The sequence below is a fragment of the Bombina bombina genome, chromosome 1 (genome assembly GCF_027579735.1).
Source record: "Bombina bombina isolate aBomBom1 chromosome 1, aBomBom1.pri, whole genome shotgun sequence".
Taxonomy (NCBI): domain Eukaryota; kingdom Metazoa; phylum Chordata; class Amphibia; order Anura; family Bombinatoridae; genus Bombina; species Bombina bombina.
Genome location: NC_069499.1, coordinates 1,201,260,916 through 1,201,333,004, shown reverse-complemented (window position 1 = coordinate 1,201,333,004; position 72,089 = coordinate 1,201,260,916). Strand labels below are relative to the sequence as shown.

At 40.2% G+C, this 72,089-nt stretch overlaps 1 protein-coding gene across 2 annotated transcripts in view; it reads right to left on the bottom strand.

Annotated features, from left to right (window-relative positions):
- Positions 1-70,645: 70,645 nt before the first annotated feature.
- The window catches only part of PHB1 (prohibitin 1), a 16,041-nt gene continuing 14,597 nt past the window's right edge, over positions 70,646-72,089 (bottom strand). For both annotated transcript variants that reach the window (XM_053700168.1, XM_053700171.1), the window contains exons 6-7: positions 71,383-71,478; positions 70,646-71,052 (exon numbers count right to left, since the gene is read on the bottom strand). In XM_053700168.1, the coding sequence (XP_053556143.1) occupies positions 70,840-71,052; positions 71,383-71,478 (309 nt within the window). In that variant the 3' untranslated portion in view covers positions 70,646-70,839. The remainder of the gene's footprint in view (positions 71,053-71,382; positions 71,479-72,089) is intronic.

Here is a 72,089-nt window from a genome sequence, read left to right as displayed (position 1 = left end):
ACGGCTAACATTGAATGAAGGTTCCTTTAAATGACGTCATCCAAGATGGCGTCCCTTGAATTCCGATTGCCTGATAGGATTCTATCAGCCAATTGGAATTAAGGTAGGAAAAATCCGATTGGTTGATGCTATCAGCCAATCGGATTAAAGTTCAATCCGATTGGCTGATTGGATCAGCCAATAGAATGCAAGGTCAATTCTATTGGCTGATCCAATCAGCCAATCGGATTGAACTTCAATCCGATTGGCTGATTAAATCAATCAATCGGATTTTTCCTACCTTAATTCCGATTGGCTGATAGAATCCTATCAGCCAATCGGAATTCGAGGGACGCCATCTTGGATGACGTCATTTAAAGGCACCTTCATTCAGTCGTCGGCCGTGGAAAGAAGAGGATGCTCCGCGTCGGATGTCTTGAAGATGGACCCGCTCCGCGCCAGATGGATGAAGATAGAAGATGCCCCTGGATGAAGACTTCTGCTGGATGGAGGACCTCTTCTGCCCCGATCGGATGAAGACTTGTGCCGGTCTAGATGTCCTCTTCTGTCCCATTGGTGCCCGGCTGGCTGAAGACGGCTCAAGGTAGGGTGATCTTCAATGGGGTAGTGTTCGTTTTTTTTAAGGGGGGATCGGGTGGGTTTTAGAGTAAGGGTGTGTGGGTGGTGGGTTGTAATGTTGGGGGGGGGTCTTGTATTTTTTTTTTACAGGTAAAAGAGCTGATTACTTTGGGACAATGCCCCGCAAAAAGCCCTTTTAAGGGCTGGTAAAAGAGATGATTACTTCTGTAATTTAGCATAGGGTAGGGAATTTTATTATTTTGGGGGGCTTTGTTATTTTATTAGGGGGCTTAGATTAGGTGTAATTAGATTAAAATTCTTGTAATATTTTTTTATTTTTTTGTAATTTAGTGTTTTTTTTTGTAATATAGTTTAGTTTATTTAATTGTATTTTAGTTTAGATAATTGTAGGTAATTTATTTAATTAATTAATTTATTGATAGTGTAGTGTTAGGTGTATTTGTAACTTAGGTTAGGATTTATTTTACAGGTAATTTTGTAATTATTTTAACTAGGTAGCTATTAAATAGTTAATAACTATTTAATAGCTATTGTACCTAATTAAAATAAATGCAAAGTTGCCTGTAAAATAAATATAAATCCTAAATTAAATTATATTTAAGTTAGGGGGGTGTTAGGGTTAGGGTTAGACTTAGGTTTAGGGGTTAATAACTTTATTATTGTAGCGGCGACGTTGGGGGCGGCAGATTAGGGGTTAATAATTGTAGGTAGGTGGCGGCGATTTTAGGGAGGGCAGATTAGGGGTTAATAAAATTTATTATAGTGTTTGCAAGGCGGGAGTGCGGTGGTTTAGGGGTTAATACATTTATTATAGTGGCGGCGATGTCCGGTCGGCAGATTAGGGGTTAATAAGTGTAGGCAGGTGGCGGCGACGTTGGGGGGGACAGATTAGGGGTTAATAAATATAATATAGGTGTCTGCGATGTTAGGGGCAGCAGATTAGGGGTTCATAGCTATAATGTAGGTGGCGGCGGTGTCCGGAGCGGCAGATTAGGAGTTATTAATATAATGTAGGTGTCAGTGGGGGCGGCAGATTAGGGGTTAATAGTATAATGCAGGTGGCGACGACGTTGGGGTCGGCAGATTAGGGGTTAATAAGTGTAAGGTTAGGGGTGTTTAGACTCGGGGTTCATGTTAGGGTGTTAGGTGTAGACTTAGAAAGTGTTTCCCCATAGGAAACAATGGGGCTGCGTTAGGAGCTGAATGCTGCTTTTTTGCAGGTGTTAGGTTTTTTTCAGCCAGCTCAGCCCCATTGTATCCTATGGGGAAATCGTGCACGAGCACGTTTTTCCAGCTTACCGCTACCGTAAGCAACGCTGGTATTGAGGGTTGAAGCGGAGCTAAATTTGGCTCAACGCTCACTTTTCTGAGGCTAACGCAGCCATTCAGAAAACTCATAATACCAGCGTTGGCTTAAGGGTGCGCTGGAAAAAAAAGGCTCGTTAGCAACGCAAGTCTTTACCAACAAAACTCCAAATCTAGGCGATTGTACTTTAGGCATGGCATCTCAGTTCCTGTTATGTGTTACTGACAAAAACCACCCCAATATGTGTTCAGCAACATCTTCACAATTAACATATCTTCTTTGTCTATCTTCTTTTTGGGGGGCTTTTTACATACCCCAATTTATTTGTTTGCCATGAATGTGCATATATTTGAAAAGTTGACACCCCAGTGTATTTTTTTTTTCAAAATTAGCGATAGTTACATTTTAACACTGATATCTGTCAGGAATCCCTGAATAACCCTTCACATGTATATATTTTTTTTAAAAGAAGACAACCTAAGGTATTAAACTTGGGGTATTTTGACTCTATTCATACAACCATTTTACCACCAATCTTTGCCAAAGTGGTGTTTTTTGACAAAATAGCAATTTAAGAATACATTTACTGAGAACGTTAAGGGTTACTGCCAAATAACACCCCAATATGCGTTCAGCAACATCTCCTGAGTTAAGCTATACCACCCATGTATAGGTGTGTCGGGTTCTCTGGGGGCTAAAAGGCCTTATTTTTAGGGTGCGCATTCCAGTTTTCCAACTTGGAATTTTCACATCTGTCATAATGTACCCATGTGAGTGATATTAATTTGTGGACCTAGAGCAAGTATGTACACCTGTTGCTCCCTTCAATGGGTTCCTAGTAAACCTTGTAGTAGTCAAATGTGTAAGTGAATAGAGTGAGCGCCAAAAAGGCTTAGGTGAATTTAAAAAGGTGAATTTAAAAGGTAACAGTTTAATGTACACAATATAAAACACAAATCAGGCTAAAAGTCATGGATCCATGATTGACAAAAATAAAAACAATTATAGGTAAACAGGTATAAAAGCATCAACAGTCTATGAAAAAGACAGTTTTTGACATAGACAACAGTATTCTTCACATGGAGATCAAAAATCAATAGCAAATGCTTATAATGTAGAAAAATAAAAAAAAGTCCAAGTTATAGTATTTGGACAAAGTCCCCAAAAAAGGGATATATTGACGTGAAAAACAATCACTCCAAAATGTGATGTAAAGTATAAAATGCAAATGGTGAAGAAAATACAAATGATGGAAAAAATAATTAAAAAATCAAAGAATTGAAAAAATTGAAAAAAATATAACATTTGAAAAATGTAAAAAAAATATAAAATTTGGAAAAAATATTTTTAAAAATATGTGATGAAAGTGGTGTGAAGTTTGCAAAATTGTAAAATAGCAACAATCGAAATGTTAAGAAAGTTTGTGCAAAGATAATGTGGAGATAGTGAGCTTCTTATATCTTCTTAATTAGTGATATCCATCAGTAAAAAATAATAAATCTCCTAAATAATCCTGTGAAAAAAAGAAAAAAACAATACTGTAGAAAGCATAAAGCACTTTGTTAAGGTGTAAGAAATGTGCTTACTTTCAGTTAGATGTCGACGCGTTTCGGCCTGATAACAGGCCTTTTTCAAGACTATGTAGCTGAGTAAGCAAATGTGACATATAGGGCAAGTGATCCATTAGTTGCTGAGTGTTTGGGCGCCAGATATTTGAGTTGCCCACGTCCTGTGAAGTGCATTGTGGGTATGGGCAAGTGATAGAAACAGTCTGTAAAATATTCTTCATAAGTTATATTGTTAAATGTATATATAGTGACAATGGTTGATTTGTCATATCTATAAGTATAAACAGATTTGTGAATATAAGTTCATTTTGCAAGGTATATCGTAGGTATTAATATATTCACCATTATACTATGTACAATGATAATTTTGTGACATCATATCCGGTTTTTATATATATATATTACGTCACTTCCGGGATGTCATTTCCAGTTTCATATGTACGACGTCATTTCCGGAATATCATTTCCGGTTTCGATTTATCCGGATGTTATGAAGCACAAAAAAGGGGGGGTTTAAAAAAGTGTCAAATCTAATTACAGGAACATATGTGTGATGACAGAGAAATCTTAAAAGCTAGTAGGATGAAATTTGGGAATAGCCATAAATCGTATGCATTTAATAACTTTAAACAGGTTATTGGTCAGACATGTCATACAAAAAATTGATAAAAAATTAAAAATAAAATAGGAACGTTTAAAAACATGTGCATGGGCAAACAGATAATTATGAACAATATCCATTGTACAAACATGTATATATTGGAAATTAATACACTAATAATGTGATCTATATCATATGATCTATATGAACATTAGAACCGTGTGTGTCACGGACACCAGACAGCTAAGGCTACCCCCCACCCCCTACAACCTCACTGTCACATATACTGGGCTGCAGGGGTTGAACTCTTACCCCCCTTTTTGGTTGGAGTATAAGGTGACAGCCCAATTCAGTATTGCCTGTCCCAACCCCCCCCCCTAGACTCAGAATGTTTGAGATTATTGCAACCTCCTGCTGTTATGTGCCTTTCTGTTATTGTATGAGTCATCCATTGTCCTTTTGTGATTAGATAATCGAATTCTGAGACCTCCTGCTGTTATGTGTCTTTCTGCTATTGTGTGAGTCATCCATTGTCCTTTTGTGATTAGATAATCGAATGTTGAGACCTCCTGCTGTTATGTGTCTTTGTGCTATTGTGTGAGTCATCCATTTTCTTTTTGTGATTAGAATCTTGTTTAATTAACCATAGTCTGATGTTTGTCTCATTGTATAATATTTGTTATAACTACCCCCGTGTTCTGTTGGAAATGTATAAAAACAGTGTTTTCTGTGAAATAAAGCAGTTCTATTTTCACCTGAATGCTCGTCTGTCTAGTTATTTGGGTGGGCTCCTGCTAGAATCACTTTCCTGAGCTATATAGCAGCCTGTTCCAGGCAGAGGAAGGACACTCTGGCAGAGCTACCTAGTCTGGGTAGCTGGAGTCTGCTACAGGGTGGGGCCCTGAATACTGGTGCTGTCGGGCATCAGGGGTGGCTACAGGCTGTGTTCACTTGCCAGCTACATAGCTGCAGTCAGCAGGGAGGAAGCAGGACCCATTTGGCGGAGCTACCCAGTTGGGGTAGCCAGGGTAGCCGTCACATTGGTGGCAGCGGTGGGATCTGCTTCTTTTACAAGGTTCCTCCTGACAGAGGAGAAGCGCCACAGTAGCCAGTAAATATGGAGGCAGAGTTCCTAGGGAGAGTACAAAAGATGCTGACTGGAACAAATGATCCATGTCCGGAACAGGACGTTCTGGGATGGAGGAACCTTGCCCTCCGAGACCTCTGGGGGGAGGCTCTTCAACAGGAACAGAAGGATAGAAAGGTCATCCCCACAAACCAGAGGTTCCGGGTTCAGTGTACCTTGAATTGCTGTTCTATATAGACTGGTCCAGCAAGAGATGTGGGTGGAGGATGGCTATCGGGCCCTCCAATGGCTCGCTATGCAAGCGCAGCCATGGCTGGAGGATGGCTCCCCCACAGAGGGCTTTGGCTTCGGCGGCCCTGGATTGCTATTTACATAAAGGAAAGAGGACCCCCAGTTTGGGAGTGAGATGGACCAGGGTCTGGAGGATATCTCTGGGCTCCAAGAGGAACTGCTGGATCTCTTGGAGGAATCCTGGCTACTAGATGATCTGGATTTTATAATTGACCAGGAAGAGGCACTGGTCAAAGAATACAAGAGGCTGCTAGATCTCGTTAAGCAGCGTGCCAAGGGTATACAGATCTGGGGTGCAGCCCTCTGGGATTCATGGAGCTCGACCGTGGAGGAGTGGCAACAAAGAAAAAGGATCCCGATCAGCAGTCTGGCTCCGAGCTTATGGTCTTGGACCAGGGGGCTACCCTAGCAGAAGCGCTGGCAACAGGACAGAGAGCCGCCGGCCTTGGCCCAGCCCCTGCAGCAGCTCTGGTAAACCAGGGAGAGGCAGTAGTCATCCTCCCTCCCCTTACACAGAACCCCTTGCAGGGAGAGACGGATATCGATAACTCTCCCCAGCTGCAGAACCCCTTCCCGGGAGAAGAGACAGTCGGTCTCTCTCCCCAGCGGCAGAGCCAGGAGCAGGGAGAGGAGACAGTCGGTCTCTCTCCCCAGCGGCAGAGCCATCCCCTGGGAGCGGAGGTAGTCGTCCTCCCTCCCCTTACGCAGAACCCCTTCCCGGGAAAGGAGAAAGTCGGTCTCTCTCCCCAGCGGCAGAGCCAGGAGCAGGGAGAGGAGACAGTCGGTCTCTCTCCCCAGCGGCAGAGCCATCCCCTGGGAGTGGAGGTAGTCGGTCTCCCTCCCCTTTATAGAGAACCCCTTGAAGGGAGAGATGGATGTCGATAACTCTCCCCAGCAGCAGAGCCAGGAGCAGGGAGAGGAGACAGTCGTTCTCCCTTCCCAGCGGCAGAGCCATCCCCTGGGAGCGGAGGTTATCATCCTCCCTCCCCGTAAGCAGAACCCCTTTCTGGGAGAGGGGACAGTCGGTCTCTCTCCCCAGCAGCAGATCCATCCTTCAGGAGCAGAGGTAGTCGTCCTCCCTCCCCTTACAGAGAAGCCCTTGCCAGGAGAGATGGGTATCGATATCTCTCCCCAGCGGCCGAATCCCTTTCTGGGAGAGGAGACAGTTGGTTTCTCTCCCCAGCGGCAGCACAGTTTCCAATGGAGCGTAGGTAGCAGACCTCCCTCCCCAGCGGTAGATCTCCTTATCGGTCTCTCCCCTCAGTAGCTTGGCAGGGTCTCTACCCTTTTCTTGTCCCGAAGTATTTCTCACCGGGGGCAGACGTTGCATTAGGCAAGGAGAAGAAAAGCTTATACAGTTGGTTCCACATGTTTGGGCACCCAAGCTTTGCCTGCCCCACCAAGAAGCAACCTCCCCCTCTGGTCAAGGGTGGGTCCGCAGGTAATAAACCGAGTGTCATGGAGAGAGGCAGTGTGACCCTGGAACTTGAGGACCCTGGAACTTGTGGGACAGCAATTGTTTGGGAGCCGGCCTTGGCATACTTGTTTGGGACTTTGAGAGATGTCCTGGATAAAAGACAGCTAAGGCTACCCCCACCCCCCTACAACCTCACTGTCACGGATACTGGGCTGCAGGGGTTGAACTCTTACCCCCCCCTTTTTGGTTGGAGTATAAGGTGACAGTCCAATTCAGTCAATGAGATTATTGCAACCTCCTGCTGTTATGTGCCTTTCTGTTATTGTATGAGTCATCCATTGTCCTTTTGTGATTAGATAATCGAATGCTGAGACCTCCTGCTGTTATGTGTCTTTCTGCTATTGTGTGAGTCATCCATTGACCTTTTGTGATTAGATAATCGAATGTTGAGACCTCCTGCTGTTATGTGTCTTTCTGCTATTGTGTGAGCCATCCATTGTCCTTTTGTGATTAGAATCTTGTTTAACTAACCATGGTCTGATGTTTGTCTCATTGTATAATATTTGTTATAACTACCCCCCTTTTCTGTTGGAAATGTATAAAAGCTGTGTTTTTTGTGAAATAAAGCAGTTCTATTTTCACCTGAATGCTAGTCTGTCTAGTTATTTGGGTGGGCTCCTGCTAGAATCACTTTCCTGAGCTATATAGCAGCCTGTTCCAGGTAGAGGAAGGACATTCTGGCAGAGCTACCTAGTCTGGGTAGCTGGAGTCTGCCACAGGGTGGGACCCTGAATACTGGTGCTGTCGGGCATCAGGGGTGGCTACAGGCTGTGGTCACTTGCCAGCTACATAACTGCAGTCAGCAGGGAGGAAGCAGGACCCGTTGGGTAGAGCTACACAGTCGGGGTAGCCGGGGTATCCGTCACAGTGTGCATTAGCAGAAATATAATTTTGAAAATTTAAAAATTATAAATATAAAAACAGAGAGAGAGGAGTTTTCATAAATGGACAACAATGCAAAAACTTGGATGTGCAATAAATGCAGAAAAGGTGTTATCCTATAACCTAAAATAGATGTTTAAAAGGCATGTATATAGCCATAAGATGTTGGTGCTTATGGTTGGTGTACAAGCTTTTCAGCTTGAGACATATCATTTCATATCTTTTAAGTGGGATACACAGGACTATTTTAATAGTATCGGTAAGGAGATATGACTAGAAGACTAAACAGGTATCTATGTAAATATAAAGGTAGGTATAGAGAGAGATGTATATCTATATTTGTGGCATAATGGTCCACCTTAAACTACCCCTAAAGTATAGGATCACAGATGATGTATATCTACTGATAAATATCTAATATAATCGGCTTTAATATCATATTTTCCAATAGATCATCGATACTAGTACATCTAAAGGTGGCCAAACTTAGTAGTAAATGGTATATAATTCCACTTTATTAGCAGAGGGAGTAGCCTACCCTATGGTAATGTCACACAGTTATCCTACCTATGATCACTAGTGAGAGGATATCTATGCTCATCTGATTCTGCATTTGGGTATTGATAGTGTTAATGCCTCTTTAGTTTAAAAAGGTGTGATAAATCTTCTTTATTATTTAATCCTTTCGGATACAGGCAATCTAATGTAAATATCCATTTTGATACATTCAGGAGTCATTTGTGTTCATAATTGCCTCCTCTCCAATTTCTGTTAACTTTTTGTATCCCCAGAAATTTGAAATCTTTGATATTTCCACCATGTTTAATTGTAAAATGTTTATATAGTGGAATATCTATGTTCTTTTTTTCTATGCACAATATATGCTCTCTGATTCTGTCTCTTAGAATTCTAGAGGTCTGTCCCACATAATGTAAACCGCATGAGCATTAGATTAAGTAAATGACACCTCTGTCGTGGCATCTTATCAGATTGTGGATATTATGTTTTTCTTTATGTGAAAAAAAATGGTTAGTTTTCCAGCCATTTTTACACGCCTTACAGCTTGGACAGGGGTAGAATCCTTTAATTTCTTTGTCATAACAGTTTATCATATTTTGTCTTGTTTGTTTAGGAATACTTGGGGCTAACATATTTTTTTAGATTATTGGATTTCCTGTATATGAATTGAGTGGGGAGTCAATTTTTCTCCAATTGTGTCCAATTGCCAGTATAATGGTGAATATATTAATACCTACAATATACCTTGCAAATTTAACTTATATTCACAAATCTGTTTATACTTATAGATATGACAAATCAACCATTATCACTATATATACATTTAACAATATAACTTACGAAGAATATTTTACAGACTATTTCTATCACTTGCCCATACCCACAATGCACTTCACAGGAAGTGGGCGACTCAAATATTTGGCGCCCAAACACTCAGAAACTAATGGATTACTTGCCCTATATAAGTCACATTTGCTTACTCAGCTACATGGTCTTGAAAAAGGCCTGTTATCAGGCCAAAACGTGTCAGCATCTAACTGAAAGTAAACAAATTTCTTACACCTTAACAAAGTGTTTTATGCTTTCTACAGTATTGTTTTTTTCTTTTTTTCACAGGATTATTTAGAAGATTTATTATTTTTTACTGATGGATATCACTAATTAAGAAGATATAAGAAGCTCACTCTCTCCACTTCATCTTTGCACAAACTTTCTTAACATTTCGATTGTTGCAATTTTACAATTTTGGAAACTTCACACCACTTTCATCACATATTTTTAAAAATATTTTTTCCAAATTTGACATATTTTTTATATTTTTCAAATGTTATATTTTTTCAATTTTTTCAATTCTTTTGATTTTTTAATTATTTTTTTCCACTATTTGTATTTTCTTCACCATTTGCATTTTATACTTTACATCACATTTTGGAGTGATTGTTTTTTAACACTTGAACACTTTGGATATCTCTGACACTATACATTCTATTGGGACAAACTAATTGGAACTCACGTCAATATAATGTAACTATTTTAGTCAAAAAATTGGAGAAAGTGTATGGTGGTAATTTTTATTTTTATAAAAAGAGAGAGAGATGCACTCAGCTGAGACAGAACAAAAGCTGGAAAAACTTTAGTGCCTGTTCATTTTAGGGTGCCACTCAGGGTGCATACTCTTTTAGCACACTATGCCCCTTCACAGAGAAAAAATATCCTGTAGCACATCAGTCTGACCCTGCCCAATGACAGTCCAGCACCGAAATACCAGGCAATTCTTCTCTGAACAAGAGAAACAACAACCCCAGACGAACGTTTCGTAATTCTTTTATTAGAAAAATAATCATATATGCATATATACAAAATAAAATCATAATAACAAATGCAAACAAAATATCTCTTGTTACAAAACTGAAATATTGACCCAAATTTTTGTCATCAGAAAAAAATCAAAATGCAAACATTAAACTTAAATAATCACACAAAATAAAATTAAACATATTTCAAATACAGACAAAAACAAACTGGAGACAAAAAAAAAACCAAAAAAACCCTAAAAACTAAATAATCCAATCCTTCCACTTCTTTGTCTTCCAGATGCCTTCAGAATCTAATTCCCCATATCGCCACCTATCAAAAGAAAAATACAAAAACAACTTCCCACGGATCATACCCACACAATTACCTACATTAACTACCTCTTTCTTAAAAATCTAAATATTACGCACATCCCACAACACCTCCTTCACACAACATGCCAACAACCATATCAATCTTGCTTTCTCATTTTCCACACCACTTCCACACAAACCATACATCATCATATTAAAAGTAAAAAACTGCACTCCAGTCAGACCCTTAATCATCCTTTTCAAACTTCTCCAAACATCCCTAGCATACTCACAATTCCAAAACAAATGAATAACACTCTCGCTTTGACAACAACCATCTCTAGGACACACTTCTGAAGCCACTAAACGACGCATTCTCTGAAAATCCCTTGTTGGCAAACACTTATGCACACTCATCGAACTAATATCTTTCTGCCTATTCATCAAATACTTGTTACACACATTTTTCCATACCAACACACATTCATTTTCATTCAAACCCCCAATCAACTCAAGACCTTCCTTCTTCTCCAACATTTTCAACACCATTCTGTTTGCACACCACATCTCCCTACTAACATTCTCCAAACCATATTTTTTAATCCAACATTCCACCCTTACATAAAACCACGGAACAGCAAAACATACCGGTTTCTTTTTATCAATCTCAAACAAACCATATCGTCTTAAAACATTTCCACAAGCATACTTTACCATACAACCAGCCATGTTATCCTTACCACTCAGAACCACACACCTACTAACATATTTCACAGCCAAAAATCTCTCCACATTTGGAAAACCCTTACCACCAACATTCTTACTCTTCACAACAACATCTCTTTTCAAACGCTCCATACCAGAACTCAAAATTCTCTGAAAAATCCTCTCAGGAGGCAAAAAAACTAACGCCAAATATAACATAATAGGGATCAAAACCGATTTAATAACTAACATTTTTCCTTCCAAAGATAAAGTCCTTAAAGACCAAAACTGAAGTTTTCTACTCACTTTATCAAAAACATTCTCCCAAATTTCCAAGCCTTTCAAATCCACATCAAATTTCACACCCAACACCTCAATTGCACCGTCAGTCACAGGCCATCCACAGAATCAATCTCCCTATCATTACCAAAAACTTTAACTTTACACTTATTCCAATTAACTCTGGAATAACACAGGAGACAAAGGACATCCTTGACGCACTCCAGATTTAACACAAAATTCCTCAGTCAAAAAACCATTAACCTGAACTTGACTCACAATATCACAATACAAACATTTAAACCATCCAATAATCTTACCAGAAAAACCTAAACATTCTAAAACATGAAACATAAAATCATGCACTACCCTATCATACGCTTTTTCAAAATCCACAACAGCAACAGACCTCATCCTCTCCCTCACATACCACAGTACATCACGTAGTAACAACAAACTTTCAGAAATCTGACGCCCAGGAACAGCACACACTTGCTCTTCACCCACAACCTTACCAATCACTCCACGCATTCTATTTGCCAACACCTTTGCAATAACCTTATAGTCAACATTCAACAACGTAATCGGCCTCCAATTCCTCAAATCTCTCTTATCACCCTTTTTAAATAACAAAACAATCAAACCTTTCCTCATTGAAACAGGCAAAACATTCATTCTAAAAACAAACTTACAAACATTCAACATATCCACCCCAATCAAATTCCAAAAACAAGTATAAAATTCAACAGGCAAACCATCACAACCAGGTACCTTCCCATTCTTAAAACGCCTAACAACCTCTGCAATCTCATCCAAACTTAGATCCCTTTCTAACAAATCATTATCATATTTTTCCAAGTTAACCTCAATGTCTTCCAACAACTCCTTTTCCAATAAAACATCTCTTGTTTTTTCTTTATACAGCTCACTGTAAAACTCATGAACTTCACACAAAACACCATCCGTACCATTAATTTCACACTCAACCTTATCAAAAACACTAACAAAACCAGTCTTTCCTTCAAAAGCTTTCTTAAAAAAATATTTACTACAAGACTTATCCTTTTCCATTTTCTCCAATCTTGCCATAAAAACATTTTTCTTTCCTTTTTCATGCATACACTTTTTAATTATCTTTCTTGCTTCAGCAATTTCCTCATGCACATCAATACCACAATTTCTCAATTCATACAAATACAACAACCTCAGATACCATTTATCATATAACTCCCTTTCTATTCTAGCTTTCTCACAGCCTTTCTTAATAAAAAACCTCTTTATTTCCACCTTCAACCATTCCCATCACATAAGCACATTACTAAAATCACACTTTCTTTCACGCCACCTTTCATACAGCCAAACAAACTGACCCTTAATCTTCTCATCTTCTAACAAATCGACATTCAGCTTCCAAACACCCTTACCATACTTGATCTTCAAATCACAATTTAACTTACACATCAAAAGGGCATGATCCGTAAATGGCATCTGCTTTAAAGAAAAATCATCAACACATAGAAATTTAGATAAAAAACAAAAATCAATTTGAGATTTTATCCCACCATTATCACTAAAGAAAGTAAAACCCTCCCCTGAAAATGAAATGGACCCGAAGGCATCCTTCAAACCGAAAGATTTAAGCAGATCAACTAAAAACTTCCCTGAGCTATCCACCCTACAATCACTCCCACCCTCTCTGTCCCCATTCTTAATAATACAATTAAAATCTCCAACCAAAAAAGTTGGCTCTCGAACCGGCAGAAAAAACTTTAATGTTTCCAAATTAAACAAACGTTCTACCCTATTTGGAGAAGCATATACATTAAACAAACGAAAAACAGTCCCACAAAAACTAAAACTAACATTAAGGATAGAAAAACAAAACCCCTTAAACAAAACTCCCACCCCCCCCCCATTCCTATCAGAAGAACAAGACCATACTTCAGCACATTTAGGATGTTCAGAGAGACCACATTCCTGCAAACAAAAAATATTAGCAGAACATACAGATAATAACTTAAAAATTGCAGCTCTCCTTGTTATAGTTTTCATACACCTGACATTAAGGGAAGAAATGGTCAGAAACATCATACATTTTTTTTAAAGAAAAACAAACAGGAAAAAACAAAAATTAACATCAGGACTTCTTCTTTTCTTTCTTTTTCTTAGGACTCAAAGGAGATCCTTTAAATCTGCCTCTGTGATGTGCCGACCTCCTAGGCTCCCCCTTGCCGGTCTCATAACCAGTAACTTCAGCAAGTTGGTTCACATCTCTTTTATCTAGATAACCAACAGAAGAGGTATCAGAAAAGTCACCTATACACTGGCTTGTGTCAGAGGGAATGTCTTTAGTAGAGACAGAAGGAAACTCTGAAATTAAAGAGTCAGCATCACTTGCAGTATCTGGATCTACACTCTTAACTACTGGTAGATCCAAATCAGGACTCTCCCATCCATCAGAATCCGCACCTTTTTTCCGCTTGGAGGCATATTTTTCCCCTGCAGTGTCCATATCCTCCTCAGAACCAGAGGACACAACAGCAGACCAATCAATGTTCTCCCCTTCACCAAGAACAGCATCAGGAGCAGGATCACAAGATGACTCAGTGAAGGAAAAATTCTCTGTCCCAGGAACAGCAACAGTATCATCCACAGAATTGGGCAACAGGGCTTCTAGAACATCGGAAGCAGCTATCACATTAGATGTAGCAAGATCCACCTCCTGAAGATTAGATTGGGCTTCCTCCACCTTCTCAGCCACAGGAGCATCAGACACCTCTCTGACAGGGACCCCAACTGCAGTTTTCTTACACAAAAGAGGTAATATAGAGATCAATGCCTCATCAGAGACCTCCTCCTCATTCACAGATGGCTCAACCGCAACTGAAGATGTTTTTTTTGCAACATCAGCGTAGGAAGGCTTCACTCTATCAAGCCCCTGCAACATCATCAAAGGACACATCCTGCACAGATGACTTGAAGAACCACACAGGTCACAGGTCCGGCGTTTACTACAGTGGGCAACAAGATGATCCTCCTCACCGCAATTTCGACATCTGGCACCTGGGCAATTTTCAACAATGTGACCAAACAGGTTGCAACTACGGCAAAACAGAGGCATGTCATCATAGTATAGGAAACCTCTATTTCCACCAATGGCGAAAGCCTGTGGAGGGTGTTTCTTTCCACCAATACCTAATTCATCTGGCACAAACCGTACCCAGAACCTGCGCTTTCCATTGAAAGTCCCAAATTGATTCTTCAGCTTGCTACCTCCTTGAACATCATCAAAGTATCGACAAAGAAACAGACAAATTTCCACATCAGTGACCCAAGGGTTGTACATATGTACTGTCACCGGGATTCTTCTCTCCCTCTGCACACAGGCAACAAATCTCATGCCCACCAACTCTGGAGCAGCAGCCATATCAATAGTCCGTTGATAGCAGGTCTGTAAATGATGCTCATCGGTGAAAGCCACATAAAAAATACCTCTTGAAGGGAAAGACTGAACACAATGCAAACTTGCTATTGGCATCTTCAAAACACCCTCCAAAACAACCTGCTGGACATGAGCCAAACCAATCTTCTCTCGGAAGTCCTCAGAAATCAACACCCGAAGTGTATGAGGAACGTTTGGCACATTGGTAGCCATAATTGTTCTATTGCCTCTTTAGGCTGGATTTCAGAGCGCCCGCCCAAAAGCAGCATGTGGCTGAAGTCCGGGGAAGGCCCTACTACCCAGTTGCTCTACGCCTAAGGAGTAGCCACCCCCCCAATAGCAGCAGGAGCCCAAACCCCGAAGGGAAAGGACCCCAGGCCGAAGGATCAGGTCTCCAGGCAGCAAATCTTTCAACCAAGACCAAACACAGAAAACTGCACTTGATCCAAGCCAAAGGCCCGAGAAGCAACCTCAGCTGATCATTTCGGCCTTCTGTGGGCCTCGTCAGTGAGGTGCAGTTGCATCTCTCTAAGGGCATGTTTGCAAGGAGCCCACGTCTGGTTTCCCCTTTTACTCTTAGGGAGACCCAAGAGCAATTTGCATAAATATAAAAAGAGAGAGAGATGCACTCAGCTGAGACAGAACAAAAGCTGGAAAAACTTCTGTGCCTGTTCATTTTAGGGTGCCACTCAGGGTGCATACTCTTTTAGCACACTATGCCCCTTCACAGAGAAAAAATATCCTGTAGCACATCAGTCTGACCCTGCCCAATGACAGTCCAGCGCCGAAATACCAGGCAATTCTTCTCTGAACAAGAGAAACAACAACCCCAGATGATCGTTTCGGTCTTCTGTGCTAAAAGAGTGGCACCCTAAAATGAACAGGCACGGAAGTTTTTCTAGCTTTTGTTCTGTCTCAGCTGAGTGCATCTCTCTCTCTTTTTATATTTATGCAAATTGCTCTTGGGTCTCCCTAAGACTAAAAAGGGGAAACCAGACGTGGACTCCTTGCACACATGCCCTTAGAGAGATGCGACTGCACCTTACTGATGAGGTCCACAGAAGGCCGAAACGGTCGTCTGGGGTTATTGTTTCTCTTGTTCAGAGAAGAATTGCCTGGTATTTCGGTGCTGGACTGTCATTGGGCAGGGTCAGACTGATATGCTACAGGATATTTTTTCTCTGTGAAGGGGCATAGTGTGCTAAAAGAGTATGCACCCTGAGTGGCACCCTAAAATGAACAGGCACGGAAGTTTTTCTAGCTTTTGTTCTGTCTCAGCTGAGTGCATCTCTCTCTCTTTTTATATTTATGCAAATTGCTCTTGGGTCTCCCTAAGACTAAAAAGGGGAAACCAGACGTGGACTCCTTGCACACATGCCCTTAGAGAGATGCGACTGCACCTCACTGACGAGGCCCACAGAAGGCCGAAACGGTCGCCTGGGGTTGTTGTTTCTCTTGTTCAGAGAAGATTTGCCTGGTATTTCGGTGCTGGACTGTCATTGGGCAGGGTCAGACTGATATGCTACAGGATATTTTTTCTCTGTGAAGGGGCATAGTGTGCTAAAAGAGTATCCACCCTGAGTGGCACCCTAAAATGAACAGGCACGGAAGTTTTTCTAGCTTTTGTTCTGTCTCAGCTGAGTGCATCTCTCTCTCTTTTTATATTTATGCAAATTGCTCTTGGGTCTCCCTAAGACTAAAAAGGGGAAAACAGACGTGGACTCCTTGCACACATGCCCTTAGAGAGATGCGACTGCACCTTACTGACGAGGCCCACAGGAGGCCGAAATGATCAGCTGAGGTTGCTTCTCGGGCCTTTGGCTTGGATCAAGTGCAGTTTTCTGTGCTTGGTCTTGGTTGAAAGATTTGCTGCCTGGAGACCTGCTCCTTCGGCCTGGGGTCCTTTCCCTTTGGGGTTTGGGCTCCTGCTGCTATTGGGGGTGGCTACTCCTTAGGCGTACAGCAACTGGGTAGTAGGGTCGTCCCCTTGGCCTTGTGGCATCGTCCCTGGACTTCAGCCACATGCTGCTTTTGGGGGGTGCTCTGAAATACAGTCTAAAGAGGCAATAGGGCAAATATGGCTACCAATGTGCCAAATGTTCCCCATACACTTCGGGTGTTGATTTCTGAGGACTTTCGAGAGAAGATTGGTTTGGCTCATGTCCAGCAGGTGGTTTTGGAGGGTGTTTTGAAGATGCCAAGAGCAAGTTTGCATTGTGTTCAGTCATACCCTTCAAGAGGGATTTTTGATGTGGCTTTCACCGATGAGCATTATTTACAGACCTGCTATCAACGGACTATTGATATGGCTGCTGCTCCAGAGTTGGTTGGCATGAAATTTATTGCCTGTGTGCAGAGGGAGAGAAGAATCCCGGTGACAGTACATATGTACAACCCTTGGGTCACTGATGTGGAAATTCGTCTGTTTCTTTGTCGCTACTTTGATGATGTTCAAGGAGGTAGCAAGCTGAAGAATCAGTTTGGGACTTTCAATGGAAAGCGCAGGTTCTGGGTGCGGTTTGTGCCAGATGAATTAGGTATTGGTGGAAAGAAACACCCTCCACAGGCCTCATTTTTAAAGGCCCAGGTGGAAGCCACAGCTCTAGTAGAATGAGCTGTAATCCTTTCAGGGGGCTGCTGTCCAGCAGTCTCATAGGCTAAGCGTATTATGCTCCGAAGCCAAAAGGAGAGAGAGGTTGTCGAAGCTTTTTGACCTCTCCTCTGTCCAGAGTAAACGACAAACAGGGCAGATGTTTGACGAAAATCTTTAGTAGCCTGTAAGTAAAACTTCAAGGCACGGACTACGTCCAGATTATGCAAAAGACGTTCCTTCTTTGAAGAAGGATTAGGACACAATGATGGAACAACAATCTCTTGATTGATATTCCTGTTAGAAACCACCTTAGGTAAAAACCCAGGTTTGGTACGCAGAACTACCTTGTCTGAATGAAAAATCAGATAAGGAGAATCACAATGTAAGGCAGATAACTCAGAGACTCTTCGAGCCGAGGAAATAGCCATCAAAACAGAACAGAACTTTCCAAGATAAAATTTTAATATCAATGGAAAGAAGGGGTTCAAACGGAACTCCCTGAAGAACTTTAAGAACCAAGTTTAAGCTCCACGGGGGAGCAACAGTTTTAAACACAGGCTTAATCCTAACCAAAGCCTGACAAAATGCCTGGACGTCTGGAACTTCTGCCAGACGCTTGTGCAAAAGAATAGACAGAGCAGAGATCTGTCCTTTTAAAGAACTAGCTGATAAGCCTTTGTCCAAACCCTCTTGGAGAAAGGACAATATCCTAGGAATCCTAACCTTACTCCATGAGTAACTCTTGGATTCACACCAATAAAGATATTTACGCCATATCTTATGGTAGATTTTCCTGGTGACAGGCTTCCGAGCCTGTATTAAGGTATCAATGACTGACTCGGAGAAGCCACGCCTTGATAGAATCAAGCATTTAATCTCCAGGCAGTCAGTCTCAGAGAAATTAGATTTGGATGATTGCAAGGACCTTGAATTAGAAGGTCCTGCCTCAGAGGCAGAGTCCATGGTGGAAGAGATGACATGTCCACTAGGTCTGCATACCAGGTCCTGCGTGGCCACGCAGGCGCTATCAGAATCACCGATGCTCTCTCCTGTTTGATTTTGGCAATCAGTCGAGGGAGCAGAGGAAACAGATAGGCCAGGTTGAAGAACCAAGGAGCTGCTAGAGCATCTATCAGCGTTGCTCCCGGGTCCCTGGACATGGATCCGTAACAAGGAAGCTTGGCGTTCTGGCGAGATGCCATGAGATCCAGTTCTGGTTTGCCCCAATGATGGACCAGTTGAGCAAACACCTCCGGATGGAGTTCCCACTCCCCCGGATGAAAAGTCTGACGACTTAGAAAATCCGCCTCCCAGTTCTCTACGCCTGGGATGTGGATCGCTGACAGGTGGCAAGAGTGAGACTCTGCCCAGCGAATTATCTTTGAGACTTCTAACATCGCTAGGGAACTCCTGGTTCCCCCTTGATGGTTGATGTAAGCCACAGTCGTGATGTTGTCCGACTGAAATCTGATGAACCTCAGTGTTGCTAACTGAGGCCAAGCTAGAAGAGCATTGAATATTGCTCTTAACTCCAGAATATTTATTGGGAGGAGTTTCTCCTCCTGAGTCCATGATCCCTGAGCCTTCAGGGAGTTCCAGACTGCGCCCCAACCTAGAAGGCTGACATCTGTTGTTACAATCGTCCAATCTGGCCTGCGAAAGTTCATACCCTTGGACAGATGGACCCGAGAGAGCCACCAGAGAAGAGAATCTCTGGTCTCTTGATCCAGATTTAGTAGAGGGGACAAATCTGAGTAATCCCCATTCCACTGACTTAGCATGCATAATTGCAGCGGTCTGAGATGCAGGCACGCAAATGGCACTATGTCCATTGCCGCTACCATTAAGCCGATTACTTCCATGCACTGAGCCAATGAAGTACACGGCAAGCATTTAGAAGTTTTGATAACCTGGACTCCGTCAGGTAAATTTTCATCTCTACAGAATCTATAAGAGTCCCTAGGAAGGAGACTCTTGTGAGTGGTGATAGAGAACTCTTTTCCACGTTCACTTTCCACCCATGCGACCTCAGAAATGCCAGAACTATCTCTGTATGAGACTTGGCAATTTGAAAGCTTGACGCCTGTATCAGGATGTCGTCTAGATACGGAGCCACCGCTATGCCTCGCGGTCTTAGAACCGCCAGAAGTGAGCCCAGAACCTTTGTAAAAATTCTCGGGGCAGTGGCCAACCTGAAGGGAAGAGCTACAAATTGGTAATGCCTGTCTAGAAAGGCAAACCTTAGGAACCGATGATGATCTTTGTGAATCGGTATGTGAAGGTAGGCATCCTTTAAGTCCACTGTGGTCATGTACTGACCCTCTTGGATCATGGGTAGGATGGTCCGAATAGTTTCCATTTTGAATGATGGAACTCTGAGGAATTTGTTTAAGATCTTTAGAACCAAGATTGGTCTGAAGGTTCCCTCTTTCTTGGGAACCACAAACAGATTTGAATAAAATCCCTGTCCTTGTTCCGTCCGCGGAACTGGATGGATCACTCCCATTACTAGGAGGTCTTGCACACAGCTTAGGAATGCCTCTTTCTTTATCTGGTTTGTGATAACCTTGAAAGATGAAATCTCCCTTGTGGAGGAGAAGCTTTGAAGTCCAGAAGATATCCCTGAGATATGATCTCCAACGCCCAGGGATCCTGAACATCTCTTGCCCACGCCTGGGCGAAGAGAGAAAGTCTGCCCCCCACTAGATCCGTTTCCGGATAGGGGGCCGTTCCTTCATGCTGTCTTGGGGGCAGAAGCAGGCTTTCTGGCCTGCTTGCCCTTATTCCAGGACTGGTTAGGTTTCCAGGCCTGTCTGGAATGAGCAACAGTTCCCTCTTGTTTTGAAGAGGAGGAAGTTGATGCTGCTCCTGCCTTTAAATTTCGAAAGGCACAAAAATTAGACTGTTTGGCCTTTGATTTGGCCCTGTCCTGAGGAAGGGTATGACCCTTGCCTCCAGTAATGTCAGCAATAATTTCCTTCAAGCCAGGCCCGAATAAGGTCTGCCCCTTGAAAGGAATGTTGAGTAATTTAGACTTTGAAGTCACGTCAGCTGACCAGGATTTAAGCCATAGCGCCCAACGCACCTAGATGGCGAATCCGGAATTCATAGCCGTTAGTTTACTCAAATGAACAATGGCATCAGAAACAAATGAGTTAGCTAGCTTAAGCATTCTAAGCTTGTCAATAATTTCATTCAATAGAGCTGTCTGGATGGCCTCTTCCAGGGCCTCAAACCAGAATGCCGCCGCAGCAGTGACAGGCGCAATGCATGCAAGGGGTTGTAAAATAAAACCTTGTTGAATACACATTTTCTTAAGGTAACCCTCCAATTTTTTATCCATTGGATCTGAAAAAGCACAACTGTCCTCAACCGGGATAGTGGTACGCTTTGCTAAAGTAGAAACTGCTCCCTCCACCTTAGGGACCGTCTGCCATAAGTCCTGTGTAGTGGCGTCTATTGGAAACATTTTTCTAAATATAGGATGTGGGGAAAAGGGCACACCGGGTCTATCCCACTCCTTGCTAATAATTTCTGTAAGCCTTTTAGGTATAGGAAAAACGTCAGTACACACCGGCACCGCATAGTATCTATCCAGCCTACACAATTTCTCTGGAATTGCAACTGTGTTACAGTCATTCAGAGCAGCTAATACCTCCCCAAGCAATACACAGAGGTTCTCAAGCTTAAATTTAAAATCTCTGAATCAGGTTTCCCCGAGTCAGAGATGTCACCCACAGACTGAAGCTCTCCGTCCTCATGTTCTGCATACTGTGACGCAGTATCAGACATGGCTCTAACAGCATTTGCACGCTCTGAATCTCTCCTAACCCCAGAGCTATCGCGCTTGCCTCTTAATTCAGGCAATCTAGATAATACCTCTGACAGGGTATTATTCATGATTGCAGCCATGTCCTGCAAGGTAATCGCTATGGGCGTCCCTGATGTAATTGGCGCCATATTAGCGTGCGTCCCCTGAGTGGGAGGCGAAGGGTCTGACACGTGGGGAGAGTAAGTTGGCATAACTTCCCCCTCGACAGAACCCTCTGGTGATAATTCTTTTATAGATAAAGACTGATCTTTACTGTTTAAGTTGAAATCAATACATTTAGTACACATTCTCCTATGGGGCTCCACCATGGCTTTCAAACATAATGAACAAGTAGGTTCCTCTGTGTCAGACATGTTTAAACAGACTAGCAATGAGACTAGCAAGCTTGGAAAACACTTTAAAACAAGTTTACAAGCAATATAAAAAACGTTACTGCGCCTTTAAGAAACACAAATTTTCCCAAATTTTGAAATAACAGTGAAAAAATGCAGTTACACTAACGAAATTTTTACAGTGTATGTAATAAGTTAGCAGAGCATTGCACCCACTTGCAAATGGATGATTAACCCCTTAATACCAAAAACGGAATAACAAATGACAAAAACGTTTTTTAAACAGTCACAACAACTGCCACAGCTCTACTGTGGCTTTTTACCTCCCTCAATACGACTTTTGAAGCCTTTTGAGCCCTTCAGAGAAGTCCTGGATCATGCAGGAAGAAGCTGGATGTCTGTGTCTGTAATTTTTGCTGTGCAAATTTTCCCAAATTTTGAAATAACAGTGAAAAAATGCAGTTACACTAACGAAATTTTTACAGTGTATGTAATAAGTTAGCAGAGCATTGCACCCACTTGCAAATGGATGATTAACCCCTTAATACCAAAAACGGAATAACAAATGACAAAAACGTTTTTTAAACAGTCACAACAACTGCCACAGCTCTACTGTGGCTTTTTACCTCCCTCAATACGACTTTTGAAGCCTTTTGAGCCCTTCAGAGAAGTCCTGGATCATGCAGGAAGAAGCTGGATGTCTGTGTCTGTAATTTTTGCTGTGCAAAAAAACGCCAAAATAGGCCCCTCCCACTCATATTACAACAGTGGGAAGCCTCAAGGAACTGTTTCTAGGCAAAATTCAAGCCAGCCATGTGGAAAAAACTAGGCCCCAATAAGTTTTATCACCAAACATATGTAAAAAACGATTAAACATGCCAGCAAACGTTTTAAAATACACTTTTTTATGAGTATGTATCTCTATTAATAAGCCTGATACCAGTCGCTATCACAGCATTTAAGGCTTTACTTACATTACTTTGGTATCAGCAGCATTTTCTAGCAAATTCCATCCCTAGAAAAATATTTTAACTGCACATACCTTATTACAGGAAAACCTGCACGCTATTCCCCCTCTGAAGTTACCTCACTCCTCAGAATATGTGAGAACAGCAAAGGATCTTAGTTACTTCTGCTAAGATCATAGAAAACGCAGGCAGATTCTTCTTCTAAATACTGCCTGAGATAAACAGTACACTCTGGTACCATTTAAAAATAACAAACTTTTGATTGAAGAAATAAACTAAGTATAAAACACCACAGTCCTCTTACGACCTCCATCTTAGTTGAGAGTTGCAAGAGAATGACTGGATATGGCAGTGAGGGGAGGAGCTATATAGCAGCTCTGCTGTGGGTGATCTTCTTGCAACTTCCTGTTGGGAAGGAGAATATCCCACAAGTAATGGATGATCCGTGGACTGGATACACTTAACAAGAGAAATAGAGGTTTCCTATACTATGATGACATGCCTCTTTTTTTGCCGTAGTTGCAACCTGTTTGGTCACATTGCTGAAAATTGCCCAGGTGCCAGATGTCGAAATTGCGGTGAGGAGGATCATCTTGTTGCCCATTGTAGTAAATGCCGGACCTGTGTGGTTCTTCAAGTCATTTGTGCAGGATGTGTCCTTTGATGATGTTGCAGGGGCTTGATAGAGTGATGCCTTCCTATGCTGATGTTGCAAAAAAAAAACATCTTCAGTTGCAGTTGAGCCATCTGTGAATGAGGAGGAGGTCTCTGATGAGGCATTGAACTCTATATAACCTCTTTTGTGTAAGAAATCTGCAGTTGGGGTCCCTGTCGGAGAGGTGTCTGATGCTCCTGTGGTGGTTCCTGTGGCTGAGAAGGTGGAGGAAGCCCAATCTCATCTTCAGGAGGTGGATCTTGCTACATCTAATGTGATAGCTGCTTCAGATGTTCTTGAAGCCCTGTTGCCCAATTCTGTGGATGATACTGGTGCTGTTCCTGGGACAGATAATTTTTCCTTCACTGAGTCATCTTGTGATCCTGCTCCTGATGCTGTTCTTGGTGAAGGGGAGAACATTGATTGGTCTGCTGTTGTGTCCTCTAGTTCTGAGGAGGATATGGACACTGAAGGGAAAAAATCTGCCTCCAAGCGAAAAAAAGATGCGGATTCTGATGGATGAGAGAGTCCTGATTTGGATCTTCCAGTAGTTAAGGGTGCAGATCCAGATACTACAAGTGATGCTGACTCTTTAATTTCAGACTTTCCTTCTGTCTCTACTAAAGACAGTCCTTCTGACTCAAGTCAGTGTATAGGTGACTTTTCTGATGCCTCTTCTGTTGGTTATCTAGATAAAAGAGATGTGAAGTAGACATGTGCATGGCGAAAAAATTCGGTTCGGTTCGGATTTTTTCGAATTTCGGTTTGGAGCGATTCGAATTCGGAAAAATTTGAATCGATTCGGTTCGGATTTGTTTCGGATTCAAATAAATTCGGTTCGGATTTGTTTCGGATTCGAATAAATTCGGCTGGATTCGGTTCGGAAATTCGGATTTTCGGTAAGTGTTAGGTGGGATTAGACTAGTATTATGTACTGTACATTAGGTGTAACCCATAGCAGAGTGATATAACCTAATATACTGTACAATACTAGTGTAATCCATGGCCATCCGAATCTACCGAATAAATCCGAAGTTATTCGGATTTATTCGGTAGATTCCGCACTATTTTAATTCGGCGATTCGGTTCGATCCGAATCTCCGAATTTGCCGAATTTCCAAATCAAACCGAACCAAATCGCACATGTCTAATGTGAACCAACTTGCTGAAGTTACTGGTTATGAGGCTGGCAAGGGGGAGCCTAGGAGGTCGGAACATCAGAGGCAGATTTAAAGGATCTCCTTTGAGTCCTAAGAAAAAGAAAGGAAAGAAGAAGTCCTGATGTTATTTCTTTTTTTGTTTTTCTTTAATTTATTTTTGTGATGTTTATGACCATTTCTTCCCTTAATGTCAGGTGTATGACAACTATAGCAAGGAGAGCTGCAATTTTTAAATTATTATCTGTATGTTCTGCTAATATTTTTTGTTTGCAGGAATGTGGTCTCTCTGAACATCCTAAATGTGCTAAATGGGAATATGGTCCTAAAGTATGGTCTTGTTCTTCTGATAGGAATGGGGGGGTGGGAGTTTTGTTTAAGGGGTTTAGTTTTTCTATCCTTATTGTAGTTCATATTGTCCCAGGTCGGGTACTTTTGGTTAGTTTTAGTTTTTGTGGGACTGTTTTTCGTTTGTTTAATGTATATGCTTCTCCAAATTGGGTAGAACGTTTGCTTAATTTTGAAACTGTAAAGTTTTTTCTGCCAGGTCGAGAGCCAACTTTTTTGGTTGGGGATTTTAATTGTATTATTAAGAATGGGGACAGAGAGGGTGGGAGTGATTGTAGGGTGGATAGCTTAGGGAAGTTTTTACTTGATTTGCTTAAATCTTTCGGTTTGAAGGATGCCTTCGGGTCTGTTTCTTTTTCAGGGGAGGGTTTTACTTTCTTTAGTGATAGTGGTGGGATAAAATCTCGAATTGATTTTTGTTTTTTATCTAAATTTTTATGTGTTGATGATTTTTCTTTAAAGCGGATGTCCTTTACGGATCATGCCCTTTTGATGTGTAAGGTGAATTGTGTTTTGAAGATCAAGTATGGTAAGGGTGTTTGGAAACTGAATGTGGATTTGCTAGAAGATGAGAAGTTTAAGCGTCAGTTTGTTTGGATGTATGAAAGGTGGCGTGAAAGAAAATGTGATTTTAGTAATGTGCTTATGTAGTGGGAATGGTTGAAGGTGGAAATAAAGAGGTTTTTTATTAAGAAAGGCTGTGAGAAAGCTAGAATGGAAAGGGAGTTGTATGATAAATGGTATCTGAGGTTGTTGTATTTGTATGAATTGAGAAATTGTGGTATTGATGTGCATGAGGAAATTGCTGAAGCAAGAAGGATAATTAAAAAGTGTATGCATGAAAAATGAAAGAAAATTGTTTTTATGGCAAGACTGGAGAAAATGGAAAAGGATGAGTCTTGTAGTAAATATTTTTTTAAGAAAGCTTTTGAAGGAAAGACTGGTTTTGTTAGAGTTTTTGATAAGGTTGAGTGTGAAGTTAATGGTACGGATGGTGTTTTGCGTGAAGTTCATGAGTTTTACAGTGAGCTGTATAAAGAAAAAACAAGAGATGTTTTTTTTTTTTAAATAATATTTTTATTGGATGAAAAGAAAAACAATACATAATAACGTATTTCAGATCACAAAGGATACATGTCAATAAAAGCTATATCAGTTTTTATACAATGCGAAAGCTTAACATCCAGCATTTTAATTTACATTTAGTGAATTATAAAACAATTTATACAACTTAGTAAAATAACTGAACCTTAGTTGGTCATTTTATTTACTCAAAACTGAGGTCACTTTGCCCATCTTCATAGAAACAGTTTGATCTAATTCATCTTCTACACAATTTACGTGGTGGGGGTCCCTCTCCTATCTAACAGTATTACACTGTATATTGTTATAGAGTAGTCAGTGTAAATGCATTCGTGTTTCCCAATAAAATTTTATATTATGGAACATTTCCATATCTTTTTTTACAAAGTATCCATATTCCTCTAATTGGATTGTTTGTTCCATTAGTGACTCCCATGCTTGGTATGTAGGGATTGTTTGGGATTTCCAATTAATAGCTATCAAGGATTTTGCAGTGTTTAGAGCCAGTTGTACTAATTTCCTACGTATTTTACACGTGCATTGTGGGAGCAGATTTAATAGTGCTGTAGGGGGTTGGAGTTGGTACTCGTGGTTTTGGTTACTAATAGATTTAATGTATTCCCCTATTTTTAGCCAGAAAGGTTGTAATTTATTGCAAGACCACCATATGTGGATCATATTGCCTCTACTGCCGCAGCCCCTCCAACATGTGTCAGAGGCAGTTGGGTATATCGTCTTAATCCTTACCGGTGTGAGATACCATCTCGTTAAGATCTTAAAATTTAATTCTAATGCTTTAGCAGATACTGAAGATGTTCTGGTGTTATGTATAATGTGTTTCCAATCTTTTTCTGTTAATTCTAACCCTAGTTCCCTATGCCATCTATCTACATAGTTAGGGATTTCTTTTAGTTCTCTAAGTGATAATGCTTTTTTTGCCCATGTTAAAGTGTGGCATAATGGCTGTGTACTAAGGCACAGTTGTTCAAACAGGGAGGGTTGTCTGGTTATCGCTTCTGTATCCGGCGAAGTGGCAAGGAAGTGTTTAAGTTGGTAATATTTCAACCATTTCAAAAATGCTCCCCCCAGTATATAATTTAATTCATTTCTCGGCTTGAGCTTACCACCGTTCAAAAATTTGCATATCGGTATCGTATATCCCATCTCCCAATTATGTTGTGTGTTCAGTTTTTGCTCTAACCCCCCATGGAGTTCTGCGTTGGCCGATACTGGGGACATAGGGGATCTCAGAGAAGATATCTTCTCATTATTGACTAAAATATTATCCCAGATTTCGAACACGTGCTGGTATAGAGGGTATGTTTTGACCCATGGCGGGCGGCTCTTTTTATCTACCCAACACAATGCACCAGGAGACGGGGATTTCAAGATATGGGAATCTAGCGCTATCCAGGCCTTACTTTCTGCATTGCGGTGCCAATCTAGTATTTTTTGTAGACATTTTGCCTTAAAATACAACTCTAAATTGGGAAGTCCCAATCCACCTTCTCGGGTAGACCGATACATTGTCTTCTTAATGATTCTAGGTTTGATTTTACCCCAAATGTATTTATTTATCAATGTTTGTAGTGCATTGCGGAATGAGGTAGTCAATGCGATGGGCACCGTTTGGAATATATAGAGAATTCTGGGCAATACAGTCATTTTTACCGCCTGAATGCGTCCCCACCATGAAATTGATTTATCCCCCCATCTATTTAGCTCCCTCTCCAATTCTCTGTAAAGGGTCTGATAATTCCATTCAAACAGGATAGAGGGCCTAGGGGATAGGTATATCCCCAGATATTTAATGGCTTTTTTGGGGGGGCTAAATGGACACTTCTTTAATATTTCTAAATATTCCGCAGCTGGCATAGTGATATTTAAAATCTCCGACTTTTGATCATTTATTAAAAAATTAGAGAAAGATCCAAACTCTCTAAACTCCCTCAACACTTCCGATATTGATTCTGTAGGGTTGGTCAGGGTAAGTAACACGTCATCTGCGTAAAGTGATAACTTATAATTATCTTGCCCTATCTTAATACCCGAAATCTGTTTATTTTGTCTGATTTTGTGGGCCAGTATTTCCATGCTCAACACAAATAGCAGGGGGGACAGGGGATATCCCTGCCGGTGCCATTTTGTATAGAAAACGCGTCCGATAGTATATTATTAGCTTTTACTTTAGCTGATGGACTTTGGTATAAGCTGAAAATTCTCTTTAAAATAGTTTCTCCGAATCCCATCTTGCCTAAGACCGCCTGCAGGAATCTCCAGTCCAGGCGGTCAAAAGCTTTTTCAGCGTCTGCAGAGACAATCACCATACCTATCTTATGAGTTTTAGCATAATCAATTAATTGTAGTGTTCTGATGGTATTGTCCCTTGCTTCTCTGCCTGGAACAAATCCGGCTTGATCTAAATGCACTATTTGGGGTAAGATTTTGTTAATGCGCCCTGCTAGGACTTTCGCATATATTTTGAGATCTGTGTTGAGCAGTGAAATGGGCCTATAGCTACCCGGTAAATTAACTGGTTTATTTGGTTTAGGTAGCACGGATATGTGGGCTTCTAAGCGTGTTGGAATGTTTTTAGTAATTGTGGGGCTATTAGTGTCTTATACATCTTATAATATTCATTTGAGTATCCGTCTGGCCCAGGGCTTTTATTATTAGGTAAAGTTTCAATAGCTGCTATGATCTCTTTCAGCGTAAAGGGAGAGTCTAGGCTATCTGCCTCCTGTGCTGAGATTTTGGGGGTATCTACAGTATCTAAGTATTGCAAAAGCGCCTTAGAATTTTTTGCGTCATGTGGTTTTGCAATGTTATATAACTTAGCGTAATAGTCTCCAAACACATTTGCTATTTTTTTTGGGTTTCCGCCTGCCCTTTATCATTGTCGATTTTAAAAATATGGGACTGGAATGTTTTTTTTGCTAGGGCTTTTGCTAACCATGTACCTGCTTTATTACTGTTGTGGAAATACATTTTTTTAAGATAAAATGCTTTTTTAATTGTATTTTGTTGCAGAAGCTTTCTGAAGGCTTCTCTAGCACTAGTTACTGACTGGGTAAGATTATCATTCGTAGGGTTAAGTTTATGTTGTTGTTCCAATGATTTTAACTTAGAGAATAGATTTTCGTATTCAATATTATACTGCTTGCGTAGAGTTGCTTTTTGCTTAATGATTTCTCCTCTAATGGTTGCCTTATGGGCCAACCAATTGTTAATCCCGTTCGTATCTGCTGATGTGTTAAGTTGGAAGAATTCTTGTATAGTCTCGCCTATGTGGTTTTTAATATTTGGGTTGTGTAGTATAGTAGAGTCTAGGCACCACATAGGTTGGCGTTTTGGCATCAAAGGCCACAGGAGTTCCAGGGTGATGGAGGCATGGTCTGACCATGAGATTGGCAGGATCTCAGCTTCTGTAGCTAAAGCTATGTTATTATGATCCACCAGCCAATAATCTATCCTAGAATAGGAGTGTCCTGGGTGTGAGTAAAAGGTAAAGCTCCGTGCTCTAGGGTGTTTCAGCCTCCAAACGTCTATTAATAACAGGGTCTCGAGTTGTTGTGTGATACGTGATCTATTTTTATTGGTTATTTGGCTTTTACCTGAAGAACTATCTATGTGAGGATTCATTGTGATATTCAAGTCTCCACCTACTATTACCATACCTTTCTTTACTTCCCCTAGTTTGGTTAGTGCTTTATTATAGAAAGGTTGTTGACCCATATTGGGCGCATAAATGTTCATTAACGTTAGCTGGCTATTATATAATGTCCCTATTAATATCAAGAACCTACCTTCCTCATCAGCATATTGTTCTGAGACCTGAAATGGTATATCTCTGCTAATTAGTATACCCACCCCATTTTTTTTTTTCATTGGAATTAAAGAATTGTTGGGTATATATTTTTGAATATAGGGTAGGCTCCTTATGTTTGGGAAAATGGGTTTCTTGGAGGAATATTATCGAACCCTGTGATTTTTTAAACCAGGCCAAGGCCAAGGCCATGGACCTCTTATTTGGAGAGTTTAAACCCTTACAATTCTGTGATAACAATTTTATATTATAAGACATTGCATAGATATGTGTTTGGCTTTCTCATTAGCTTTATCTGTACTATAATCAGACGGGCAGCATGACATTCTATCTTATAAGTTAGCGACCAACAATAAGAATAAAACATTAAGAACAGTAAAACAGAAAAAAACAGAAACAACATCGTAATCGCAAAAACAAATAACATGTTCTCACTCTCAAATGCGAGATGCAAATGGTAGGATAGGGGAATCCAAAGACCTAATTAGGTCAAGACACAATTGGGGTTAAGTAGCTTACAAAATGTATTTGTTTATTAGAGCTAATAATTTTTTATTTTTTTTTAATATATATTATTATTAAAATATTTATAATAGATGGCAAATCTGTAATGTTCCAGTGTCTCTAATACTTAGGTATTGAGGTTGAGTCTTTCTAAGTTAAGTGGGCTTCAAGAGGAAAAGAAAAAGTCACAAATCCTCCTCTATGTCCCATGCCATTAGTGTTCAAACAAAAGCGATAGTAAATCTTATTACCTGCATGTAGAAAGTTCTCTTAGATCCAGGAACAGTTCATAAACTACTTTCAAATCTCCCAGATGTCTCTGTGGCATGTGTTGATCTGGAGGGCTCTGTATCAGTCTTCATCTGGTTCTTGAGCAAGTGTTGAGTCACTTGTGGCAGGATCTCTTGTTCTCTTTCGTTGAACCGTTTGCCATCGTGGTCTCTGTTGTAGTGGGTTAATTTCCTTTGGAGCTTTTGTCTCATGCAGAGACGGCAAGGAAGGCTGTGGTATTCCAATTTGGGTGCAGAAGGTTTCCAAGTCCTCCAGGGATTTATATATATACATTCGGTTATTTTTCATCACTTTAATGCTGAATGGAAAGCCCCATCTGTAAGGGATCCCATTGTCCTGAAGGTGCTGTGTCAAGAATCTTGTCTCCTTTCTATTTTGCAACGTGAGTGGGCTTAAGTCGGAGTAGAGCTGCAGTTGATGTCCTTTATAGGTCAATGAGAGTGTAGCTGTCTTGCTGCTTTCATTATCTTTTCTTTATCTAGATATTTGTGGAACTTTATAATTACATCCCTTGGAGGGTCTGTGTCTTTGGGTTGTGGGCGCAATGCCCTATGGGCTCTATCCAAGGGAATTTCTGTGTATTCTGGGTCCTTTAGTATGGTTTTGAACAAATCCTGGAGGGAGGAGTGCAGATTTTCGGAGACAACTTTTTCTGATAGACCTCTAATCCTTATATTCTGTCTCCTCCCTCTATTGTCCAAGTCCTCCAATTTTTCTTGAAGGAAGGATATTTGCGATTCTTGGGCCAGAAGTTTTCTATTCACTAGATCCATATCTGTGGTTTGAGTCTCAGATTGCTCCTCAAGGTATTCCACTCTATTCCCCAACTCATTGACCTCTTTCCTTACCTCCGCCAGCCCATCTTTAATCATACGGCCCACTTGTTGTATAAAGGATGTAAAGTCTCCCTTTGTAGGAAGGTCTTTCAAATCGGCCCTTGTGAGTGGTGTATCGTTTGTCACCTCCTGTTGGTTTTCAACCTCATCTGGAGTCTGAGATGAATCCTCTCCCTCCATTGTTAGAGCATGTGATGTTTTAAAGAACATATTCATCTTATTAGGATTGTTTTTCTGAATCTTGTCATTTTTATGTGCTCTTTTTGACGCCATATTTGATATTTCAGAAGGTTTCTAGTGAGCTATATTCCTTCCTGAAACCAGTGATTGTGCGATTCTTATATACAAAATTTGTGTTTAATGTCAGGGATCTCTTAACTCTTTATTATAACTGAGACTTGGAGCTCTGCAGGCTGCAAACTTCCTAGAAATATCCTTAGCGAGTGTGTCAGACAATTTTGAAGAAGTTATAAAATGGGTACAACACAACCCACTAGCTACCTTTCCACTCTAAATGCAGTCATAGCCAGCAGATTTTTCCTTTTTATCCCTATTTAGAGTTGCATGTGGGTTTAAGGTAAATATTCTTCTCTCAATAAGTGTGTATTAAAGACAGTTCTCAGTGTCTTGTATCCTGTTGACGGCACTTTTAGCTTTATGGTGATTAAGAGTGTAAAGGCCTAACATCAAGCCTTCAGCTGCGTCACAGTGCCGCCTCTGCCAAACCCCACATAGCCCTTCAGTGCTGCAAAGTGGAGCTCGGTGGAAACACAGCCAGTGTAAAGCAAAATTATATCTATTCCAGTAGATCCTATGTGTGGCCGTGTATTTAATGTTCTGGTAAGTGGCAATATAAGTTTGCACAGTCCCTTGTTATTATATTATGTTATGCTGAGACGCTCACCTTACAGTGCGGGTTAGTGCTGTAATGGCCGCTCCTTAAAGTGCCGTTTTCACGCTCACTCCGCTTTAGCGCCTGCACAATCTCCCGGTCAGTGCTGTCATCTCCAACAGAGCGTTGTCAGAACCGGGTGACAAAGCTGAATCCTTGCGCAAGGTCTTGGTGTTTTGAGAAGTTTTACTTCTGTGCGGCCATGGTCCCCCGCTGTGTTTGGCGGTATTATCTTTGTGTGCGGTATAGATGAGACACTCACTTTCTCTCTGACTTCTTATTTTAAACACTGTAGTTTAGTTTGCTGCTCCGGTATTCTTATGCAGATCCAACTTGAATATATAAGGTTTTAGCCCCCATTTGTATCTTTATGATTACAGAGCTTCACTTAACTGCGGCCATTTCAGTCCATGGTCGGCTCCGCCCCCCCAAACAAGAGATGTTTTATTGGAAAATGAGTTGTTGGAAGACATTGAGGTTAAGTTGGAAAAATATGATAATGATTGCAGAGGTTGTTAGGAGTTTTAAGAATGGGAAGGTACCTGGTTGTGATGGTTTGCCTGTTGAATTTTATACTTGTTTTTGGAATTTGATTGGGGTGGATATGTTGGATGTTTGTAAGTTTGTTTTTAGAATGAATGTTTTGCCTGTTTCAATGAGGAAAGGTTTGATTGTTTTGTTATTTAAAAAGGGTGATAAGAGAGATTTGAGGAATTGGAGGCCGATTACGTTGTTGAATGTTGACTATAAGGTTATTGCAAAGGTGTTGGCAAATAGAATGCGTGGAGTGATTGGTAAGGTTGTGGGTGAAGAGCAAGTGTGTGCTGTTCATGGGCGTCAGATTTCTGAAAGTTTGTTGTTACTATGCGATGTACTGTGGTATGTGAGGGAGAGGATGAGGTCTGTTGCTGTTGCTATTGTGGATTTTGAAAAAGCGTATGATAGGGTAGTGCATGATTTTATGTTTCATGTTTTAGAACGTTTAGCTTTTTCTGGTAAGATTATTGGATGGTTTAAATGTTTGTATAGTGATATTGTGAGTCAAGTCCAGGTTAATGGTTTTTTGACTGAGGAATTTTGTGTTAAATCTGGAGTGCGTCAAGTATGTCCTTTGTCTCCTGTGTTATTTGTATGTGTCATTGAGCCATTATTAACTAGTTTGAGGAAGGATAAATTAGTTAGAGGTGTGAGTGTTCCTGGTAGTAATGGAAGGTGTTTAAAAGTGATTGGGTATATGGATGATGCGAGTGTGGTATGTGAGACTCAGGCTGGTTTGAGGAGGGTGAAAACTTTAGTTGAATGTTTTTGTATGGCAAGTGGTTTCAGAGTTAATTGGAATAAGTGTAAAGTTAAAGTTTTTGGTAATGATAGGGAGATTGATTCCTGTGGATGGCCTGTGACTGAAGGTGCAATTGAGGTGTTGGGTGTGAAATTTGATGTGGATTTGAACGGCTTGGAAAGTTGGGAGAATGTTTTTGATAAAGCGAGTAGAAAACTTCAGTTTTGGTCTTTAAGGACTTTATCTTTGGAAGGAAAAATGTTAGTTATTAAATCGGTTTTTATCCCTATTATGTTATATTTGGCGTTAGTTTTTCCGCCACCTGAGAGGATTTTTCGGAGAATTTTGAGAGTGTTGTTTTCTTTTTTCTGGAGTTCTGGTATGGAGCGTTTGAAAAGAGATGTTGTTGTTAAGAGTAAGAATGTTGGTGGTAAGGGTTTTCCAAATGTGGAGAGATTTTTGGCTGTGAAATATGTTAGTAGGTGTGTGGTTCTGAGTGGTAAGGAAAGCATGGCTGGTTGTATGGTAAAGTATGCTTGTGGAAATGTTTTAAGACGATATGGTTTATTTGAGATTGATAGAAAGAAACCGGTATGTTTTGCTGTTCCGTGGTTTTATGTAAGGGTGGAATGTTGGATTAAAAAATATGGTTTGGACAATGTTAGTAGGGAGATGAGGTTTGCAAACAGAATGGTGTTGTAAATGTTGGAGAAGAAGGAAGGTCTTGAGTTGATTGGGGGTTTGAATGAAAATGAATGTGTGTTGGTATGGAAAAATGTGTGTAATAAGTATTTGATGAATAGGCAGAAAGATATTAGTTGGATGAGTGTGCATAAGTGTTTGCCAACAAGGGATTTTCAGAGAATGCGTCGTTTAGTGGCTTCAGAAGTGTGTCCTAGAGATGGTTGTTGTCAAAGCGAGAGTGTTATTCATTTGTTTTGGAATTGTGAGTATGCTAGGGATGTTTGGAGAAGTTTGAAAAGGATAATTAAGGGTCTGACTGGAGTGCAGTTTTTACTTTTAATATGATGATGTATGGTTTGTGTGGAAGTGGTGTGGAAAAGGAGAAAGCAAGATTAATATGGTTGTTGGCATGTTGTGTGAAGGAGGTGTTGTGGGATGTGCGTAATATTTTGATTTTTAAGAAAGAGGTAGTTACTGTAGGTAATTGTGTGGGTATGATCCGTGGGAAGTTGTTTTTGTATTTTTCTTTTGATAGGAGGCGATATGGGGAATTAGATTCTGAAGGCATCTGGAAGACAAAGAAGTGGAAGGATTTGATTATTTAGTTTTTTTTTCTCCAGTTTGTTTTTGTCTGTATTTGAAATATGTTTAATTTTATCTTGTGTGATTATTTAAGTTTAATGTTTGCATTTTGATTTTTTTCTGATGACAACAATTTGGGTCAATATTTCAGTTTTGTAACAAGAGATATTTTGTTTGTATTTGTTATTATGATTTTATTTTGTATATATGCATATATGATTATTTTTCTAATAAAAGAATTACGAAACGGTCGTCTGGGGTTGTTGTTTCTCTTGTTCAGAGAAGAATTGCCTGGTATTTCGGTGCTGGACTGTCATTGGGCAGGGTCAGACTGATATGCTAAAGGATATTTTTTCTCTGTGAAGGGGCATAGTGTGCTAAAAGAGTATGTACCCGGAGTGGCACCCTAAAATGAACAGGCACAGAAGTTTTTCTAGCTTTTGTTCTGTCTCAGCTGAGTGCATCTCTCTCTCTTTTTACATTTTTATTTTTACACACACAATGCTATTCTTAATGACAAGAAAAACTTAAAACATCAGCAGAAGAATCAAACTGAAACAGCTGCCTGAAGAACTTTTCTACTAAAAACTGCTTCTAAAGAAGCAAATACATCAAAACGGTAGAATTTAGTAAATGTATGCAAAGAGGACCAAGTTGCCGCTTTGCAAATCTGATCAACTGAAGCTTCATTCTTAAAAGCCCACGAAGTGGAGACTGATCTGGTAGAATGAGCTGTAATTCTCTGAGGCGGGGCCTGACCCGACTCCAAATAAGCTTGATGAATCAAAAGCTTTAACCAAGAAGCCAAGGAAATAGCAGAAGCCTTCTGACCTTTCCTAGAACCAGAAAATATAACAAATAGACTAGAAGTCTTCCTGAAATCTTTAGTAGCTTCAACATAATATTTCAAAGCTCTCACCACATCCAAAGAATGTAAGGAGTTTTCCAAAGAATTCTTAGGATTAGGACACAAGGAAGGAACAACAATTTCTCTACTAATGTTGTTAGAATTCACAACCTTATGTAAAAATTTAAATGAAGTCCGCAAAACCGCTTTATCCTGATGAAAAATCAAAAAAGGAGATTCACAAGAAAGAGCAGATAGCTCAGAAACTCTTCTAGCAGAAGAGATGGCCAAAAGGAACAACACTTTCCAAGAAAGTAGTTTAATGTCCAAAGAATGCATAGGCTCAAAAGGAGGAGCCTGTAAAGCCCTCAAAACCAAATTAAGACTCCAAGGAGGAGAGATTGATTTAATTACAGGCTTGCTACGAACCAAAGCCTGTACAAAACAGTGAATATCAGGAAGTTTAGCAATCTTTCTGTGAAATAAAACAGAAAGAGCAGAGATTTGTCCCTTCAAGGAACTTGCAGACAAACCCTTATCCAAACCATCCTGAAGAAACTGTAAAATTCTAGGAATTCTAAAAGAATGCCAAGAGAATTTATGAGAAGAACACCATGAAATGTAAGTCTTCCAAACTCAATAATAAATCTTCCTAGAGACAGATTTACAAGCTTGTAACATAGTATTAATCACTGAGTCAGAGAAACCTCTATGACTTAGCACTATGCGTTCAATTTCCACACCTTCAAATTTAATGATTTGAGATCCTGATGGAAAAACAATAGGTCTGGCCTTAACGGAAGTGGCCAAGTTTGGCAACTGGACATCCGAACAAGATCCACATACCAAAACCTGTGAGGCCATGCTGGAGCCACCAGCAACACAAACGATTGCTCCATGATGATTTTGGAGATCACTCTTGGAAGAAGAACTAGAGGCGGGAAAATATAAGCAGGTTGATAACACCAAGGAAGTGTCAACGCATCCACTGCTTCCGCCTGAAAATCCCTGGACCTGGACAGGTATCTTGGAAGTTTTTTGTTTAGATGAGAGGCCATCAGATCTATCTCTGGAAGACCCCACATCTGAACAATCTGAGAAAACACATCTGGATGGAGGGACCACTCCCCTGGATGTAAAGTCTGACGGCTGAGATAATCCGCCTCCCAATTGTCTACACCTGGGATATATACCGCAGAGATTAGACAGGAGCTGGATTCCGCCCAAGAAAGTATCCAAGATACTTCTTTCATAGCTTGTTGACTGTGAGTCCCACCCTGATGATTGACATATGCCACTGTTGTGATATTGTCTGTCTGAAAACAAATGAACAGTTCTCTCTTCAACAGAGGCCAAAACTGAAGAGCTCTGAGAATTGCACGGAGTTCTAAAATATTGATTGGTAATCTCGCCTCTTGAGATTTCCAAACCCCTTGTGCTGTCAGAGATCCCCAGACAGCTCCCCAACCTGAAAGACATCTGTTGTGATCACAGTCCAGGTTGGCTGAACAAAAGAGGTCCCTTGAACTAAACGCTGGTGATTTAACCACCATGTCAGAGTGTCGAACATTGGGATTTAAGGATATTAATTGTGATATCTTTGTATAATCCCAGCACCATTGATTCAGCATACACAGCTGGAGAGGTCTCATGTGAAAACGAGCAAAAGGAATTGCGTCCGATGCTGCAGTCATGAGGCCTAAAACTTCCATGCACATAGCCACTGAAGGGAATGACTGAGACTGAAGGTGCCGACATGCTGCAACCAATTTCAAACGTCTCTTGTCTGTTAGAGACAGAATCAAGGACACTGAATCTATCTGGAAACCTAAAAAGGTGACCCTTGTCTGAGGAATCAAAAAACTTTTTGGTAAATTGATCCTCCAACCATGTTTTCGAAGAAACAACACAAGTTGATTCGTGTGAGATTCTGCAGAACGTAAAGACTGAGCTAGTACCAAGATATCGTCCAAATAAGGAAACAACGCAATACCCTGTTCTCTGATTACAGAGAGTAGGGCACCCAGAACCTTTGAAAAGATTCTTGGAGCTGTTGCTAGGCCAAATGGAAGAGCAACAAATTGGTAATGCTTGTCTAGAAAAGAGAATCTCAGGAACTGATAATGTTCTGGATGCATCGGAATATGAAGGTAAGAATCCTGCAAGTCTATTGTAGACATATAAGGTCCTTGCTGAACAAAAGGCAGAATAGTCCTTATAGTCACCATCTTGAAAGTTGGTATTCTTACATAACGATTCAAAATTTTCAGATCCAGAACTGGTCTGAATGAATTTTCTTTCTTTGGGACAATAAATAGATTTGAATAAAACCCCAGGCCTTGTTCCTGAAAAGGAACCGGCATGATTACCCCTGAAACCTCCAGATCTGAAACACACTTCAGGAAAGCCTGAGCTTTTACTGGATTCACTGGGATGTGTGAGAGAAACAATCTTCTCACAGGAGGTCTTACTCTGAATCCTAGGCGGTACCCCTGAGAGACAATGCTCTGAATCTATTGATTTTGGACAGAATTTATCCAAACATCCTTGAAAAACCTTAATCTGCCCCCTACCAGCTGTGCTGGAATGAGGGCCGCACCTTCATGCTGACTTAGGGGCTGACTTTGGTTTCTTGAAAGGCTTGGATTTATTCCAATTTTAGGAAGGCTTCCAATTGGAAACAGATTCCTTGGGGGAAGGATTAGGTTTTTGTTCCTTATTTTGACGAAAGGAACGAAAACGATTAGAAGCCTTAGATTTACCCTTAGGTTTTTTATCCTGAGGCAAAAAACTCCTTTCCCCCCAGTAACAGTTGAAATAATAGAATCCAACTGAGAACCAAATAAATTATTACCTTGGAAAGAAAGAGATAGTAATCTAGACTTAGATGTCATATCAGCATTCCAAGATTTAAGCCACAAAGCTCTTCTAGCTAAAATAGCTAAAGACATGGATCTAACATCAATTTTGATAATATCAAAAATGGCATCACAAATAAAATGATTAGCATGTTGCAGTAAGCGAACAATGCTAGATATGTCAGAATCCAATTCTTGTTGCGCTAAATTCTCCAACCAAAAAGTTGAAGCAGCTGCAACATCAGCCAAAGTAATTGCAGGCCTAAGAAGATGACCTGAATATAAATAGGCTTTCCTTAGATAAGATTCAAGCTTCCTATCTAAAGGATCTTTAAAGGAAGTACTATCTTCCATAGGAATAGTGGTTCGTTTAGCAAGAGTAGAAATAGCCCCATCAACTTTGGGGATCTTTTCCCAAAACTCTATTGCAATTGCTGGTAAAGGATACAATTTTTTAAACCTTGCAGAAGGATTAAAAGGAGTACCTGGCTTATTCCATTCCTTAGAAATCATGTCAGAAATAGCATCAGGAATAGGACAAACCTCTGGAGTAATCACAGTAGGTTTAAAAACAGCATTTAAACGTTGACTGGTTTTAATATCAAGAGGACTAGCTTCCTCAATATCCAAAGTAATTAACACTTCTTTTAACAAAGAACGCATATACTCTATTTTAAATAAATAAGTAGATTTGTCAGTGTCAATGTCTGAGGAAGGATCTTCTGAATCAGATAGATCCTCATCAGAGGTGGATAATTCATTATGTTGTCGGTCATTTGAAAATTCATCAACTATATGAGAAGTTTTGAAAGATCTCTTACGCTTATTAGAAGGTGGAAATGCAGACAAAGCCTTCTGAATAGAATCAGTAACAAATTCTTTAAAATTCATAGGTATATCATGTACATTAGAAGTTGAAGGAACTGCAACCGGCAATGTACTATTACAGATGGACACTGTATCTGCATGTAAAAGTTTATCATGACAACTAATACAAATGACATTAGGAGATATAATCTCCACAATTTTACAACAAATGCACTTAGCTTTGGTAGAACCGATGTCAGGCAGCAAAGTTCCAGCAGATACTTCTGAGGCAGGATCAGATTGAGACATCTTGCAGAATGTAAAAGGAAAAACAACATATAAAGCAAAATTATCAATTTCCTTATATGAAAGTTTCAGGAATGGGAAAAATGCAAATAGCATAGCCCTCTGACATAGAAAAAGGCAAGAGGCAAAAGCAATGGGGCAATAATGAAAAAATGTCCAGAAATGACACACTCGCGTCACTAACGACGCAACCCTGTGTGAATCCCTGCGTCAACTACGACGCCGGAAATGACAAACTTGCATCAACGGACGTGCCTCTTCGCGGCAAAAAATTCTCGCGCCAAGAATGACGCAATAAAGTGTAGCATTTAGCGCACCCGCGAGCCTAAGACAACACGCAATTTAAAACAAGTAGTCAATTGAAAAAAAGACTAAACCCCAGGTAAGAAAAATATTTCTCAATATTAACTTTCCCAAATATGAAACTGACAATCTGCAAAAGGAAATACATGAACCTGACTCATGGCAAATATAAGTACAATACATATATTTAGAACTTTATATAAATGCATAAAGTGCCAAACCATAGCTGAGGTGTCTTAAGAAATAAAAACATACTTACCAGAGACACCCATCCACATATAGCAGATAGCCAAACCAGTACTGAAACAGTTATCAGTAGAAGAGGTAATGGTATATGAGAGTATATCGTCGATCTGAAAAGGGAGGTAGGAGATGAATCTCTACGACCGATAACAGAGAACCTATGATATAGACCCCCGTTAGGAAAATCATTACATTCAATAGATAATACTCTACACATGTCTCTGACATTCGCTGTACTCTGAGAGGAATTGGGCTTCAAAATGCTGAGAAGCGCATGTCAACGTAGAAATCTTAGCACAAACTTACTTCACCACCTCCATAGGAGGCAAAGTTTGTAAAACTGAATTGTGGGTGTGGTGAGGGGTGTATTTATAGGCATTTTGAGGTTTAGGAAACTTTGCCCCTCCTGGTTGGATTGTATATCCCATACGTCACTAGCTCATGAACTCTTGCCAATTACATGAAAGAAATCTTATTTTTAAAACTTATAGTCCTTTCAATACAAGTAGGACAGAAAGGTATTGGTGGTTCCACAAGAGCATCGCCACACAAAGAGCAAGGAACACTTTGCAAAGTCCCTTGATCCATATCTGCTCACACTTAGTAAGATTCTAATACAAAAAATGTAAATTGAATAAAAATTTTAATGTGCAAAAAAACTATACTGTGCCTTTAAATTTCAAAAGTGCAACTATTTTACTGCACACTGCAATTCACTCAAAAAACAAATAGAACTAACCCCCCAGTCACCTCCACACCTCAGCAGCCCTGCTGAGGCGCCTACCTTACTCCAAGACGATCAGGAAGTTCCCCCAGCGGAAGACCTGGCTAGATGCCCAGAACCGACTGAACCAGTCCGGTCCTAGGAACGCATGTCAATAGTAGCAAACATGCATTCCTAGCAAACACAGACCGGAGCTTCCTCTCTTGCTGCCTAAACGCTCTTGTATAATGTCCCCAGAAAAAGAAAAAAGCACTTACCTCATAATACTGACTGACAGCAAGACAGTTCACAGGTGTGAGAGGTCCTCTTCCTCACATAGACCTGCAGAAAAATAAAGACTGAGTCATATCCCTCAGACTATAGAAAAGTAGGACAGTATCAAATATGGGAGGTGCAGAGAGAATTATGTCCCACAAGTTCCCATTACTCTAAAGCCACCAAAGCTCTACTGAAGAGACTGATATGGACTACGGCTACACCCTAGGTAGGACAAAGCAGCACAATCCTGTACCACTTTAAAAATAACAAACTCTTGATTGAAGAATCTATTCCTCACTTTGCCTTTTCCTAACACTAACGCAGGCAAAGAGAATGACTGGGTTGGGAGTGAAGGGAGGTGCTATTTATCAGTTCTGCTGTAGTGCTCTTTGCCGCCTCCTGCTGGCCAGGAGGTGAATATCCCATTAGTAATTGTGATGATCCGTGGACTCATCGTGCCATAAAAAAGAAATAAACATTTGGGGTTTAAGTAGACGTTTATCTTATTTGCTGAAGCCAGTTAAGCTATACTACGCTAATCAAGCAATTTCTGTGTAGGCTTTTGCAAGGGTTGTCTCCTTAACTCTGGAGTATGGATATAACTTCTTGAGGAAATTGGAAAATCACACATTTTCATAGTAAAATTACAGGAAATGTTGATTGTTGTATTCCTATGATCAAAAAGAAAAATCCATGCACAAGACAGACTTCATTTTAAAATAATAATAAAAAAAATGTAGGCTTTTTTAAATATACATATTCTGTATGTCTTGCATTCAAAGAGATGGTGGTGTGAGATTGTTGCAGAGATATTGTACACAGTCAGAAAATAATGTGCAAAAATTGTACCTTTAGGGGTACAACAGCTTGTCACTGGGGCAGTACCCTTTAACATGGGACAATATTGGAACCCTTGCAGATTGTACCTTTCAAAGGCAAATATGTACATTTGGTGACTAAATTGGACCTTGGTGCTACAGTAACATAATGTACTCTTAAAAATAGTGCAAATTTGGCCTTTTAAGGGTACTGCCCCAGTGACAAGCCCTTTGTACTTCGTGATGGTAAATTTGTACTCAACCATACCCTTTTTTTCTGACAGTGTACATGTGTGTGTGTGTGGGGAGGGGGGCAGTGGAGATCTTTTATCGGAGTGTCCCTCTTTGGTTCTTTCAAATGTTGTGAGGTATATATTCCTACACTCCATAGTCGGCTGTATAATGTGTGCAGTCTTGTACCCAGTAGCCAGACATCACTGGCTGTAATAGTACTAACTGCAGAATATATTGTGTACATCACAGAAGGCAGCAGTTTCTGTCTTACTTTAGCAGAAATAAAGTGAAGAGACACAAAAAAGTGAAACAGCAGCTGTCTCTCTGTCCCTGATACCCATGCTGTAGTTGATTATAATTCCTGCACTTGGCTACCTCAACAACAAACTACTGTAGTTCCTTATACCACTCCCTGGCAATCTACTTTAGGCAGTTAAAGCAACTGGTCAGGGAAAGTTAGTTTGAGCAGCTAAAGCAACCTGCGAGGGAGCAGTGTAAGGAATGTAAGTTGCAGCTGCTGACTTACTACACAGACTAGTTTGTTATTGAGCTAACCCTGTGCATGAATAATATTCAACTACATTGCAGGTCAACCAGGTGCAGGATAGTAGTTGCTAATTTTATTTGTGTCCCTACACTTTATTTCTGTTAATGTAGGACTGAGAACTTTTTTCCCTTTTTTGTTGCACATGAACCACAGCTGGCTAGGGAGCATTGGGAATCAGTAAGCCATATGTATAAGGAAAATACAGTAATTTTACACAGCTCATAACACAAGTAAACAGAGTGAACTTGCTTGTGTTTTCAACACGTTTCATGCATACAGTATAAAGGTCAAATATATTAAGTAATTATTTTATCAAATGTACTTTTTTCCAGAATACAATATCCTTTAATGTCTTTTAAAAGGCTGTTATTGTTTTCTACAGTGGTTGACACTAGTATTTTTTTCATTGGTGTTATAATTTTATTGTGGGGTTTGTGTTACAGTTACTAGATAATAGGGCCAAATTATCAAATGGCAGACGGACATGATTCACAGTTCTGGTGAACTGCTTGTGCAATGCCGCCCCCTGCAGATTCGCCGCCAATTGGCCGCTAGCAGGGGGTGTAAACCAACCCAATCGGGTTGATTGCTGTCCATTGCTAAGATCAGGCAGACGAGTTAAGGGGCAGCGGTCTTAAGACCGCTGCTTCTTAAGGCTTGCATGGAAACAGGGCGATTAGGGGCCATTTGGCCCTTGTTAAATCGGCCCCAATGTCTCTTCTAGTGATAGGCTTTTCCTGCTGTATTCCTATCAGTTTTTAGTTGTTTTCTTATAGTCTCACCTCTATTGTTTCTTTACAAACAAAGAAGAGCACTGACGAAAGTCCTTAGTCGCTTGTAAGTAAAATTTTAAAGCACGGACCACGTCCGAATTGTGCAGAAGACGTTCTTTCTGAGAAGAAGGATTAGGACACAAGGAAGGAACAACAATCTCCTGATTAATGTTCCTATCTGAAACAACCTTAGGAAGAAAACCTAGTTAAGTACGTAAAACTAGCTTATCTGAATGGAAAATAAGGTAAGGAGAAGTGTATTGCAACGCCGAGAGCTCAGACACTCTATGAGCTGAAGAAATAGCAACAAGAAATAAAACTTTCCAAGATAAAAACTTAATATCTAAGGAATGCATAGGCTCAAACGGAGCCCCTTGAAGAACTTTGAGAACTAAATTCAGACTCCATGGAGGAGTAACTGGTTTGAACACAGGCCTGATCCTAACCAAGGCCTGACAAAATGATTGTACATCTGGGAAATCTGCCAGAAGTTTGTGTAACAGAATAGATAAGGCAGAGATTTGACCCTTTAGGGAAATTGTCAATAAACCCTTCTCCAAACCTTCTAGGAGAAATGACAAAATTCTAGGAATCCTAACTCTTCTCCATGAGTAGCCCATGGATTCACACCAATAGAGATATTTACTCCATATCTTATGGTAAATTTTTCTAGTTACAGGCTTACGAGCCTGAGTCAGAAAAACCCCGCTTGGATAAAATTAAGCATTCAATCTCCAAGCAGTCAGCTTCAGAGAAACTAGATTTGGGTGAAGGAAGGGCCCTTGAATTAGAAGGTCCTTCCTCAACGGAAGTCTCCAAGGTGGCAGAGACGACATGTCCACCAGATCTGCATACCAAATCCTGCGAGGCCAAGCAGGTGCAATGAGGATCATCGATGACCTCTCCTGCTTGATTCGAGCAATGACCCGAGGAAGAAGCGCAAACAGAGGAAATAGGTATGCAAGGCTGAAAGACCAAGGAACCACCAGAGCATCTATCAGTTCTGCCTGGGGATCCCTGAACCTTGACCCATATCTCGGGAGCTTGGCATTCTGACGTGATGCCATGAGATCAGACTCCCGGCCAACCCCATTTGAGAATCAGGTTGGAGAACACTTCCGGATGGAGTTCCCACTCTCCCGGATGAAAAGTCTGCCTGCTCAGAAAGTCCGCCTCCCAGTTGTCCACCCCTGGGATGTGGATCGCCGACAGATAGCAAGAATGGGCCTCCGCCCACCGGATTATCTTGGTTACCTCGGTCATCGCTAAGGAACTCCTGGTTCCTCCCTGATGATTGATGTAAGCCACTGTCGTTATGTTGTCTGACTGGAATCTGATAAACTGGGCCGAAGCCAGCTGAGGCCAGGCCAGAAGAGCATTGAAGATCGCTTTTAGTTCCAGGATGTTTATAGGAAGAACAGTCTCCACCTGAGTCCACACTCCCTGAGCCTTTAGGGAACCCCAGACAGCTCCCCAAGCTAGAAGACTGGTGTCTGTTGTCACAATCACCCAGGACGGTCTGCGAAAGCAGGTTCCCTGGTATAGATGATCCAGAGACAACCACCATTGAAGTGAGTCCCTCGTCTCCTGTTCCAGGGTTATTTGAGGAGACAAGTCTGCATAATCTCCATTCCACTGCCTGAGCATGTTTAACTGCAGAGGCTTGAGGTGGAACCGAGCAAATGGGATGATGTCCATTGCCGCCACCATCAGTCCTACTACTTCCATGCACTGAGCCACTGACGGCCAAGAAGTAGACTGAAGGGCTCGACAGGTATCTAGAATCTTTGATTTCCTGACTTCTGTCAGAAAAATCCTCATAGATATAGAATCGATTAGAGTTCCCAAGAAAATCACCCTTGTATTTGGGATTAAGGAACTCTTTTCCAGATTTACCTTCCACCCGTGAGCTCTCAGGAAGGATAGCACAACGCCGGTATGAGATATTGCTTGTTGACAAGATGGTGCCTGAATTAGGATATCGTCCAGATAAGGCGCCACCGCAATGCCCAGCGGCCTTAGAACCGCCAGTAGAGACCCCAGAACTTTTGTGAAAATTCTGTGTGCCGTGGCCAGACCGAAAGGAAGAGCCATGAACTGGAAGTGTTTGTCTAGAAAAGCAAATCTCAGGAACCTGTGATGATCTCTGTAGATAGGAACATGTAGATATGCATCCTTAAAATCCACTGTCGTCATAAATTGACCCTCCTGGATCAATGGAAGAATGGTATGAATAGTTTCCATCTTGAACAACGGAACTCTGAGAAACTTGTTTAGACTCTTGAGGTCTAAGATAGATCTGAAGGTTCCCTTCTTTTTGGGAACCACTAACAGATTTGAATAAAAACTCTGCCCCTGTACTGGAATGGGAACAATCACTCCCAGGGAGGAGAGGTCTCTTACACAATGTAAGAATGCCTCTCTTTTTATCTGGTTTGCAGATAATCTTGAATGAAGAAATCTTCCTCTGGGAGGAAAAGTTTTGAACTCCAGTTTGTATGCCTGAGACACAATTTCTAATGCCCATGGATCCTGAATGTCCCGAACCCAAGCCTGAACGAAGAAGGAAAGTCTGCCTACCAGATCTGGTCCTGGATCGGGGGCATGCCCTTCATGCTGTCTCGGATTCAACAGCAGGCTTCTTGGATTGTTTACCCTTGTTCCAAGACTGGTTGGGTCTCCAAGTAGACTTAGATTGTTCTGGTTTAGAGGAAGAGAAAGAATTTCCCTTGAAATTTCGAAAGGAACGAAAATGACTCTGTCCTATTTGTTTGTTTCTCTTATCCTGAGGAAGGAGATGACCCTTACCTCCCATGATATCAGAGATAATTTCTGTCAGACCAGGTCCAAACAAGGTCTTTCCCTTGTAAGGAATCCCTAGAAGCTTAGACTTAGATGACACGTCCGCAGACCAAGGTTTTAACCATAAAGCTCAGCGGGCTAGGATAGAGAACCCCCGAACTCTTAGCTGCCAGTTTAGAAATTTGCAGAGAAGCAGACAGAGCATCAAACCAATATGCTGCTGCACTAGTGACAGTAGCAATGCACACAGCTGGCTGCAATAGCAGACCATGGTGAACATAAATCTTTTTAAGAAGACCCTCCAACTTTTTGTCCATGGGATCTTTAAAAGCACAACTTTCCTCAATCGGAATAGTAGTTCACTTGGCTAAGGTGGAAATAGCCCCTTCCACCTTAGGAACCGTTTGCCAAGTCTCCCTGACAGAGTCAGAGGGAACTTCGAAATATCTGTCCAATTTACTCAACTTTGCAGGAGCGACCACTACTGTAGAATCAGTCGTCTAAAGTAACCAAAACCTCCCTGAGTAACAGGCGGAGGTGTTCTAGTTTAAACCTGAAAGATACAACCTTTGAATCAGTCAAAAGCAATGAACTTTCTGAGTCTGAAACTTCGCCTTCCGATAGAACCTCAATACCCTCCATCTCAGTTCCCTGGGAGGGTACATCCGAGATTGCCACCATTGCATCAGAAACCTCACTGACAACATGGTTGTCTTTCCTCTTACGTTTGCCTTGTAGCATAGGAAAAGCAGACAACGCATCAGAAATTGTGGAAGACATAAGAGCAGCTATGTCTTTTAAGGTAACTCCAGCAGGCGCTAGAGCAGAAGTACAGGGCACTGTCTGCGGGGGCGTTAAAGTTTGGGATGCTTGGGGAGAAAGCTGCGGCCTCTCATCATTAGACTCCTGAGAAGCATCCGGTTTTGAAAAATTTTGCATACATGAGGGACAGAAAGGGATTGGTGGTTCCACATTGGCATCCAAACACATGGAGCAAGTAACATTTTGAACGGCTCCTATGTCCATACTGAAGCACAATAAAATTACAATGTAATAAAACTTTACTTTTACACAAAAAAAATTATTACATTAAACCGTTACTGGCCCTTTAAAATTTAAAAATAAACTTTTTTTACTGCAGGGAGAAAAAATGTGCCCCAAAATAAAAAATCATAATTTATTAAAATTACTTTAACTCAAAGCAATTTTGATTGTCTAAAACGATACTGTGTCTTTAAATTTTAAACGGAAACTATTTTACTGTATTAAGAGAAAAAAACGTATCCTCAGTTAAATATAATAAAATTCAGACACCCTTACGCCTCGGCAGCTCTGCTGAGGAGCCTACCTGCCAACCGGGTTCACTGCTATATCTCCAGCGACACAGGTAAGGGCTCTATAGCGTTAAAACCGCTTGCTCTAATGACTCAAAAACCATGCGGTTCTAGTGTGACACTGTTTCGGATGTCCATGCACCAGACAAGACTGAATACGGCGCAGCTTAATTAGCAAGCACGCAAACCGATAGCCCCGCCCATCGTGGGCGTTAGTAAGTACTCACAACCCGACCGGCTTAATTTTAGTTAAAATAAACCGATAGGAAAAATAACCACCTTCAAGATAAATAAGCTTAGCTCCCAGCCCCACTGCCTGCACTTAAGCTGTCAAAAAAAAAAAACCCTCCATACACAGAGAGCATGATGTCCCAACATAAAGAGTCCCATGTTTCTAAGCCTTATATGTGATAGGTATATAATTAAAGTGCCCACTTTCCTCTGAGTCTTTCCTCCCAGAATAAAAAAGTCAGCACTTACCTTGATTCTGTCCGACAGCAGGACAGTCCAGCAGGTTTAAGAGGTCCTCTCCCTCCCATAGCCCTGTGGAAAATGATAAAGCCTGAGTTAAGCTTGCTTAGGCCATCAGGAGAAGGGCAGCATAAATGTATGGGAGGTGCAGTGAGAATTATGTCCCACAAGTTTCCATTGCTTTAAAGCCACCAAGAGCTCTACTGAAGAGACTGATATGAACTACGGCTATACCCTAGAACAAAGCAGCACAATCTTGCACTACTTTAAAAAACAATAAACTCTTAATTGAAGAATCTATTCTAACACCTAACTTTACCTCTTCCTAGCACTAACGTAGGCAAAGAGAATGACTGGAGTGGGAGGGAAGGGATGAGCTATTTAACAGCTCTGCTGTGGTGCTCTTTGCCTCCTCCTGCTGACCAGGAGGTGTATATCCCATAAGTAATGAAGATGATCCGTGGACACATTGTGTCTTTAAAAAGAAATACATTTTAACACGTCTCTTGAATAAATCTGTTTCCTTTTCTCTTGGTCTAACATAGAAATGTAGTAATAAAAAAGATGCAATGCTCATACTAACGTCTTACATTCAGAATAAACTGCTTTACAGACTGGGAAAGTCTAGGGGGCGGGTTTGAAAAAATCTGAAAGCCAGTCAACAAGCAATGCACTGCTGCATTTGGCTGCTCACTTCAAACAGCACTTTGCTCTGGATGCGCTGTGTTAAGGAAAACTTACACAGTGCAGCCAGAGCACTGTTCAGTTTGAAGAGAACAGTCTAATGTGGAACAGCACTAGAAAGTTAAAGCGCTAACAGTTCCTGCATGTGTCCTGTCCTTTCTGCAGATATGCTGCATTTTCTGCAATGATATCTCAGATCACTATGTTCTGCCTTGGGGTTGTTATATAAGGGCTGGTGTTAAACATCTTGATCTTGTGTATTTTGTCACTTATTTAAAGGGACAGGGTCTTTAAAGGGACAGTAACCACTTTGATTTTGCTTACTTATTGCATAATAAAACAACTTTGCAATATACCTTCATTGTTTATTTTGCTCATTTTCATGTCTAAAAATTGAGGATGTTCCAGTCCTAAAAACTGAAGGATTATGTCTTCATAAGCCTAACCTTGCCACATATCTACCCCTAAATAAAATCAGTTTCTTCTATAAATACATATATATATATATATATATATATATATATATATATATATATATGTATTTAACACGACAGTAGCAAACACTGTTTTGTCCAGACTACAGTCAGGATCGGTTCCTCCAAAAAAAATGTGTGGGTAGAATTTGACCATTGAAAAATAATTGCAGCAAATAAGGTGTTAATCTGTTGTAATAACTGTTCTGTAGTATGCTGCTGGTTTGTAGAAATCAACAAGTAAACTTGACGTGAAAATGTTTTTAAATTACAACTAGAACAAACACAGCTGTATCAGTTGTTTAATTCTTACTAATGTTTTTTATCTGATAGGCAATTCCTTCTAATGCTCACTTAGTACCAATACACCAAAGTGCATGTATATGTTAGGAGGTGAGATAGGTATATTAAAGGGACAGTCTAGTCCAAAATAAACTTTCATGATTCAGATAGGGCAAGTGATTTTAAACAATTTTCCAATTTACTTGTATCACCAATTTTGCTTTGTTCTTTTGGTATTCTTAGTTGAAAGCTAAACCTAGGAGGTTTATATGCTAATTTCTAAGCCCTTGAAGGCTGCCTCTTCTCTCAGGGCATTTTTACAGTTTTTCACCACTAGAGGGTGCTGGTTCATGTGTGTCATATAGATAACACTGTGCTCACACATGTGAAGTTCCAGGGAGCCAGCACTGATTGGCTAAAATGCAAGTCTGTTAAAAGAACTGAAATAAGGGGGCAGTTTGCAGAGGCTTAGATACAAGATAATCACAGAGATAAAAAGTGTATTTTATATAACTGTTGGTTATGCAAAACTAGGGAATGGGTAATAAAAGGATCATCTATCTTTTAAAACAATAACAATTTTGGTGTAGACTGTTCCTTTAACCCCTTAACGACCGAGGACGTGCAGGGTACGTCCTCAAAAAAAAAGGCAGTTAATGCCTGAGAACGTACCCTGCACGTCCTCGGTTTGGAAAGCAGCTGGAAGCGATCCTGCTCGCTTCCAGCTGCTTTCCGGTTATTGCAGTGATGCCTCGATATGGAGGCATCCTGCAATAACCTTTGGTAGCCATCCGGTGCAGAGAGAGCCACTCTGTGGCCCTCTCTGCACCGGAGATCGGTGGCTACCTGCGTTGGTGGGTGGGAGCCGGACCGGGCGGGGGGGGGCGGCCATCGATGGCCCTGGTTATGTGCAGGGGGGGCGGGATCGTGGGCGGGGACGAGCAGGGGCGCGCACGGACGCGCGCGCGTGCACGGGAGGGCGGGGGCGTGCACGGGGAGGGAGCGGGTGGGAACCGCTACACTACAGAAAATGATTTAATAAAAAATGAATAAATTTCGAAATATTTAAAAAAAAAAAGATCAGCAAGGTGGTGGGGGTTTGTCTGTGTGGGGGGGGGGGAAGCTACACTACAGAAAAAAGCCCCAAAAAAATAAAAAAAGCACTTTTTTTTGCAAACTGGGTACTGGCAGACAGCTGCCAGTACCCAAGATGGCCCCCAATGAGGCAGAGGGGAGGGTTAGAGAGCGGTTTTGGGGGGGATCAGGGAGGTTGGGGGCTAAGGGGGGGATCCTACACCCTAGCATATGTAAATATGCTAAAAAATTTTTTATTTTTTTTAAAAAACCCTTTTATTTTAGTACTGGCAGACTTTCTGCCAGTACTTAAGATGGCGGGGACAATTGTGGGGTGGGGGAGGGAAGGGAGCTGTTTGGGAGGGATCAGGGGGTGGGATGTGTCAGGTGGGAGGCTGATCTCTACACTAAAGCTAAAATTAACCCTGCAAGCTCCCTACAAACTCCCTAATTAACCCCTTCACTGCTAGCCATAATACACGTGTGAGGCGCAGCAGGATTTAGCGGCCTTCTAATTACCAGAAAGCAACGCCAAAGTCATATATGTCTGCTATTTCTGAACAAAGGGGATCCCAGACAAGTATTTACAACCATTTGTGCCATAATTGCACAAGCTGTTTGTAAATTATTTCAGTGAGAAACCTAAAATTGTGAAAAATTTAACTTTTTTTTCAATTTGATCGCATTTGGCGGTGAAATGGTGGCATGAAATATACCAAAATGTGCCTAGATCAATACTTGGGGTTGTCTACTATACTACACTAAAGCTAAAATTAACCCTACAAGCTCCCTAAAAGCTCCCTAATTAACCCCTTAACTGCTGGGCATAATACACTTGTGGTGCGCAGTGGCATTTAGCGGCCTTCTAATTACCAAAAAGCAACGCCAAAGCCATATATGTCTGCTATTTCTGAACAAAGGGGATCCCAGAGAAGAATTTACAACCATGTATGCCATAATTGCACAAGTTGTTTGTAAATAATTTCAGTGAGAAACCAAAAGTTTGTGAAAAAATTTGTGAAAAAGTGAACGATTTTTTGTATTTGATCGCATTTGGCGGTGAAATGGTGGTATGAAATATACCAAAATTGTCCTAGATCAATACTTTGGGATGTCTACTAAAAAAAAATATATACATGTCAAGGGATATTCAGGGATTCCTGAAAGATATTAGTGTTCTAATGTAACTAGCGCTAATTTTGGAAAAAAGTGGTTTGGAAATAGCAAAGTGCTACTTGTATTTATGGCCCTATAACTTGCACAAAAAGCAAAGAACATGTAAACATTGGGTATTTCTAAACTCAGGACAAAATTTTGAAACTATTTAGCATGGGTGTTTTTTGGTGGTTGTAGATATGTAACAGATTTTGGGGGTCAAAGTTAGAAAAAGTGTGTTTTTTTCAATTTTTCCTCATATTTTATATTTTTTTTTTATAGTAAATTATAAGATATGATGAAAATAATGGTATCTTTAGAAAGTCCATTTAGTGGCGAGAAAAACGGTATATAATATGTGTGGGTACAGTAAATGAGTAAGAAGAAAATTACAGCTAAACACAAACACCGCAAAAATGTAAAAATAGCCTTGGTCCCAAACGGACAGAAAATGGAAAAGTGCTGTGGTCATTAAGGGGTTAAATGGACAGGAAACCTCAAAATTTTCTTTCATGATTTTAATAGTACATACTATTTTGAACACAATTTGCTTCAGTAATGTTATCCTTTGCTGAAAGAACAGCATTGCACTACTGGCAGCAAGCTGAACACGTAGTTAGCCAATCACAAGATACAAATGTGTGCAGACTCCAATCAGCAACTAGCTCCCACTAGTGTAGGATATGTGCGTATTTGCTTTCAACAATGGATATAAAGTGAACAAAGCCCATTTGAAAATATAAGTTAATTTAAAAGTGTCTTAAAATTGCATGCTCTATCTGAATCATGCAAGTTTAAATTTTGCTATCCCTTTAAATGTAAACAGCTTTTAAACATAAGTTTAAATGCTGGTGTTTCATTTGGATGCCAGAACATATATCACTTTAAAGGTCCCAGAAATATAATGCAGCTCTCCAGTGCTTTTTATGGAGCCTTCATTATTTGACAGTCCTTTGTGTCTGAACAAGGGAAGTGTTTTGCAGCATATTTTTAAATAAACCTAATATTACTCTTCATGCGGCAAACGTGCTGATGAAAGATACGAGACCCAAGATTTTCTTTCATGATTCTGATAGAGCATGCAATTGTAAACAGTTTTCTAATTTACTTTGATTATTCATTTGTCTTTGTTCTCTTGATATCTTTTATTGAAAAGCAGGGAAGTAAGCCCAGACGCGTGCATGTGTCTGGAGCACTATATAGCAGTAGTTTTGCAAGTGTTATCCATTTGCAAGAGCACTAGATGGTAGCACTATTTCCTGCCACATAGTGCTCCAGATATAGGTATCTATTTAAAGGGACCGTATACACCAATTTATATTTAACTGCATGTTATAGACACTACTATAATTAATAATATGCACAGATACTGATCTACAAATCCAGTATAAAACCGTTTAAAAACTTAGCTAGAATCTCCCAGTTTAGCACTGTTAAAAGGAGCAGACCCTCCCTCCTTTGTCTGCATATAAAAATACTCTTCACACAAACAGGAACAAGCTGGAGTAGGTATACATCAGTATTATACTAAAACTTTGGGGCTTGGTTAGGAGTCTATAGTTTTTCTTATTTTTAAATAACATTGCGCTGATTTTCACTTTAAAAAAAAAAAAAAAAAAAAGCTGTATAGGCTATATAAAAATGGATCATCTACAAAACATTTATTAAAAGAAAAAAAATCTAGTGTATAATGTCCCTTTAACAAAGAATACTATGGGAACTAAGCACATGATAATAAAAGTAAATTGAAAACAATTTTAAAATTAAATGTTCTATCTGAATCTGAAAAGGCAATTTTCGGGTTTAATTTCACTTTAAGGTAAAGTTTGAGCAGAAATAAAATGTAGGATACAGAATAATGTACATGACACAATGCATGATTTTTTTCTGGGTCTGTATAACACTGTAATTCTATCATCTTTATTCACTGTCTCCAGAATAGCAAAAACAACTCCAATATGGCCCCTAATGTTAAAATATTAGACAATCCTACTGTACAAATTTGAGGCCAATGTTTCTAATATCTTTATTGCCACTGTTTTTATTCTTAACTATGACCTAAAGGGACAGTCTACGCCAAATGTTTTAATTTCTAAAAAGATAGATAACACATTTACTACCCATTCCCCAGTTTTGCAGAACAAACATTGTTATATTAATATACTGTATAACCTTTAAACCTCTACATTTCTGCCTGTCTCTAAGCCACTACAGACCACCTCTTATCTCAGTGCATTTTTATAGCTTTTCACAGCCAGACACTGCTAGCTCATGTTTGCCATATAGATAACATTGTGCTCCCATAGAATTATTCATGAGTCAGCACTAATTGTCTAAAATGCAACCCTGTAAATAGCACTGAGGTAATGGGGCAGTCTGCAGAGGCTTACATACAAGGTAGAGGTAAAAAGCATTAATAGAACTGTGTTGGTTATACAAAACTGGGGAATGGGTAATAAAGGGATCATCTATCTGTTTAAAAAACAAGACTGTCCCTTTAAACTTTAATCAAACTTAGGATCCAGTTAGAAAAATGAGCTACACATTTAACCCCTTAATGACAACTGACGTACCAGGTACGTCCTGCAAAAACTTGCAGTTAGTGACAATGGACGTACCTGGTACGTTAGTTGTCTAAGAGAGTGCTGGAAGCGATCGCAATCGCTTCCAGCAGCTCTCAGGGTATTGCAGTGATGCCTCGATATTGAGGCATCCTGCAATACCCTTTAAAAAGCATCCGATGCAGAGAGAGCCACTCTGTGGCCCTCTCTGCACCGGTAGCGATGGGGCCGTTCGTTGGTGGGTGGGAGCTTACAGGGAGGAGGGTGGGCGGCCCATCGCTACCCGGCATCCAGTTCCTTCAAGTGCATTGTGCAAGCCGGATGCCGGGAGCGTGCGGGGGGGGGCTGCGTGTACACGCGCGCGTGTGTGTGTGTGTGCGCGCGCAGCAATCACTGGCACTGCCAACCACGAATTTTGGTAAGAGGGAGGGGGGCAGCAAACAGTAAAATTTTTTTTAATAATAATAGGATCTGGTAGGGTTAGGGGGGTGGGGGTACTGGGGGGGGGCAGCTACACTACAGAAAAAATGAAAAAAAAACATTTAAAAATAAAAAAAAAAACCACTTTATTTTTTGGGGAAAACTGGGTACTGGCAGACAGCTGCCAGTACCCAAGATGGTGGCAATTAGGTAGGTGGGGAGGGTTAGAGAGGTGTTTGGGGGGGATCAGGGAGGTTGGGGGTTAAGGCAGGGGTCCATCACAGCTGAATAATTAAAAACAAAAAAAAACAAAAAAACAAAAAAAACACCTTTTATTTTAGTACTGGCAGACTTTCTGCCAGTACTTAAGATGGCGGGGACAATTGTGGGGTGGGGGAGGGAAGAGAGCTGTCTGGGAGGGATCAGGGGGTGGGATGTGTCAGGTGGGAGGCTAATCTCTACACTAAAGCTAAAATTAACCCTGCAAGCTCTCTACAAGCTACCTAATTAACCCCTTCACTGCTGGGCTTAATACAAGTGTGGTGCGCAGCAGCATTTAGCGGCCTCCTAATTGCCAAAAAGCAACGCCAAAGCCATATATGTCTGCTATTTCTGAACAAAGGAGATCCCAGAGAAGCATTTACAACCATTTGTGCCATAATTGCACAAGCTGTTTGTAAATAATTTAAGTGAGAAACCTAAAATTGTGAAAAATGTCACTTTTTTTTTTTATTTGCTCGCATTTGGCGGTGAAATGGTGGCATGAAATATACCAAAATGGGCCTAGATCAATACTTTGGGTTGTCTACTACACTACACTAAAGCTAAAATTAACCCTTCAAGGTCCCTACAAGATCCCTAATTAACCCCTTCACTGCTGGGCATAATGCACGTGTGGTGCGCAGCTGCATTTAGCGGCCTTCTAATTACCAAAAAGCAACGCCAAAGCCATATATGTCTGCTATTTCTGAACAAAGGGGATCCCAGAGAAGCATTTACAACCATTTGTGCCATAATTGCACAAACTGTTTGTAAATAATTTCAGTGAGAAACCTAAAGTTTGTGACAAAATTTGTGAAAAAGTGAACAATTTTTTTTATTTGCTCGCATTTGGCAGTGAAATGGTGGCATGAAATATACCAAAATGGGCATAAATCAATACTTTGGGTTGTCTTCTAAAAAAAAATATATACATGTCAAGGGATATTCAGGGATTCCGGACAGATATCAGTGTTCCAATGTAACTAGCGCTAATTTTGAAAAAAAAGTGGTTTGGAAATAGCAAAGTTCTACTTGTACTTATTGCCCTATAACTTGCAAAAAAAGCAAACAACATGTAACCATTGGGTATTTCTAAACTCAGGACAAAATTTAGCATGGGTGTTTTTTGGTGGTTGTAGATGTGTAACAGATTTTGGAGGTCAAAGTTAGAAAAAGTGTGTTTTTTTTCCATTTTTTCCTCATATTTTATATATTTTTTATATTAAATTATAAGATGTGATGAAAAAAATGGTATCTTTAGAAAGTCCATTTAATGGCGAGAAAAACGGTATATAATATGTGTGGGTACAGTAAATGAGTAAGAGGAAAATTACAGCTAAACACAAACACTGCAGAAATTTAAAAATAGCCATTGTCATTAAGGGTAAGAAAACTGAAAAATGGTCCGGTCATTAAGGGGTTAAGGAACCAGGTTTATAAAGAAGCTGGGGTAAAAAGCCCAAGAACTGTGGCTCTCTGATACTCTGTTTTAGATTAATTGTATACAGCTTTTCAACTGCCTCCTCTTCTGTAGCTTGATGAATCAAGGGTTTTAGAGTCCCAATCATATTACGCCTCTTGCTCCCTGACAACCTATATATTAATCCATTCTATTTCCAGACAAACCCACTTTTAAAATGTATCTTTAAACTACCAAGTACTATTAAATGCAATAAAAGTGCATAAGCTACAAATGCATAATAAAAACACAATGCAAAAACACATTTAATTTCAAACAAGAAAAAGATTTTTGCTGACCCAGTTTAAACGTTTCATATAATTTCACAGACTTGTATGTTTATATTATGAACTCAGTAGGAGCTGTTGCATCAGAAAGAGTGCACATAAAAATAATGTGAACAATTTCATAACGGAAGTAAACTGGATATTTTTTCTTTTAAATTGCATGCTCTGAATTATTAAAGTTTAAGACCGACTGTTTCAGTGTTTGGAACACTGAAATTCATAGCTACCAAAGCCAGCTTAAAAAAAAAAAAAAAAAAAAAAAAAATCCAGCCATTGCAAGGTGTATTTATAAACTCTTATTTCTTTTTTAAGACACGATGAGTCCACGGATCATCTTAATTACTAATGGGATATTCACCTCCTGGTCAGCAGGAGGAGGCAAAGAGCACCACAGCAGAGCTGTTAAATAGCTCCTTCCTTCCCTCCCACTCCAGTCATTCTTTTTGCCTACGTTAGTGATAGGAAGAGGTAAAGTGAGGTGTTAGATTAGATTCTTCTATCAAGAGTTTATTATTTTTAAAGTAGTGCCAGAGTGTGCTGCTTTTTTCTAGGGTGTAGCCGTAGTCCATATCAGTCTCTACAGTAAAGCTTTTGGTGGCTTTAGAGCAATGGGAACTTGTGCGACATAATTCTCACTGCGCCTCCCATATATTTGCTGCCCTGTATGCCTTAGTCTGAGGTGATGGATTACTCAGCATGCCTTTATTATCAACAGGTCAATAGGAGGGATAGGACCTCTTAAACCTTTGATCTGCCTAGCTGTTAGGCAGAAAATGAGGTAAGTGCTGACTTTCTTTCTGGGGGGTGACAGTAATCTCAGAAGAAGGTTAGACACTTTAACTTTAAAATTCCTCATTAAAGTGGGTGTTAATTCTCCTAGACGTTTTAGGGGACACCTTGGACAGTTGAACACATGGGGCTGTATGTGATTCATTGTCTCTCCTCCCGGCCGTTTATTAATAGCCGACCGGGTAATTGCTAATAAGATGACGGGCTCAATATGAGTGGTCTTGGACTGATAGCTTCCCAATACATGGAGTCTAACAGTGTAGTTGTGACTAAGAATGCTAGCATAATGTGCTGTGTATACTGATATCTGGGACTGACAGCTGCCCAGTACATTGCACGTTGATTCAGGCTACTATTGCAGGCTCAGCGTGACAGCAGCGTGGTTTGAGATTAGAGCGGTATGTTGTTGGTCTCCCGGCGCTTTCGTTTGCAAGATATTAATGGCGACCGGGAGATGGTGTTTGGTAACGCCCACGATGGGCGGAGTTTTTCGTTCGGCGCCAACGTGTTGCGCACCACTCTGCCTAATCTTCCATTATCGGAAGGAACAGTAACAGGACAGTACTACAATAATGAATCCGGATTGTTTGCGGAGCAGATGGGCTGGCTGAGACCTCAGTTAGGTTTACTGAGGCATGCAGGCCCATTTATCAAGCTCCGTACGGAGCTTGAAGGGCCGTGTTTCTGGCGAGTCTTCAGACTCGCCAGAAACACAACTTATGAAGCAGCGGTCTAAAGACCGCTGCTCCATAACCCTGTCCGCCTGCTCTGAACAGGCGGACAGGAATCGCCGGACATCAACCCGATCGAATACGATCGGGTTGATTGACAGCTCCCTGCTGGCGGCCGATTGGCCGCGAGTCAGCAGGGGGCGGCGTTGCACCAGCAGCTCTTGTGAGCTGCTGGTGCAATGTTAAATGCGGAGAGCGTATTGCTCTCCGCATTTAGCGAGGTCTTGCGGACCTGATCCGCAGTGTCGGATCAGGTCCGCAAGCCCTTTGATAAATGGGCCTGATAGAGTTCCAATATTGTGTATTGTATCAGACACGTTTACATTAGAGCCTAAGTACAGGAAACATTTCTTTTCTAACACTTCCGGTTTTCGGAAGTTACGCAGGAATGATTGTCTAAAGGCTTGTGCTTCAGACTGCACTATGATAAGTTCAGGAAGGCTGTCTAACACTTCAGCGGGGTCAAGCTGATGTATGGACAGAGTTTAACAGTACGGACGATTTGTTTCATACATGTTTAGCTACGTCTGCCCTTGTAATAATAAAGATGAGTTACTCTTTAACATTCCAGGAGAATATCACTTGCTATATGTTAGTTTTTACTAGCAACTGGTTAAGTCTTTATTCATTTACTCTGCCATATGTGAAGCAGGTTACTTAAAGACGTATACATTATTTTTCCTATCACACATGCAGTTCCCTGCGGTTCCATGCTAATTCCATCTGGACTTGCTGCACTAGAAATGTTGTCGCAAGGTCTAGGAACAGCAATGTTGGCTGCTTGTTTACCTTGCCTCTGCACACAGAAATAGGTTACCTTTTAAAATTTAAAGAGACAGTAACTTTTTTTTGTGTTTTAATTTTTATTAAAAAAATTTCTTTTTTTTCTGAACCTACTCCTTTTAGGGAGTTTGCTATTTAGGAGCCTATTAACATTTTCTCCTATAGGGTTAAACAAAATTTTTATAGTCCACATGCAGTACCCTGTGATTCCTCTCACAATCCTCCCGGAGTTGCTCTGCATTTATGGCATTATGTTTTTCCCCACGTGGTAGAGAACATTACTTGAGGAATTATTTTCAATCATCTAGGGTGATTGATCAGTGGTTGCTATTCTGACTGTTCTTTCCTGTTACCTGAAAGAGGAAGATACTTTGGGTTATCTGAGAGAGTATTCTCAGGCTCAGATGAATAATACTGTTGAAATTCAGAGGATGCTGCAGTTTTCTCCCAGACGTCCCAAACTTTAATGTCCGCTCAAGCAGTGCCCTGTACTTCTACTCTAGCGCTGCTGGAGTTACCGTAAAGGGACACTGAACCCAAAATTTTTCTTTTGTGATTCAGATAGAACATGAATTTTTAAGCAACTTTCTAATTTACTCCTATTATCAAATTTTCTTTATTCTCTTGGTATCTTTATTTGAAATGCAAGAATCCAAGTTTAGATGCCGGCCCATTTTGGTGAACAACCTGGGTTGTCCTTGCCGATTGGTGGAAAAAATCCATCCACCAATCAAAAAGTGCTGTCCAGAGTTCTTAACCCAAAAAAGCTTAGATGGATTTTATTTCAAATAAAGATAGCAAGAGAATGAAGAAAAATTGATAATAGGAGTAAATTAGAAAGTTGCTTAAAATTGCATGCTCTATCTGAATCACAAAAGAAAAAAATTGGGTTCAGTGTCCCTTTAAAAGACATAGCTGAGCTCATGTCTTCCACAATTTCGGATGCGTTGTCTGCTTTCCCAATGCTGCAAGGCAAGCGTAAATGGAAAGCCTAACAGGCTGTAAGTGAGGTTTCTGATGCAATGGTGGCAATCTCGGTAGTACCCTCCCTAGGACCTGAGGAGGAGGGTATTGAGGTTCCATCTGAAGGCCAAATTTCAGAAAGTTCATTGCCACTGACTGACATGGAGGTTGTAACTTTTTGGTTCAAGCTAGAACACCTCCACCTGTTGCTCAGGGAGGTTTTGATTACTTTAGACGACTGACTCCACAGTAGTGGTTTCCCCTGCGAAGTCTAGTTAATTGAACAAATATTTCTAAGTCCCTTCTTACTCAGACGTAATTCCTGTGCCAAAGCGAGCGTTATTAAGGAATGGGAGAGACCAGGCATTCCCTTTTCTCCCTCTCCTATTTTTAAGTAGATGTTTTCTCATAACTGACTCTTTTAAGGAGGCTTGGCAAACAGTTCCTTAAGTGGAAGGGGTCTTTTCCACCTTAGCCAAGGGAGCTACTATCCCTTAGAGCAGAGCGTTCCAAGCTTTTCATGTTGGTGACACACTTTACAGACCTACATCATTTTGCGACACAGTAATTCAGTTGTACTAGCAAACAGGAGGTTAAACCAACTTTTTTTAAGAGATACGGACACATACATAAATTGTATAATAATTAAATGTATTTACAAGTCATAGTATGTATGTACAAGAAAAAAAAAGTTTAATAACACCAATAGCTACTTACTATTTTAATGGGATGTATGAGGTTGGTGGGATGAACACAGTTTCTAAATATTTAGTGGAATATTAGATAAAGGCACGCACATTTCATCAAGCATTTTTAAGCTTCCACATCCTATCCATATATCAAGAGCAGGAGCAGCAATGCACTACTGAGAGTTAGCTGCAAAAAAAACAACACTGACTTCTGACTTCAGCTTAGCGTTTAAGCTGCCGCCCTCAGAGTTCCATGAGTTTGACTGACCACTGCCCACGCTGCAAACACACTGCTGTCCCACTCACTGACTACATGTGAAGTCACAAGCTGATTGGCTCCTGACTGCACGTGTAGTCTCCTCAAAGCGACGCCAAAGCCACCAATAGGGGGAATAGTTTCAGTCCTGGTCGAGCTGCGCCAATAGGTAAAGATGATCTTTGACCCACTAGGTATCAATCACATGTCAACCACATGATATGCGTAGCAGGCAGGGGGAAAGTCGGAAACCAAAAAAATAAAACCAATTTTACATTAAAAAAAAATTGTGCTGAAGCAGGGACACACCTACACACTGCTGCCGACACACTAATGTGTCACGACACAGTTTGGAAAGCACTGCCTTAGAGGATAGTTGCACTTTCAAAGTCCCTATGGATAAGACTTTAGAAGGGTTACTTAAAAAGATTTATGTTCTCCAGGGTCTGCTATGGCAGCCAGCTGCGTGCCTTGCTACTAATGCGGCAGCATATTGGTTTGATGCTCTGTCTGAGGCTCTCAGGACTGAGACTTCCTTGGAGGAGACCCAAGAGAGGAAAAAGCTCTTAAGTTAGCTAATGCCTTTATTGCGGACGCTTCCCTGCGGATAATTTCACTGGCAGCTGAGAGTTCAGTTTTCTCTATCCTGGCCCGCAGAACCTTATGGTTAAAGACGTGGTCTGCGGAAGTATCATCTAAGTCTAAGCTTCTAGCGATTCCTTACAAGGAGAAGACCTTGTTTGGACCTGGCCTGAAGGAAATTCCTCGGGAGGTAAGGGTCATCTCCTTCCTCAGGATAAGAAAAGCAAGCAAAAAGGGACGACTGATCAATTTTCGTTCCCTTAGAATTTTCAAGGGAAATGCTTTCTCTTTCTCATCTAAACCGGAGCAATCTAAACATTCTCGGAGACCCGACCAGTCTTGGAAAACAATCCAAGAAGCCTGCTGTTGAATCCGGTAGGGGGCAGACTTCCTTCTTCGTTCAGGCTTGGGTTCGGGACGTTCAGGATCCCTGGGCAATAAAAATAGTGTCTCAGGGATACAAATTGGAGTTAAAGAGTATTCCTCCCAGAGGCAGTTTTTCTTCTTTCAAGTTTATCTGCAGACCAGACAATGGAGAGGCGTTCTTACATTGTGTAGGAGACCTGTTCCCGTCCCAGAACAGGAACAGGATTTTTATTCCTACCTGTTTGTGGTTCCCAAAAATGGAGGGAACCTTCAGACCACTTTTAGAACTAAAGAGTAAACAAATTTCTCAGGGTTCCGTCCTTCAAGATGGAAACTTTTCGTTCCATTCTTCCCTTAATCCAGGAGGGTCAATTCCTGACAACTGTGAATTTTAAGAATGCATACCTACATGTCCCTATTATCATCACAGGTTCCTAAGATTTGCCTTCCAGGACAAACTCTTCCAGTCGTGGCACCGCTCCCAGAATCGTCACAAGGATTCTGGGGTTTTCTGTTGGCGGTACTCCGGTTACGGGGCATTGGGGTGGCGTCTTATCTAGATGACATTCTAGTCCAGGCACCGTTTTTTCAACAAGCAAGATCCCACTCCGACTTAGTATTATCTTTCCAGAGAACTCCTGGATGGAAGGTACATTTGGGGAAGAGTTCCCTAGGTTCCAGACACAAGAGTCATTTTCTGGGGAACCATAATAGACTCCTTGTCCATGAAGATTTTTCTGACAGAAGTCAGTGAATCAAAGATTATAGATCCTTATTTAGCCCTTCAGCCCACTTCTCTGCTGTCGGTGGCTCAGTGCATGGAGTTAATCAGGCTGATGGTGGCAGCGATGGACATCATCCCGTTTGATCATTTCCATCTCAGACCTCTGCAGTGAAACTTGCTCAGGTAATGGAACAGAGATTATGCAGACTTATAACTCTGGAGGAGACAAGGGACTCTCTTCCATGGTGGTTGTCTCTGGATCTTTTCTCCCAGGGGATACCACCTTGGAGACATTTGTTGCAGAAGGACCTTCTGATTCAGGGCCCTTTTTTTCTCCAAATCTAGTTTCTCTGAAGCTGACTGCTTGGAGATTTATCGCTTAATTTTTATCTAAGCGGGGTTTTTCTGATTCGATCATGGAGACCATGATTCAGGCTAGTAAACCTGTAACTAGAAGGATTTTCCAGAAGATTTGGCGTAAATACCTTTATTGGTGTGAATCCAAGGGCTACTCATTGAGTAGGGTTAGGATTCATAGATTTTTTTGTTTTTTCTCTAAGAACGGTTGGAGTAGGGTCTATCGACAAGTTCCCTAAGGGGTCAGATCTCGGCTTTATCTATTTTGTTACTCAAACGTCTGGCGGATGTCCCAGATGTTCAATCGTTTTGTCAGGCCTTGGTCAGGATCAGGCCTGTGTTCAAATCAGTTACTCCTCCATGGAGTCTTAATTTAGTTCTCTAAGTTTTTCAAGGGGCTCCGTTTGAGCCTATGCATTCCTTAGATATTAACTTGTAATCTGGGAAAGTTTTATTTTCTTGTTGCCATTTCTTCTGCTCGGACAGTGTCAGAGCTCTCTGCATTACAGTATGAGTCTCCTTATCTTATTTTCCATTCAGATAAGGTGGTTTTACGTACCAAATTAGGTTTTCTTCCTAAGGTTGTTTGTGATCGGATCATTAATCAGGAGATTATTTTTCCTTCCGTGTCCTAATCCTTCTTAGAAGGAAAGACTTCTGCACGATCTGGATGTGGTCCGTGCTTTAAAGTTTTTCTTACAGGCGTCTAAGGACTTGCGTCTGTCTTCTTCTTTGTTTGTGGTTTTCTCAGGAAAACATAGAGGACAGAATGCTACGGCTACTTTTTCTTTTTAGTTGAAGAGTATTATACGTTTCACATAGACGGCTGGGCAGCAGCCTCCCAAGCAATTTATGGCTCATTCCACGAGGGCTGGTGCTTCCTTATGGGCGTTCAAGGATGAACCTTCAGTGGAACAGATTTGCAAAGCTGCAACTTGGTCCTCTCTTCACACTTTTTTAAAGTTCTTTAAATTTGATACTTTTATTTCGTCTGAGGCAGTTTTTTTGGGAGAAAGGTTCTTCAAGCAGTGGTGCCTTCCGTTTAGGTTGCCTGTCTTGTTCCTCCCGTATCATCTGTGTACTCTAGCTTGGGTATTGAATCCCATTAGTAATTAAGATGATCAGTGGACGCATCGTGTCTTAAAGAAAAAAATTTTTTATGCTTACCTGATAAATGTATTTCTTTTTTGACACGAGGAGTCCATGGCCCACCCTGTGTGTTTAGACAGGTTGTGGGTTATTTTAAACTTCAGACACCTCTGCATCTTGGCTTTTCCTTTCTCTTCCTAACTTCGGTTGAATGACTGGAGTGGGAGGGAAGGGAGGAGCTATTTAACAGCTCTGCTGTGGTGCTCTTTGCCTCCTCCTGCTGACCAGGAGGTGAATATCCCATTAGTAATTAAAATGATCCGTTGACTCATCGTGTCAAAAAAGAAATAAATTTATCAGGTAAGCATATTTTTTTTTTTTATTGTTTTAAAAAAAAAAATTTTTTGAAAATCTTTGAACATCATTGCAAAAATTGTTCTTCATTTATGTAAGCAGTATCACTTATTCAGATTGTGTAAACTAAAGATCTAAAATTTGAGATAAATAGCACTGACTCTGCATGGTAATTTAAAGATATTAAACAGTGCTCCTTTGGTTAAAAAAAAAAAAAACAAATATGTAAAAACAAAGTAAACATAAAAAGAAACAGATTGTGTAAAAAATGGCAAACTTCTTACTTGTTTTATCCCAAAATTAGCACTTACAATTTTTCACTGTAGCCCCTGCCCTGTGTGATGAGTGGAACCTTTTTGAAACTTAGAGGGACAGTCAAGTCAAAATTAAACTTTCACGATTCAGTTACAGCACACAATCTTAAACAACTTTCCAATTCACTTCTATTATCTAAATGTGCACAATATGTTTATATGCACACAAACACACTGAGGCACCAGCTCCTACTAAAATTCACAGGATATATGTATTTGTAATTAGCTAATGGCTGTCACGATACATTAGGAAGGAAAACTTAACGGATATCCATCAGAAAGAAAAAATCTACTACTCATGTGAAATCCAAACTAAGTGCTTTTGCGTTGTCTTTTTATGGTGCATTTATTGATTATGCAATTCTACCGTCTTTAGTGTTCCTTTAAAGTTTTTTTAACTTATATATTTTTTATTACAACTTGCACATAAGGAAAAGCAAAATATGCAGTAGTAACATTCTGTTAAATAAAGGATGAGAGTCCGGGGCAATACAATTTTTAGAATTGTCCATTGTTTTCCGGACCACTGTATCAGATATGTTCAGTCCTTATCAGGTGTTCTGCCAGTTATGAGTACAAGCAAATCTGATTACCTGTTCTCTATTCACTTAAAAGGGACAGTCTTGTTAAAATTAAACTTTCATTATTCAGATAGGACATGTAATTTTAATCAACTTTCCCATTTACTTTTATCATCAAATTAACTTTTTTCTCTTGGTATTCTTAGTTGAAACTAAACCTAGGTAGGCTCATATGCTAATTTCTAAGCCCTTATCGAATGCTTTTTAAATTGCTTTTCACAACAAAATACTTGATAGTTCACGTGGGATATATATATATATATATATAACACTGTGTTCAGGCACAGAAAGTTATTTAAGATTTAGCACACAACTCAATGCTAAATGCAATTCACTAGATAATAGTCACAGTCATGTGATCAGGGGGCTGTCCGAAGGTTCTTAGATACAAGGTAATCACAGAGGTAAAAAGTATATTCATACAACTGTGTTGGTTATGCAAAACTGGGGAATGGGTAATAAAGGGATTATGTATCTTTTAAAACTAAAATTCTATTGTAGATTGTCCCTTTAATACAAAACTGGAGTTTTATGACAGCATGCTATATAAGCTTCCTGTAGAAACCCCAGCCACCTTGTAGGGCTGTGACAGGAAGTAATGAACACTTCACAAATACAAGTTTAAAAAATAAATAAAAAAGGTAAAAATCAATTAAATAGATGAATACTGCTTATTGCAATGATTTCTATTAAGTATATTCCACTGCTTAGTGCTTTTTTATTACAACAATGAAACAGACCGTTTAATATCCCGTTAAAGAGTGGACAATACAATACAATATAACATTTGAACACAGACAAGTGAAGAGTAAAACTTTCTCCTGAGGCAAGAAGTGATTATCAGTTTTTGGCTCTATTTATGGGTATCAGAGTGTGATAAGCCATTGCACATTACTTAAGCCCTTGCAAATGTGACATGAAGATATTTTATACCTCATGATCATATATTATCCCTGCGTAATAGTGCAGTTTTGGTCCTATCCTCTATAGGAATCCCAATGTACTACATATCAGTATACAGAGGCAACCTGAGAATCTCAATATTTAGTTCAGGAAGGAAACACTTGTTTCTATTATGTCTGTTCCTTTTAAAAATCAACCGATTCATTCTTACAACTGTATTTACTATTCCCTTAATACAAGGAATTAAGTTGAACTTCCAATCAGAGTTCCCAATACTGTATGGTACTGGCCTGTTCTTTTAACAAAGCAAAAACCAAGTCATATTTTGTAGGTGTGGTCAGGACCACTACTCAACTATCTGTAGAATTATTAAGCATTGCACTTAATACATAGAGGCCCATTTATCAATCTCCGAATGGAGCTTCAGACTCACCAGAAACACAAGTTATGGATAACCTGTCCGCCTGCTCTAATGAGGTGGACAGAGATCGCCACAATTCAATCCGATCGAATACGATCGGGTTGATTGACACCCCCCTGCTGGCCGCCGCGAGGCTGCAGGGGGCGGCGTTGCACCAGCAGCTCACAAGACCTGCTGGTGCAATGCTGAATACAGAGAGCATATTGCTCTCCGCATTCAGCGAGGTCCGACAGACCTTTAATAAATAGGCCCCATAATGTTAATAAATTACAGGGCCAAAGTAAATTAAATGGAGTATTTGAAAATATATTTCCCATAGCGTACCTTTTTTGTAGGTACCATTATCAGGTAACTATGATAAAGACTATTGGGCCAATGCATTAGTGTCAGATTTGGGCAAAGTTACCTAATGATAGCAACACAGAGCCAATTCAATGTTTGAGTACAGTGATATCTCATTTAAATAACATTTTTGCTCATTATTGGTTTCAACTTAAAAGGAATGGAAGTATGAAAATTAAATTTGCTTGATTCAGTTAGAGCATGTTATTTTAAGACATTTTTAAATCCACTTCTATTTTCAAATGCACTTTGTTCTCTTGGTAACCATTGTTTAAAAATATGTACATATCCTAACTGGTGATTGGTGCAGGAGCACATTTGTCTATTGTGACTATGTTCAGATAGCTCTCAGTAGTGCATTGCTCATATTTCAGAAAAGGATATCAAGGAAATTAAGTATATTTGATAAAGTAAATTAGAATTTTTTTTAAATTGTATGTTCTATCTGAATCCTGAAAGAAAAAAAAATGTGTTTCATGTCCCTTTAATTATCTGTTCTCTTGTGATCTATCAATAGAAAGGTCAAAACCAAAATGTGCATGGGAGCATTTGAATTTGAAATATAAGTATTTTGCAATATATTTTAATTAGCAAAAATGCTTCTAGTAAAAGTTATTACTGTTTTGCTGCGGCATACACACATCCTGTGAGGGCCCATGCACCAGTATTCAAACACCAGGCATATTCAAAGAGCTGACCATGAAGTGTATTGCTTCTGAAGTCGTAATTTGTGTCATACAAGCCGCTGCAGATTCTCTGAGAAAAAAAGTGGCGCACAGGCCTTCACAGGAGGTGTGTGTGCCACAGAATAACAGGCATAACTTATTTGAAGCATTTTTTGCCAATGACGGTATATTGCAAAAATGCTTCTAATACAAATTGTAATGCACCCATGACATTTAATTTTTGACCTATCCCTTTAAGTGCACCCATACATACGATATACCGTTTTTAAGAGACAAGTATGGCTTTCTTGTGATACCTTATATGGGTACATAAAATTAAAGAATTTAATACTGAAACAAAACAGTTTTTTGGCAGTTTTCTTTAGAATCATTTCTGCACAACTAGAGTAGCTAAAGAATAATAGATTCATTATATGCTTCTGATTTCAGAAATTCCTCATATCTAAATTTTAAAGTAATTTATAGCACAAATAGGCCAAATTAGAGATGTGCATTTGGAGGTTCACTAAACCTCTGAATGCAGAAGGTGGCGCTGCCCTTCGCTGCTTGACTTTTTTTTGCTGAATTCATTTTTATGCAACAGCAACACACTAAAATCTGGATTTGCATGTTGCAACAAAAATAGCCAAGCAGCACGAAGGGACACACAAAACCTCTGAACGCGCATCTCTAGACCAAATACCTCAAGGATGGAATTATTAGTTTAACTCTAAAAGTTTACAAAATTCGCTATGCTTGAAAAGTAAGCTTAATAGCAGTTATAATTTGTTTCTTGTGTTTTCACATACACAGAATTGTATTTTTGACATGTATTTTATAGACATGACATTTCCTGTTACTGTAAAATCTGCATATTTGCATTTTACAACTCCTCCCAAGTACAGAGATACCCATAATGTGCACCTTGAGATGGTTCTTATAGGGTAGTATTTCAGTGCTGCCCATTTCAGATGTGTAATTTTGACAGATTGCTTTCCTGGTCCATGTCATTTGGAGCACTTCAAATGCCCCCATACCCCATCATGGAATACCATTTTCCAATGTAGTCACCTAAGGCTACAACATATAGGTATAACAAGTCTGTCCATGATGGAATGTCACCACCGATAGCTGAGGAATCTAGTAGAAGCATGTTTTTCTTTTCCTTTTTTTTAGTCAAATCACATTTATATTGTGAATTTTACAAAGGCTATGTGTCAAATTACTGTATAACCCACATATTTGCATTTTACAACTCCTCACGAATACAGCGGTAGCCCTAATGTACACCATGATCTGGTTCTTGGGCAGTTATTGGGGAGCATTTCATTGAAGCCAATTTTAGATTCTAAGTAATTTTGCCAGATGTACTTACTAGGCCCATTTCTCATTTGGTTTATTTCAGAAGCCTGCAGAGTCCAATCAGAACCATAATGACGTCCCCAACTAAGTTTAGCAGTACCCCAATGTACACCTTGACCTGGTTTAATTGGGCAATTATAGGGTGGCATTTCAGTGTAACCTATTTTAAACTACAGACATGTAATTTTGCCTGGCTGGTTCTTGGGCAATTATGGGGTGAAAATTCTTTATTCCTCAACTAATGGGCGATTTGTGGGAAAGAAGCCAGTATGAAGTAATATGAGCAGCTTAAATACATGAGGAAAAAAAAAAAGAAACAATGAGTTTTTAAATTACTTCAAATATTGGCAGCCACATGAAATTCTTTAAAAACAGCTGCCAAGGCAGAGTGCAGGCTGTGAGGGGCAGTCAGGACAGAAGTAAATTGTATCTGTCCTTTTACCCTTACTTGAACAAACTGAAGCAACTTTGGGTTGGGAGACATTTACAAATAGTTCTGTCCTCCTTTCAGTACCAGGTGCTGTATTTTATAAACAGGGGGTTAAATATCCCTTTTAACTAAAGCTTAACACCCCAAATAAAATGCACAAAAAAAAAAATCTGAAAAAAAGGTATCAAAAGGATTTATTTTATTTTTTAACTTTTCCCCCCCCTAACCAACCTAAGCAAAATCTAAACCATGAATAAAACCCTCAATAACAAAAGGGCAAGGAAGGAAACGGGAGTCGCAAAGAAAAAAAAAGGCAAAGCCCAAGGGGTTAAAGTAGATAACTTCACCCCCCAAACAATGTAAACTAACTCAAAGCCTCTAAATAAAACGCAAAATAAAAATAGGGAAAGGGCAGAAACAAAATTTAGGATACAAAAGTACAGACTAAGCTGCAAATGATCACTGTATTGCTATAGTGATTTTTTAAATAATGACTAATAATCTGTTTGGGAGCAACAAATCACACTTGTCTCTCTGTCAGAAAATCTGACTGCAGACAGGGACATAAGAGGAGGCTGTCAAAATGATCACATCACTATGGTGGCACTGGATTGGGCATCACCGGACTCACTCTTGAGGCATTCAGTGGAAGCCCACTAGCCTAATACCAGCATGCTTTGAAATAAGCTAGTATCCAAGCAGCTCTGAAGCAGTCACTGTGATTGGCTGTTACAGTGACTGTATACTTGGTAACAGTTATACATGGCTGCTACTAATCTGTTACTGGACGGCCTCACATTGAGGAAATTCAGTAACGGCATAAGATACACGCTGTTCCCAGCATATATCTCATGTTACAGAGGCACCTTTTATGCAGATCACCAACAGGCATGCGATCACAGGAACATCCTTAGATCACTTGCCTCGATAGCGCTATTTCTGTAGTGCATGCAGAAAAAGTGTGGTCTTGATGCTGTCGGCGAGACCCATGCTGTAGGTGCCCAGGACATTATGGCCGTACAAAGTATGGCGCAACCTTAAGAGCTAAATTAGCTGCACCGTGCCCTGTACGGCGCTAGTAGTTAAGGGGTTAATAACATTTATATGTGACAGGGAAAGTATATTTTTTTTTCATTAGGCCATTTAATTAGGATTGTTTTACTTTTGTTATATACTTGAGAAAATTAAATTTTTAAGTGCTCAGATTTTTTTCTGCAGAAAAACAAAAAAACAAAACAAAACAGTAATGAGCAGAAATTGTGTGTACTTAAATGTTTTATATGAAATCTACTGCATTATCACCATGACTTTATGTACCACATCAACCTGTTGAATTTGAGCTTCTAATGGACAATTTAACAGCCACAATCCTTCTCCCTCCTCTGATCCAGTCATTTGTAAATGTCCTCCTTAAGGGCTACTAGGCAGCAATTGACAGAATCAGCCAATGGTTACTGTGGTAGCTGCAGTAGGGTTGATTGGCCGGGAGGCAGGTAGGTAACATTACGAGACCTAGACAGTTGGTATGCAATGTCTTCCGCTGCTTCTAGCTTGCGTAGCTCTATCAGGCCGTCTCCTACGTCTGCCAAAGATGTAGCGATTAACTCTGCAGCCTTGGAATCTCCTTCTGCAGATATAATAGCAGCTTTCTTCTGTTGCTCAGCCTAGCGGATTAGAAGTCAGAAGAAAAGAGTTAGAGAAAACTGGTGAACCAGTGACACTAACATGGCATAGATCATGCAGCTTTTTACAATGATTGAGAAAAAAGCACTTTGGGAAAACATAAATAAAAGTACAAGGCAGATTTGGACCTTTGCTTTTTATTTGTCAACTCAGAAAAGCAAAGGGATTACAAAATGAAATCTATCCCAATGGCTCTATATCTTCCCCTTAATTCCTGATCCCCAACTATTCCAGTAAATTAAAAATTAATGGTCTTGCCTAGATCTGAAATGTTTACCAATCTTAATTGGAATTGCTAACAAACCCATTACCTTCTCCACAACAAATCGGGCTCGCTCAGCCTCCTGCTGAGACACTTGTTTAGCTTCTACTGCATCTGTGAATTCTTTGCCAAATGTCAAATGTGTCTGTGGATTAAAAAAAAAAAAAAAAAAAAAAAAAAACACAACACTTTAAATCTCAATTTCTTTTGCCAAACCTCAGATTTGTTCAATTCATGTCACCCCTTGTTATTTTTGGAATGCCTGATTTAGCCTAAAGATTCCACAAAGTAAGGGCGATTTAGATTTAGTGCTCAAGGAAATATTCTCAGTTTACTATTCTACATCAAATATTTGATTAAAGAATCTTTACCAACACTGCAAAAATCCTCATCCATCTTATCTATTATATCCAGAATTGACTTTAAAAATATTCTGCTAACTGGTACTTTGCCTAGTCAACTCCCCTTTGCTAATCTTTGAGAGACTCAGCAACAAAACTCATTTCTAAATTCAACCCCTCTGCTACTCTACGGATCTTGTCACTCTTCTACAAAATGTTGTCATGCTGCCCCCTTCATGCTTGTAAACAAAGAACAAACTTGTATCTTTACAAGACAGAATTTAGCTTGTCTTGACAAAGATCATTAGTACATCAAGTCCTGATAATAGCTATGTTTTGATAAATTTTACCCCTTTATTAAATCCTAATATCCCTATCTACAACCCTATTTGCTTCACTAATTGCCTTAATGTAT